Source organism: Dermacentor silvarum, chromosome 1, assembly GCF_013339745.2.
Source record: "Dermacentor silvarum isolate Dsil-2018 chromosome 1, BIME_Dsil_1.4, whole genome shotgun sequence".
Taxonomy (NCBI): Eukaryota; Metazoa; Arthropoda; class Arachnida; order Ixodida; family Ixodidae; genus Dermacentor; species Dermacentor silvarum.
The window spans coordinates 296,806,010-296,878,098 of NC_051154.1; the positions used below are offsets into that span (position 1 = coordinate 296,806,010).

Below are 72,089 nucleotides of genomic sequence, written 5' to 3' on the forward strand. Positions count from 1 at the left end.
AGTAACTCTACCCACTCGAGAATCGACGGGCAGGGGTTACAACACACGCGGGCGCGCTGTACGAGTGCTTCAGTCATCCAAAGTGCTCAAATTGAGGCATATTTTCATTTATTGTAATGTTTGTGATAGTGAAAATGTTTATTTGCCCTTCAGCCAACATATCAAAGCGTTTGTTTACAAAAGAAGCAACTGCACCAAAACTGGTGCACTATTCGGATCTTCAGCAAATAACTGTTGTTCACGTTTCTTTTTTTTTTTACGTGCAAGTGAGAAATGGACTTATTTGTCGTGCACGAGCGCTCTTCAGTAGAGCCCTCCTGTGTAAGTAGTATTTCCGGCAGTCGCTTGGAGGACAGTTGTATTTTTTTTTTTTTCTTTCTTTTTTCTATTTCTTAATCCGGCAATAGCGCATAAGCTTTAGCATCTACCTCATGCACGTATACATAGAACTTGCTCGGGCTACGACAGCCCACCTTTCCATGTCATAATGATCCCCACAGTCGCAGTTAAGATGGTAGAGCATGGGACCTATAGCTATATAGCTTTCCACGCACCACTGAAATATATATCTTCTGCGGCTCTTACTAGAAAGCTGGCGCAGAATGTTTTCATGTTGCTAGATTTGTTCGGAACTCGATCTTTAACAAATATTTTGGGTCCCGGAGAGTGTCTAAGGTGCATTGTACTGTTCAAGAAAGTCTACAATCTTCGATAAAATCCAAGGCCCATTGTGCAAGTCTGAGCACCATCAACTTCGCAATCTTCAAACTCTCATTGAAGATTTGTGGTGCATCTGTTTATTCATGACTTGTCGTTCTGCGACAGGCTTTGCGACGCGCGTAATGTATACGACCGAGGACCGTTTATTTATTGCATAAAATTCGACTGTATAGACCTTTTCATCGGGCGAGGAGGAAAGAGCGCGCGACGAGCCTTTCCTCCTCTCCGGCTTGGGCGAGCCGGCGCGGCGCGGCTTGAATGTGTTGCCGGTCGCGCGCTGCGGAGCGATTTGGAGGTATTTTAGCTAGTTCTGAATGCAATTTACGGGATGTCAGTGCTTATGAGGTCGTCGAACAACCACTGTGTAGCCTTTAGGTGCAGAAGTAGCTACAGTATCTGTAAATTTCTCTTGTATGTGCAAAAATGCGACGCGCATCATCAGCCGCGGTGTGTGTATGTGTTGTGAACTATGTTGGATGTATCGGTTTTCACTCGACGAAGAGTTGTTGTAAAACATTTCCATCAGCCACCGGCATCGCTCTCACGCATTTTAAGTCTAGTAGACTTCAAATCACTATGTCTACATTAGCCTCCTACAAGAGGGCGAAGGCTTTTGCTCAACACAGCGAGCACTCCGGTTGGCAAACCCACATGATACACGCAAGCATCGCGCATCGATCGGCATTGCCATTTTGCTCTGTAAGGCACAATTACAAATGGGATCACATAAATAGAATCCAACAGCTATTTGTAAAGACAACAATTTCCGTAAGATTGGCGAATGCGTCGTAAAGGAGGCTGAAAAAAAAAGAGTTCATATGTCTTCCTTTTGCGGCAAAATAAAACAGAACACGGGATAACGACGCAATAAGACTTCGCATGGTCGTGCCGCATGCTTGGACCACTTGGACCGTGCGCTATAGAGAATCTATAACACAGCATTTAGTACTGCCTCGGAAGCTCGCGCAGTCTGCAGCTGGTCGTTCGACCACTCGAAAAGTGTGATTCACACTGTACGGCATGTGGTTATCATTAACCAAACTATTCTATTTGTGGGCGGAAACCTTGCCCAGCAAACAAGGCAGTCGCCCAATGTATCCACAGATGACAACTTGAACGCCTGTCAAAGTAAACACTACAACTTATTCGCCAGCAGAACTGTACCCACGCTGTTAGGATCGTCAAATGTTTCGTAACTACTCGTTGCAGCTAAACCAGAGCTCATAACTACAGTGCTGAGAATGTTGCAGTATAGTAACATTCGTGAAACAAATTTTACGAAATACCTAACTGATATCCGAGGCTGATTGTAAGCTCAAATAAACGCGCACACCTCGCACTGGGTGCTCCGTCCGCCCTAACGCCAGCAGAAACTCCAGCCGCTTAATTACTTCAGACTTAAATTCCTTCACAACGCCTCACAGGACCATACCTCACGTAGAAGACGCCATTTCATGCTAAATAGACCGCGCGAATGCGAAAAAATCTACCAGAAACTGCATACAACAAGGGCGTTCGCCCAAGCCAGCATGTCAACTGCCCATAGATGGCGCCACTGCCTACGCAATGGCGGCGCCCATGAAAAAACGGTCTATAAAGTACGTGCTTGCACCTCGTTCCACTTCCTTTTTGCTGATTACACGCGGCTCGCTTTTGGTATGGCAGACGCCCCACATGCACCTAGGGTACAATGCATTGAAAGCAGTACATCTTGCCTTCAGTCCTTATGTCATATTCTGGCCGAACAACATCTCAAGTGAAGTAATTAAAGGCTATATCCTTGCATTCTGAACTTGATTGGGGGGGGGGGGGGGGAGGAGTGTCAGGCCGTTAAAAGAGACGAATAATGAAAGCGTACGCGATAAGTCACCAACGGTAATACAGTTTTCTTTTTCTGCAGCACAACTTATTTGCAGAAATGTTTGTTGCAAAAATATTGTGTGCAACCCTTGCTTCGCATGCTCGCAATGCAAATTTGATACCGGTGGCGAAGGTATTCGGGAAATACCACTAAGTGATAATAAATGTACGGGCACATCTCTTTAATCATGGAACACCTATGTATAACAATTTAAGGCATGTAGCTGCATTTCCGGCACGCCAAATAACACTAGGGCAGGCTCACCTTTTCTAGAAACTGCATGCCTTGATCCATTCTTTCACCCAGGTGCGTAAGCGGGAACTCAATGTATAAGGCGTATGCCAGGCGTCTTACCTTAATTGCCGTGATTTACACAGTCATGTAGCAGTGCGGCATTATTGTTGATTTTGCTCAATCAACATACTTTTGCTCCTTTTCTTAGTCGTACAAAGTGCATACCCACGCAAACATCGTGGCTTGGTGCGAGCAGACGACAGCAAAAGTGCGGCGCCGATGGGGTAAAGCCCCTATATATAAAAAGTAGCGCCATTCTTAGATCTTGCCGTCACCGCGCTCACCCAGGCGTTTCCTCCTCGCTGCCTCTAAAGCCCGCCTCCTGTCGCCCCAGCCTCCTCCACTCCCCCATTGGCCAATCCGTGTCACGTAGAAGCACGCGTTGCGCTTTTGTTTATTTTTTCTTTACAGCGCGCTCCGACCGCCATTCTCGGGCCTGTGCGACGAAAGTGCTGTACGCACAAACGGATCGAACGTGTTAGGGACAAGAACTTCGTTGTGATGGCATGCTGTTGCGCCTTAAGGTGCCGCAATCGACAAGGCGAGGGCAAAAGGCTTTTTTTTTTTGTTTACCATCCGGCGAGCGCAAACGCTTGCTGCACACTTGGCATTTGCGCCGTCTCGCATCGTCGCGTTGCTATTTCCAAAACGGCATTATTAAGGCCAGTTAATGACTGACGACGCAAAATCGCGCCTCAAAAACTGATCCGCAGGGCGCGATCGAAGTTTTCCGCGGATTTCCTCTGGTAGCGCGTAGCTGTCGTCTGCCACGGCAGGCCCGATATAGGCGGCGCCACTGTCGAGATCGCGCCTCGATCGCGCTGGCCGCGCTGGCTGCGACAGTAGAACGGAGGAGGGAAGTGGTTGGCGCTAAAACCCCTATATATAAAAAGTAGCGTCATGCTTTGAAGAATGCCGCCGCCTCCTCGCACAGCCCTGTCCGAGGCCGACGCCGCGTCGGTATTGGCCTAATGACATCACGTGGACCGTCGCGCCGCCGGGTGCTGGCTGCGTTTGTTTACTATCACGCTCCATCGCCATTTTCGCCCGAGAAGCGTCTACCGACTGGCGAGGAGAACAACGATAGAGGCGAACACAGTCGGCGATCGTCTGATCAGCGGCGAAAGATAAACAAGTGCACGTGTTTCAAGTGGTGTAGGCGGCGCAACGGTCGAAAAAAGAGCGCGAAAGAAAGGAGAAACGAGGAGGAGGGAAGGCGGAGGAGGAGAGTGTCGCTACTTTTTATATATAGGGGTTTTAGTTGGCGCTACTTTCCTTTTTAGGCGATAGCTGGTGAGACGCGCGTGGTAGAAGCGAAATGCCTGGGCTAGGAGTTTTATGATGGAGTAACTAGTAGCGCCATAAGGCTCGTATAGTGGCAGAAATATGAGCTAGAACAGGCGCGCTGACGTTCTGCTCGCTGGTCAGGTCAGTACTACAGTAGGTCGTGATCAGAGCCAACTGTAGACGAAGAAGACGAGGGACGCGCGAGCTGTGGCGCGAGGGACGCGCGAGAGTGCCTGGCGTGGCGCCGAGGGCTGACGTGTCCCACCAGGTATCTGCCCAGCATCGTGGGAACAACGGCGCTGGTCAAGGCACCGTCGCAGTTCCCCCTTGGACCGCGGCCACAGCACAGGGATTCTCCAAGGGAAGCTCGGCCTGGGGGCAAACAGCAGTGCAGGCCCGGTGCAGCTCGGCTCATCGACGGCGCATCCGGCCGAGACATGGAGCCTGTTGGCGTGGTCTGCGAGATCGCCAGCCAGAGTGCCTGGCGTGGCGCCGAGGGCTGACGTATCCCACCAGGTATCTGCCCGGCATCGTGGGAACAACGGTGCCGGTCAAGGCAGCGTCGCAGTTCCCCCTTGGACCGCGGCCACAGCACAGGGATTCTCCAACGGAAGCTCGACCTGGGGGCAAACAGCAGTGCAGGCCCGGTGCAGCTCGGCTCATCAACGGCGCGGCCGGCCGAGGAGACATTGAGCCTGCTGGCGTGCACTGCGAGATCGCCAGCCAGAGTGCCTGGCGTTGCGCCGAGGGCTGACGTGTTCCACCAGGGATCTGCCCGACATCGTGAGAACAGCGGCGATGGTCAAGGCACCGTCACAGTTCCCCCTTGGCCGCGGGGCAAACACAGGCCCGGTGCAGCTCGGCTCATTGACGCGGCTGAACTGGCGCGGCCGGCCGAGACATGGAGCCTGCTGGCGTGCACTGCGACATCGCCAGCCAGAGTGCCTGGCGTGGCGCCGAGGGCTGACCTGTCCCTATCAGGGAACTGCCCGACATCGTGGGAACAGCGGCGATGGTCAAGGCACCGTCACAGTTCCCCCTTGGACCGCGGCCACAGCACGGGGATTCTCCAACGGAAGTTCGACCACGGGGAAAACAGCACTGCAGGCTCGGTGCAGCTCGGCTCATCAACGCGACTCAACTGATATTTGCGGCGTGATTGATATTTGCGGCGTGATTGATATTGGCGGCGTGATCGGTATTGGCGGCGAGATTGATATTGGCTTCACGTATACGGCTTCACGTATACGGCTTCACGTATAGACTTTTTCCATGGGCACACATCATGTAAGGGTAACCATCCCTTACCTTCACCTTCATTTATGTTTTTTAATGATTTTGACGATGCGCTCTAGCGTACTTATATATGTCCTTCGTTTCAATAAAGTCATTTGTCAGTCGGCGTTACGTGTGGTTGTGTTGTCTCTTCGATCTGCGTCCTCGTCTTCCGGGCTGTCGCCTAATTCCCTAATGGCCTGTTGCCAGCACATTCGCGGGATAGGTCTAATCAGCGCAGCTCTATAGTGTAATCGGCGATCTAAGTCGCGCTTGATTTTAATGTCATCGGTAGGACAACGGGTTTAATCAGGTGGCAATTCGCGCAAGCGAATCAGCGGAACACTTAGCAAAACTTTTTTTTTCTTTCAAAATTTTCGCATTCCATGTTAGTGTGCGGGTCTTACACATGCGCGTACGAGGGCGTACATCAACCAGCATCGCAATGCATGTCGGATAGAAAATTTGATAACGGCATGGAGAGGTTAGCCCAGCGACAGGCTGTCATCGATGATGAGGAATAAACCAAGTGAGAAAAAAAAACAGACATGTATATCCGACAACATCGGCAACAGGGAGTAACATGGAATGAACACATGGAAAAGTGGAGCTGTCCAGGGCTGCGACCGCAAACAAACTGTGATCAATTATTTTCCTCCTGGCGTTGAAGGGGCACACCCTTTAGGACACATGTAAACAGAGCTAGCCTCCGTTCTGGATAGGGTCCTGCTGGCATAAGCAAGCACTCTTTCGGTGCCATCCTGCCGCTGAAGCACTGCGCCGAGGCCGACATTACTATAGCATCGGTATGAAGAATCGTCGGGGCGTCTTCATCAAACTGTGCGAGCACAGGAGGCGATGCCCACGGACTCTTAGATGGCCGAATAACCCCGTCCTCAAGCATTGTCTTCTGCTTCTTCTTTCTGGGGTTTTACATGCCAAAACCAGTTCTGATTATGAGGCACGCCGTAGTGGAAGGCTTCGGATTAATTTTGACCACCTGGGGTTCTTTAACGTGCACTACAACGCAAGCACACGGCGTTTTTGCATTTCGCCTCCATCGAAATGCGGCCGCCGCGGCCGGGATTCGATCCCGCGCTCAAGCATTGTCTTCACTTGTTTTGTATTGCCTCGCGCTCTTTCGGTGGTACACGATAAGGATTCTGCCGAATGAGTCTTGCGTCGTCTTCAGTGATAATACGATGCTTGGTGAGCGGCGTCTGGCTAACTCTTCACGCAGTTGAGAAGCAGCTGTTAAACTCGTTGATGAGCTCAAGAATTGTTTCGACAATGTAAGCGCACTTTCGCCGTCGCTGTCGCTATGCTGTCCCGAACGAAGACCAAGTGCAAGGAGAATGATGGCCTGCGTGCCAAATGGTAGCAGAGTTGCAGAGTAGAGCCCTCCATTCTATTTCCAATCCATTTCCACTCCGTGGCAGAGAATGGAAATCCCCATAATTCCTTTCCTTTTAACGCATTGAAATGGTGAGGGTTCATCCATTTCCACTCTTCCAATTCCAGTAAATGACACGCTTTCTCTATAATTGTTAACTGCTTGCGTGGCGAGTAACTAAAAACATTTTTTAAGTCTTGCCAACGTTACAAATAATGTTGCATACTCATCTTTCTTTTTTTCGTACAGACTTATACAGTACTTATTCAGTACGTAGCTTTGATGACTAGCATAAGAAACGCGTCGGTATGTTTGGCAGGACTGTCTTTATTGTTTCACATTTACCAGCATATAAACGGGCACCATTCTTTCCAGCACACCTCTCTGACTGCATGCTATCCGCTTTCTAGATACTCGACAATACCTGCCGTAGTTGCTTAGTGGCAGCGTTGCGCTGCTGAGCACCGAGGTCGCGGGACAAAATCCCGGCCACGGCGGCTCCGTTTCGATGGGGGCGAAATGCAGAAATGCCCATGACAGAGGCCGTCTCTAGTGGACATAAAAAATAGGCAGATAATGATGATGAATCTAATTTTCGAAGTTGTGGTGAATCGCGCGGCTGTACGAACCGTTCGCCTCTCACTCTGCATTTACATCGCTCTCACTCTACATCAGCCTGCGATGAAGATGCACCTATAGGTGTTGCTTGTGCAATGGATCTCATAGTGCTACAGATAGTAACTTCCCTGCGCGAGGCCATGAGATCGCGGAGAAACGTCATTGTTCCCGTGCGGAAGCAATAGCAGCAATAAAGGAGCGCGATCTTGGGTACGCAGCAGCTGCGTCTCGTCAGTCAACGTCTCTAGAAGCCACAGTTTCGGCCGCTGTAGCCGCAGCCATTGACAAGGCAATGCCAATAGTCATGGAGCGACTGTTTACAACTTTTGCCGAAGGTATAACTGAGGTGCTGACTGCCAAATTCAATAGCTTCCTCCAATTGCTTTCTACTGCTGCTGACCCCGCTTCATCTAGTATTCCCGCGCGCCATTCAAACGAATCGAACTTTGACAATCAGGCAGAGGCTCAGTCCGATACCTCAGTGTGTTCTCCGGTCTAAGCAACTGCGGGACCTAGCCACTCATTTGGACACATGAGGCTTGGTACCATCAGCAATAGACGTAAGGGTTCCCCACTTTCTCCCACGGATTCTCCTAAATCTAAGCCGAAAAAAAGGAAAGAACAGTGATCACCGCGAGCAGGATGCGTTGCGTTCTGCCGTGGAATCATCCATTCTAGGGTCGCCTTAGCATCAGTTAAAGTTCTCCAATGGAATTGCCGCTCTATATCTTCAGGTTACGTTGACCTTCTTTATTTGGTACAAAAACTAATACCAGATGTTATTTTACTTCAAGAATCATGGCTTTCATCACATCAAATATTTACTATTAATAATTTTCGAACATTTCGTTTAGATCGTCCAGGTAGGGGCGGTGGGCTGCTAATTCTAGCTTAATCAAAAATGTATCATAAGGTAACCGTAACTTTTGAACAAGTGTGTTCAGATTGCGGAAATTTTAGGATTAGATTTCTTGCTGCCAGGTTGCGCTACGTTTGCAGTGGTTAATACGTACTTCCCGAATGGAGTCAAGAACACTAATCACCTGGACTCGCTATTCCGAAACAGTTCAATTGCAACGCTCCTGGCAGGAGATTTTAATTCGCATCATACTTCTTGGGGAATTAAAACGGATGGCTGTGGAAAGAGGTTGTGGAATAGGGTGCATGACAACAATTTTCAATGTCACAATTCAGGACAAATTACTTTTGTACGTGGGCGATTCTCTTCTGCGTTAGATCTGACTTTCTCCTCTGCTAACATGTCTATTTCATCTTGGGACACCTTTGACAATGGAACAAGTAGCGATCACTTACCCATCACTTTTGAAATTATGCTTTCACGTCAGGCTCCTATTGTACGGCAAAGACGGCTCATTAATTACAAAACTTATAAATCAACTATAAATGCCGGATTATCAGCGTTGAGTACTTGCGATGAACAACGCAGGGCTGACTTAGTGGTATCGCTTTTGAACTCTTCTATTCAGCCCGCTGAGTTTACGGTTATGTCTGGCAGCTCGCCGTCAAAGTCGTCATGGTTGAACGATGCTTGCACACGGGATTATAGGCGAAGAAAAGCAGCGTGGAAAAGTCTCCAACGTAATCATTCACCGAAAAATTGGACGGCCTCTAAATTCTATGCAGCTCTATTTAAACGAACTATGGCGATAGATAAAGATGAACAAAAAAAAATGCACTACATACGTCTTTGTCAAAACCAGAAAGAAGATCGGCACTTTTTAGGTTCTCACGCAACAAAAAAGATATTCAACAGTCCATGTGGTAATTTTCTGCTGTTCTATCCCCAAAAGAAGCGGCGGATTCACTAAATGATATCGCCAAAGGGCTTGAAGCACGCTTTTCTTCGTTGTGTCCCAGGCCTAGGAGGTTCAAAATTTCGACATCTGAATTTGTAGAAGCTACCATGACAGAATTATCCGATCTCATCTTAACTGCACATCAATCGGCTCCTGGACCAGACCGTATCACCATTACTATGATTAAATTATTGTTTAACTCTTTCCCAGATGAGCTCTTGAATATAGTTAACAGTTAACTACAATATACATGGATTCCGACCTGTTGGAAAATTGCAAAAATTGTGCTTTTACTTAAAAAACAAAACCTCGGTTATATCTTGGACAACATTCTGCCAATTGCTCTTACATCGAATCTAGTCAAAATTGTAGAAGAAGTAATTCATATCTGGCTCAATGAATTTACTTCTTCTCATGGTATTCTGTGCTCGAGACAAATAGGATTTAGGCCTCAATGTTCCATTTGGTCAGCTCACGTTGATTTAGAAAGCCGCATTCGACTAGCAGGACAATCAGGAGATATATCAGCATTGGTAACTTTAGATATTGCAAAAGTGTATGATAGTGTCGAACATGAAATTCTAATTTCTCGATTAGCAAGCTGTTCTGTTCCAGACTATTTAGCAGCCTGGATACAACAGTTCCTTTCTGGTAGAGAATTTTTTTGTTTCAAGGATGGGGTGACATCGGATACATATAAACAGACGAGAGGCGTACCACAGGGATCAGTTCTTTCGCCACTTTTGTTTAATATTTTGTTATCTTCTGTGCCAGTCCATCAGGATGTGCAAGTCTATCTCTATGCTGATGACATTGCATTTATCTCATCATCACTGGGATATTAATACGTTATACCAAATTTTGCAATCTTATTTGTCTGAACTCGAGTCCTGGCTGGACGGCCTGTCTTTTTCGCTTAACGTAAAGAAATGCGCTCTACTGGTGTCTTCACTGTCAAATCCTGTTTCTATTTCTCTTCCTTATCGAAATCAGCCGATACCGCAAGTTCCAACTTTGAAGTATTTAGGGATAATTTGTGATGGTAAGCTAAACTGACAGCAGCAAATAGAAGCAAATGCTAATAAAGGAGAACGTGCGGAGAACGGGCATTGTTGCGCCGGTTCAGCAATAAAAACACAGGGATGCGTAGAACTACGTTTCTGATGATTTATAAGCTTTACGTCCGCCCCGTTCTAGAATTTGGTTGTGTTCTTTTTTCGGGATGTGCAGCATACAAGCTAATACTTTTAATTCTACTGGAAAGGCAAGCGCTGCGTCTCTGCCTCGGGCTGCCACGTTTTCTGGCTAATAATGTGCTTTATCTGGTGTCTGGAATTATTGCGCTTGATTCCAGATTTAAGCAACTTACTGTCCTGACTTTCCTGAAGCTTTATGATACATCCCTCTCCCATTTGCAACCCGTTTTCATCAATTCTCCCGAACCATTTTTCAGAATAGCTTGGCGGCGTTACCGACAGCAACAAGTTATTTTTGTTCAATCGCTGTTATCAAAACTTCAAGTTAGTCTACCGCGCCTGATCGCTCCAAAATCTAATTCGTTCAAAGTAAAACTGACTTTTGATGATATTTTTCCAAAACACGCGAAACTTCTTCCTGTGCGTATACTTGAAGGTCTCCTCCAAGACCATCTTAATCAATTTCCGTCTCATTTGGTTATTTCTACGGACGCATCACAAAATTTAGAGAAGGCTGGTGTTGGCATCTCTTCGAATAAACTAAACTGGTCCTTTTCTCTCCGTCTCGCTGATTACACTCCAATATTTCTTGCAGAATTTCTGGCAGTTATTCTTGCCATCCGAATATTGGGTCCACAGAATTCTAAGGTAATAGTGGTTACAGATGCGTTTTCTGTCTCTACACATTTAACTTCCAATAATCAGTCACGCCTGCTGCGTATATTTTCGACTCTTGCCGCGGAAAATTTATCCGAAGTACGCTTTGTCTGGGTCCCGGGACATAGTGGAATCTTTTTAAATGAATCAGCTGACTCGCTCGCTTCGACATCACTAAATGGTCCAGTCATAAATGTTCTTCCTGATTTCTCTTTTATAACAGGAGCTAGATTAAACGCCTTTTATTGCTGAATTGCAATGAATTGCCCATACTTTCCTCAGACGATTTTCGACATTTATAATTTAGGTGGAACACGAGTAAGTGCCTTTCACGCCAATGTTAGGTGACGCTGTCAGCTTTCCGCTGCAGAGTTCCCCGCCTAAATTTTTATCTTCATAGATCCGGTTTATCAATCACTGACCTCTGCTCGTTTTGTAATAAACCGGAAACTATTGACCGTTTCTTTCTTTCTTGCCACCGCTTCTCCTCCCTCCGTAGAATGTTTCTGTTATTTCCATTAGAAATCTGGGTTTGGCACTTACAACACCAAACATTTTGTCTTTTGGGGCCTGTCAATTAGGCACAAGCCAGGGTTCGATAATCACTGCTGGGCACAAATTAATTGAAGCATCCGGAAGGTTACGCTGCTAGGGTACCGACCTTGGGACATGTTATTTTATTTTTATTTTTGTAGTTAGTTCTCTCTTAATTTTTTATCTAGTTAGTTTAGGTATAGGCCCTCTCAAAATCTGTGTTAGGAGTTGCCAAAATCTTTAGTTTGATTGTTCGCCTTTACCTCTTTTGTACGTTGTTGGGTGTATGTTTTATTTTATCCAGTGTGGCCAATCCCCCTCGTGGGTACGAGCCATGTTTTGAGGCAACAACAACAACAACATCAACCGTTCGCCTCCGCTGTCGGCGTTCTTCATTATGCTTGCGTTGTGAAAGCGAGTGCTCGAGGTCACCCAGTGAGGTATTTACAGGTTTACATCGCCCCCCGTGTATTACACTGTGCTTGCTATTTTAATTTTAGGTGAATGTTTACTACAATTTATATGGCCACTATAGCTAACGTGTAGACTCGTGTAAGGGCCGCACTTTTCTGTAGCGATTTCGACGGGCTTTTCATTGTACCGGGCCATTTGACCTCATTTTTTCCAACTACGAGTATGACATATCCGCCGTAAACATCCGCGATCGCCTCCTCTCGACATCCAGTAGCGAAGCGCGAAAGTACGCTGCGCGCGACAATTCGCTGTTGAGCCCGATCACAATCAGCGCATGGAACGCGATTGCTTCTCGGTGGGGTCCTTTTTTTTAAATATTGGCTGTCGAGTTATGGGTGCGGCCCTTACACGGGTGCGATCCTTACACGCATATACATGGTAAGAATCTTCCGATCGTGTAATTGTCTTCTACTTCGCCTTCGCCTAACTGCTTCCCGGCCAAACTGCACTTTGAGTACTTTGAGTCCGAGTATAAGCGTTGCTGTGCATGACTTCTAGACTTCTATTTATTCTGATTTCGAGTGAATCCGGCTTGGCATCATTTAGGTTAATTCTATATACAAGGTGTTTCAGCGAACACTGTCAAAAATTTTTAAAGGTTGCCTGTGGCCGATAGCACAATTCTAGTTCATGAGCTCGTCTACTCGAAGAGGAGGACATTACTTGAACAAAAAATTGAAAGGCATGATCTACTAATTAACTAAATTAACCAATTAAGTTTTAGCTATTGACCTTATGGCCCATGTTGCAATTTACAAATTCTAGCCATGGAGTTCGGATCCACTTGGAACTAATTCTCAGGCTGACACCACTGTCGAGATATTAATTCTCTAACTTTGAGGCGAAATGCATTGGCGTGCCAGTCCCCTTTCTTAAAAAAAAAAAACGTCGTTTTATGCATCGAAGCACAAAAGCATGAATAGATACATAAGTTGTGGGGTTTTACGTGCCAAAACCATGATCTAGCTGATTACGAGGCACGCTGTAGTGGAGGACTTTGGAATAATTTAGACTGGGGTTCTACCTGGGTATATTTACTGCAAAGCAGTGCATTTTCAGCGGCAAAGCGGTCCATTTTTAGCGGCAGCAGCAAAGTCAATACGGCGGCAACTCGGCAGAAAGCCGAAGCCCGAAACAAAACACCGCTCCGCACCGGGACGTCGTCTGCACCGCGCCAGTCTCAAAGTGATGATGACGACCATGAGGTTTTCCTCGCTACAAAATATTTATTTTTATAATAATAGTACATTTAGTTCCCTTAAAAATACAAATATACAATTTTATTCCTATGGTATTGCATTATTTGTATAAATTGCGCGTTGTTATAATTAGTTGCGATGCTTCAGACATGGACATCACTGCCGAGATTATGCGAAATGCTCAAATATGAAGGCCATAGTTCAAAATGCCCGAGCCTGGAGAGCGCTTCCCCATTATTGTGGCATTCGGTGGCTACCGAAAAAAAAAATCGTTATCGGAGGCTTGGTGCCCAAATACGTGTCAGTAGAGTTACTGTATATGGCTCTCGTAGCCATATACATGTAACAATGGTGGCGCTCTCTGGATAAACGTGCGAATCTTGAAGGCTATGCTTTTCCTTGTTGCACGCGGTGAAAGCGATTGCGTGAGCCAAAATCACGCCATAGATGTCGGATTTTGGCATTGCTGGTTTTAGACACCACCTATTTTCGAGCTACTTAGTACCGCATGCACTGTTGACAGTGCAGCCCCGCTTGAATGACGTGCAGTTTTAGTCCTCTGTCACGCAGCTCTGACGTGGGTAGCGATGACGCCAGGCGAAAAAAAGCTCGCATGTAGTCAGTATGGGAAATACTATTTCTCCTTTCTTTACAAGATTCTCCTTTCTTTACTGCAGCGCCGCTAGTTCCAGCGGCTCCAGTGCCCGCCACTCGGGACAAACTCCTCCGTTGGACGGAATAGGAAGCTGTGAAACTGGGCTAGTTCTAACAATGTATCACCGAAAGCGCACTGTGAAGCGGCACATCTTATGTTACGTGCACCCCAATGATACGGGCCTCATTATGAGCACTGACGACTGAAGGACTCTATCGGCCGCTATGACATTTGTGAGTCGGGTAAATACGAGAAAGCAGCTCTCGTCTTACCCAGCCTAAATAAAAAGGAAAAGTAGCCCTTTGAAATCATCACAATACAGGAAAAATAATTGCTTTAGAAGCTGGGAATGAAATGTTACTGATATAAAGATATAGCTGGAATCAGAATTCATTTCGCTTGGGTTTTAAACTCGCGGGTCGATGCTTTTGTTGATGTTGTTCACCTGCTCCTTGCTCGGATTCGTAGCCCTAATTTTTCGCTAGCTTTTAGGACGACGCCGTCCCATCTCGCCACCAAAGTCAACGTCATCGCCCTTGCCGATGCGGCCTTCGTCGCTTTTCATTGCGTATGTGACCGACCGAACCATGAAAAACGCATTCGCTGCGATGCCTGGGATTTATTTGTGGTGCCATTCTAGCTCTTCATTTCTTTTTTTTTTTCGTGTCTTCTAAAAACGCAAGGAATGTGAGAAAATGCTACCGGCTCTTTCCGAAATGTAGCAGACGACGAATACGAAGGGGTGGCGCCTCTAAGTCGGCAATACTCTTATGGCGCGAAGCCAAAGTAGCCAAAGCCAATGCGGCCAAAGGGCCAAAAAGTTGATAGCTGTCGTATCCAAGGCAACAACAACAACAAGACCCTCCTTTGCCGCCTGTTGCAAACTTTTCTAGAGCGTCAGGGGGCTGCCAACGTTACGGGGCTGCTTGCTCTCCAGTAACTGCAATTGTGCAAAAGTAACTATTGCTGTTAACTGTTATTGAAGGCACGCAGCAATTTACATGTCCCCTTTTGTTTTGATTTCTTTTCAGCGATCTGTCGCCGCGATCGAAGCCTAAAGTTTCCAGACCGTTGACTGCGGCGACAATGAGACCGGTCAAGATCTTCGTGCTCGAGCATGTACTCAAATACCGGATGGGCACTGCCGTGAAAGGTGACGCGCCACGAGTTTTCAATCAGCTATATAAGTGGGATGTTGTATGAAACTGGGGTGTTTTTGTTTCTCTCTGCTTGACAGCACCGGTAGCTGCATGCTGTCGGGTCTCTTATTACAGTCGTAACATGCTTTCGTGTTCTCCCCTTTGATGCACCCCGTTTTACCAAGCGCGACTTGCCTTAACCTTTCACTTCGCCATGGCGGAAGCTTCGCGTTGGTGCTGTGCTTCAGTCGAGTGATCGTGAAGTGGGCTCGGTGTGTATTCTAGTCTTTGGCCTCGTCCGTTCGTATGGCGTCGCCAACGCTCGCGAACGCGACTGTGCCACTGCAGCCAGGTCGAGCATATTCCCTGTGTTCCCTTCCCGGCGCATTTCCCGAAGGTTATGTGCGGCGGCATTCGCCGTGTGATAATAGTATTGGCGAACGAGCCACGCCTCCTGTTTTACGGCTACAGAAAGAAAAGTAACGTTGACGAGTACTTCAAACGAAGCAGTTTGGTTCGCGGAGCTCCCTTGTACGCCACTAATCATGTATTGCTTGAGGAAAGAAATCAGGAGTGTCGTCGCTTTCTCGGAAATCTTCGGAAAATGCGTGATACACAAAAAAAAATTCCAACAGAACCGATCTCACAATGTATGTCGACGGTAATGTAGCAATACACCATATTGCAGACGACACACACTTAAAATCTGAAGAGGTCATTGTAAAACGTCTGTAGCAACAATGCAATTGCACTACGTTGCTATGGCACTCGCCAGTGTCGGCCATGAGCATAACAGCATGACAACCACACAGTGGCGATGATAGAATGATAAAGAGCAGAATGACGAGGAGTGTATGGCGACAACGGCCTTATGACAGTGGTGTGACAATGACTGTACGATGACATGACGACTGCATGACAAGAATCGGATGATGAAGCTGGAGTGGTGATGATGCAACCACCACGATGGCATTACGAGCATGTACAGTCGCGAGCTAAAGTTTGGAGACCACGGCATCAGCAAAAAACTAAAATATCTGCAAGCACAGCCCCGTGGCCTAGAATTGGGTTAATGCATTTGTTATTGGTCAAACACGCGCACGTAGGCATGCGCTCTTGATTTCAGTCCGGAATGCCCAGGCTGCGAAGGAAAAAAGCAATATATCATGGCACCTTTGGTTTCTAAACTTTTGCTCGCGACTGTACCTAGAGGCTTAAGCTATTAGACATCTTGCTTCACTGGGTCGGCGTAACAATGAAGGCAGGGCGAGAGTCGGATGAAGCTGGAATGACCTCGATAACATCACGACAACGGTGTGACAACAAATACATGACAAATGTTGACGAGAGTCTGATAACAAAACTCGAATCGTGACTATGCAACGACCACAACGGCATAACAACCACGAGCACACACCTAGTGGTCCAAGCTATTAGAGAACTTGGCGTAAAAAACGTGATCATGACAACATGACAAGAGTCAAGTGCCCGAACCTGTCATCTAGAATTTATGAATTCAGGCCAGGCCCGAATTCATAAATTTTTTCGTTCATAAAGGCTCTTTGCCGATGGCCGGGCACCATCACTAATAACATGTTAGGCGTCACACTTATCGGCTGTAATTTGATCATGCAAAAATTCTAGTGTTACAAGGGTTTGTGAATACTGGCCCAGCTTAAAAGTGAGCTCGTGGTGTCAGATAAGGCCGTAGATGAAGGCAGATGGCACAAACAAAACTCTCCATTTTTTGCTCAGTGCACCTGCATGGAATGACTTGTGCTTCGATTCATTACACATTCACTAACAATAGTGAACGCAAACAACGGACACGACTGTTTCCTAATAATATCTTAGAGAGTGAGCAGAAGAAAGTGTGTGAAGAGAAGATGCTTTTGTTTACCTTGTGCCTCGTACGATTTCCAGGGAAATCGATAAAATTCCCCCTTCTCCAGCTTCCAGGTGGTGTAATTATAGCCATTGTGATATTTATACGTGCAACAGCAAACAGCAGCTGTTTTTGTTGTTGTTTTTTTCACCGCATACACCGATTTGCGCCGCTAGTGGGCATCGTCTCCCCTGCCTGGCGGCACTCGGGGATCACAGATTTTTTGCTAGCATTGCCCGCAGTTGCACTGCATATCCGATTCGACACAGCAGCACATGAGGCCTATAGTTTGATGGCGGTGTTTACAAGCTACTACTGCTGTTATGGTTCATGCCGATGCTGTTACCGCTGGCTTCAGCATCAAAGCGTGAAGCTTTGTCAACATTTTTGCCGCACATTGCTTTGATTCGATAGATTATTGCACATGGTAAATACAGTGGGAGAATGAAGAGGGGATAGGTGGGGGATGGACGTTCAGGAGGGAGACTGCAGCCCACTGTAATGGGTTTGTGCTTGCTGGAAAAAAAATGCACATCTACCATCCAGGCATTGCAGTCAGAATGGGGTTGAATACAAAGGTGAGCTAGTTGGTGAGTGCTTATAAAAAAACAAAACAAAATGTGATAACGGGACAAGAAAGTAGACAGAAGGTGCACTGTGTCTGCATTTTCTTTCTTGTCCTGTTCTTGCTCTGCTAATATATATATAAATTGGAGTGACCCTGTAGTTCACTGAATGTTTGGATTTTACATGCATTGGTTAGTGCGGACATAGCAGCTCTTACGCATTGCATACACAAAACTACCACTATGTGGTTGTGTTCACTTAAATTTGTACAGCTTCCCGGATTTTTAGTGATATTGCACAAGCATCGGCCACGAGGCATGCTAGCACCTTATAACGCCGAGATCGGCGATGGTATACATGAGCACTCAAGGCACTCTGCGGTGCAAGTGTCGGCTGCTTTGCTGTTCCCTTTAGGATGATGCGTGTCCTGTCATGGTTATCTATGCAAAACCATTTACGAAAAACCAGTGTGAGGACACGTGTGTGGCTTAGGATATGTGTGATGTCACGTGTGAGGCCACTGCTGTTTCAGTAATGCTCCCGGCAACTACAGATGCCGCTTAGAGCTTTCTTTACTCGACTGTGACCGTGGCTTGGCATTTGTAGTTCTTCCGCATACCTATTCCTGGCTCTAGTAGCTGTCAAGCTTTTCCTAGTCAGCTGTTGGTGGTACCATAAGCAGCCAATGCTTGTGCTTTCTCTTTCTTAAAGGTAGTGTGCGTCGTATACATGCATTCACAGCACAAAAAATGTAGATGTTTCATTGGAGCAGAACTTTGTTTCAGAGATACTTTCGGGACCATCAAAGATATTTTTTTATGCTTTTGGTGTGTCCGAAACCATTCATTATTGATCTCTCCTAAATAAAGTTATTTCTCTCTCTCTCCTACACAGCTCTGCATGGCTGGAGTAACAATCAGACCATTGTGTACAATTTGAGCTCGCCAAACATCTGCCTTATGTACCTGGTGCACGTCTTCAGTGGCTACCTGACCTTGTCATACCAAACAATCTCCACTTGGGATCCTGCAGTCCTGAAGGTGCTCGTAGATGTTTTCATGGACATGTACTCCCGAGAAAAGTTCACCTCCGAGAAGGTCCTTGTCCCTCTCATCTTGCGTGCCCGGTTGTTGGTATGTGGCCTTCGCATTCTTCTTGCTTTTTTTTTCACATCATTTTATTACAAGCTGCCAGTAGCTGACTTAGACCAGAAGGCTGCATTTTGATGGGGGCAGAATGCAAAAGTGCTTGTGTACTATGCTTTGGGTGAACATTAAAGAACACCATGTGGTCAGATCAATTCAGAGCCGTCCACTACAGTGTCCCTCATAACCTACTGTGCTGTTTCAGCATGTCACGCCCCATAATTTAATTTTTCTCTACCAGAAAGTGTTTTGTGAGATACTGGCAACTATAACTGGCCGAATGGCAGAAACTTCATTTCTTTCACAGAAAGCTTGTACTATAGTCATTTCTTTGGTCTTTTGAGGCATATTCTTTATAATGTGCAGAAATATCTTCAGATGTGTGTGCACATAAACACAGACTTGCAGATCGTCCTTGTCAAGCTAGGCTTTAGGCTTTGGAATTCACTTTGATTTTGAGGAAATATCAGAAGGCATTTTTCAGTGTTTATTTACTTTTTCAAAGCGTGTGTATTTCAGTGCTTCCTTTGTAAAAATACGAAAATACGATGTGGTCTAGAATACGTTCTAGATACACGGTGTGAATCCTCACTTGTATGAGTGAGCGAGTGTGAATGCTTTATACTTGTTCACTTCAGTTTGTGGCGGCATATCAGAAGAACCGGAGCACCTTACTGAAAAGGGCACGGAATGAAATGTGAATGCTTCAGGGCAGACTAGCGATTCATCAAGACATGAGTAGTGTGGCAAATCTGAGTCATCATGCCTTTGTCACTGCTTGTAGCACTGCAATGTTTTTATTCGGGGCATGTTATGTCTATAGTAGCCGTGATTCTGGCTTGCAGAGAATCTGTTCACTTGAAGGCAGTGAGGGCACCCGTCATTCAGATTTGGACCACCTCGTCTAGCTTGTGTATGGCGAGGTAGCTGCTGCTGCACAGCAGACTCGTGCTCGTGTTACGTCTCTCTTTGTCCGTGTTTGATTTGTTCGCGCAGTAAGTAAAAATGCACAGCAGAAACACCACCTTAGCAGCTACAAAGTATCTTGCAAGACTGGCATAATGACAAGCGCTGCTAGGAGCATTGCAGGCATCGCACCCTAAAGGGCCCCTCACCAGGCCGCATAGCAAATTTTGGTTGTATGCTGGAAGTTGTTACGAGCCGTCTAAGGAGTGTTCTACCACTACAATTTTTCAAGTTACTTCATTAATAGCAGAGATAGGAATATTTGAAGTGCCACGAACCCATGAATTCAGGAAGCAAGTGCCCCTGCCAACATTGCGGAAATGGCACCACGCTAAACGCAAAAAATAGCGGGGTCAGACTGCGCATGCTCAGAATGCTATTTCAGTTTTGCGCGTAGTGTGCATCCGCTATTTTTCTAATATAGCGGAGACGCTAAATGCTTGCTAAGTTTTTAGTGTTGCAAAGATGGCGGCACCCTCGGCCCGAGCGCTTGACATGCAGGCATTTTTCAAGGCTTGACGTAGATCCACACGCCTAGTTTGGTTGTCGAGCTGCTCAGTTTTCTGCTTTGACTACTCGTAGCTAGATGGCGCGGCGAGAGAGAGAGAGAGAAAAAACATTTATTTAGACCATCGAGATCGTTGATCTTCAGGACGAGTGGGTGGTGTCCTCATTCCAGGACGGCACTGGCCATGGCTGCTCGACGTACTTGCTGGACGAGAGCTTCTTGTCCCGCCAGGGTATCGCCGGTCAGCTGTACATCCCACCGCTCAAATGACGTGTTAGGCGTCTTTAAATGGCCAAGTTTTGCGCTTAGCGGCGCATCATTGTCTTACGCTATACTAATGTGAGCTGTTGCATTTGTCTCATTTTCCGCGGTCTGCACAAGAACACCGGATTGGCGATATAAGTCAGTGCCACAGTCATGAGCACTGAGCCGGAAGCAAGCGGATCAAAGAGCACGATCGTGCATTGGAGCCTGGTGGAAATGGCAGGTAGTTTCGTTTTCTGCGTGCGCGACTGCACGAAGTGGGATCAAGCAGAATAAACGGAAGTGTGTCCTGCTTCCTACGGCACGGAGTAAAACAGACTAGCAGACTTTCGGTTTGTAGGTTTTATTATTTCTCTAAACTTTAAATTCTCTATTGAAGCAACAGATCAAACAAATAACTGATGTTGCCTTGAATAATTCTCGAGGTCTCGTGTCACTGTGAGTGATGTCACAGCACAAATGGTTTCCAGCAGAACGTATGGACACGGACAGAAAGGGACGACGACACACGTTGGACTAGCAGCTGAATGTTTATTCAGTTGCTAGTTCAGACAACAATGGCCAGAGAAATAAGCAGTGCACAATCAACCACCAGAAGAAGTACACTACCTGCAGGACAAGGGTGATATATGATGTACCTTTATCATGTGGCCGAAGATATATAGGACAAACAGGCAGATGTGTCAATGACAGGACAAGAGAGCATGCAGCATCTTTAGAAAGAATCTCCGCTGGGCGTCTTGCTTTTCATCATTGCCAGCACTATTGCACCGTACAATTTTACAACATACAGGTTTTAGAACAAAGTAAAGACAAGCTGACGCGCAAAATATTAGAAGCTATGGCCATTGACAGAAGCGGGCAATCATGCATCAGTACACCATCGATACTACTAACAGAAAAAGAAAAAAAGTACTTGCGCAAAGACGATATTTCGCTCTCAAAGGCGGATAACCGGCATGACAAAAGGAAGAAGGATTGGCTGTCTTGTACTATAAAAGGTGCGGGAAACCAAGAATAAACATTCAGTTGCTAGTCCAGTGTGTGTCATCGTCCCTTTCTGTCCATGTCCATACATTCTGCTGGAAACCATTTGTGCTATGTGCAACCAACGAGCTCAGGCAAACACTATTCTGATGTCACAGCTTTGCAATTTATGTAGGTGCACTTGTGCGATTGAAGTTGACTCTCCGGCTGGGAGCCTGGCGCCCGCACGAAGGGTGCACTGCATTTGGTTTGAAATTTCAGCTCTGGTAGCAGCGCGTAGTGGTGTAATACTTTGCAGATACGATCATTGACGCGCATTTTATTCACTGCGCCTGTCAGCTCAAATGGCCAGACTTGTTGAGAGACCCTTTAAAGGGGCACTGAAATGGTTTGGACAAATTCTGTAGACACGTAGGCTGCAGCTAGAGTAAAGCATTGACTCCACGATTCAAGTGAGGCATATCATATTGTTACGCGAAGGACGAGTCAGTAAGACGAGCAACTATTTACAGGTTATATTTACAACAGTGGTTGCAGCGCTGACCGGTTAGATTCACAGCGCGAGCCCAGCTCGTTCTTCCTCTTCTTTTGTCGAGTGATGGCGCCCGCGCACCTTGTTCAAACAATCAAATATACCACACGCGTGTAGCATAATCCCCCAACGGCAGAAGCGATGTCCCGGAGCGTCTAAATGTCATCACTGGGAGGGTGATACTGTTTCAGTCGTGTAACGTGCACGATCACTGGACTGGGAAGCAGATGGGGCGTCAGGGGCAATCTCGTAGGTGACGGGAGCCACGGCACGAAGCACTTGGTAGGGGCCTGTGTAACTAGACAGACATTCGTGCTCGGTAATCGAATAGTTGCGCTCTGCAGTTGTCAGGAGCCGGCTAGCGTAGGCTATAACGCGGTCGTGTCCGTGTTGGCGTTGCGCTAAGACGGCGCCGATCCCATAACCACTGGCATCGGTTCGCACCTCTGTAGGTGCAGACGTGTCAAAGTGGGCCAAGATCGGTGGATTGATCAGAATCGTGATAAGGCATGAAAATGCAGCAGCCTGAGGGGAACCCCACGTAAAAGGCACGTCTTTCTTCAGAAGTTCAGTGAGTGGTCGAGCGATTACTGCAAAATCTTTCACGAACCGTCTGAAATAAGAACAGAGCCCCACAAAACTCCGGACGTCTTTGACAGACTGAGGTACAGGAAAAGCCGTTACTGTTCGAACCTTCTCCGGGTCGGGTTGTGCTCCGGAAGCATCTACGAGATGGCCTAGCACTGTAATCTGTCGGCGGCCGAAGTGGCACTTCGATGAGTTTAATTGGAGCCCAGCCTTGCGGAAGACGTCAAGGATAGCTGCGACGTGCTCAAGGTGCGTCTCAAATGTAGGAGAAAACACAAGGACGTCATCAAGGTAACAAAGGCCATTTGAAACCCTAAAGCAGAGAGTCCATAATTCATTCGAACGTGGTGGAGGCATTGCATAAACCGAACGGCGAAACCTTAAATTGGTAGAGGCCATCTGGAGTGACGAAAGCGGTCTTTTCTTGGTCTTGCTCATCGATGGAAACCCCGCAGGGGCGTCTGCGTAAGCAGGCGTTTGGTGTGTTGCGACACCACGGACCCGAGCACATGAGGGTTGGACCCTCCCGCATGAAGCCGTGCGTGGCTTAGCCTTTTCTGGGGAAAGGGTGATCCTGGGGGTTGAGCTGATGCCGGGTGTTCGGACCTTTAAGGCCCCCCGGCGGAGGCAACACACCTCTTCGGACTCTGCTTCACATAGACGGCACCCCTGGGCTGACCCACCCAGGGGAAATCGGCAGTTGCCTTTTCCTGTCCTCCTCTTAAATCTTCGTCTTTCTCTCTCACTTTCAATCTATCCTGTCTTCTTTTCGCTTCCTTTTACTTCCGTTTTTCCAGGCAGCTAGGGTTAACCTTGTGTGGGTAGCCAACCTTGGATATTCCATATTTGGTTATAGTGGTGACGTACGGCTGGCGTCTGTAGGTCTTGTGTTTACAGGCCCTGCAGCGTCCCCTTGTTGGGCTCCATGGTGGGTGGCTGGCGTTGCCGCCGAAAAATTCATGTATACTTATGGCAAGCTCATTCCCCCCACTCCCTGATCGCCGTCTGAAACGAGGGCGCACCGATGAAGTCTTCCAGTTTTTTGGTCGTCAAAGAGAAACTTTTCCCCGATTCCACGTAATTCACTCAGAAAAAACAGACAAATCCGTACGAACCATCTCACCTTTCCTTGTATCAAAGACTTTGACTGATACTTTTGGACCAGGCTATAAAGCATCCAGGATGGCAAGCGGGGATCTCCTCTTGGAACTCCGTGATCTCAAACAATACGAGAAACTGCCCAATTTAGTGTCATTTGAGATGCCCGACTAACAGTAACCCCACACCGTACCATGAATACCACCCGTGGCGTTGTCTCAGATGATGACCTGTTGCAGCTGAGTGAGGCTGAACTCCTTGAGGGTTTCAGTGACCAGAATGTCATCAATGTTAAACGGATTAAAATGAGGCGGGATGGCAAAGAACTCCAGACCAAGCACTTAATACTTACTTTCAATTCAAATGTTCTGCCCGAGTCTATCGAGGCCGGGTACATCAAACTTTGTGTAAGGCCATACATGCCAAATCCTCTGAGATGTTTTAAGTGCCAGCGGTTCGGCCATAGTTCCCAGAACTGCCGAGGCCGCCAAACTTGTGCAAAATGCAGTGCTCCTGAACATTCCTCCGAGTCTTGTGAAAGCTCTCTACATTGTGTTAACTGTGATGGGGACCACGCCGCCTACTCACGGTCGTGCCCATCCTGGAAAAAAGAAAAAGAAATAGTAACTATTAAAGTAAAGGAAAACATAACTTTCAAGGAGGCACGCAGGCGGGTATCGCACCTGCCGAAAACCAGCTTTGCCGAAGTGGTGCGTCAGGGGGCAGCGCCACAACGGCTTCCGGCGGCTGTCTGGCACATGCATAGTGAGCCGGCGGTGACGCCATCCGCCCCCTCGGCGGCTGCAGCTAGCGCTGCTCCGCCATCTCAGAACAAGGGGACATCGACCTCCGGGCTGGTGGCCTCCAAGGTCCCGTCCCTCGAGACGAGGCCTTCACGTCAAACTAACCGCTCGCAAGAGTGTGTGTCCAGCGCGTCGCAAGATGCAATGGACACAACAACCGGCCAGACGGCGCCACCAGCGCCTAAGGAGCGGCGCGATTCTATCGACCGCTCCAAAAAAGAAAAATCTCATGTCACGGCGCCTGGAAAAGGCCCGTGAGCCAACATTGCATTCTTGAACATACAGCATAAAACACTATTCAAATGGACACACAAATCCTACAATGGAATGTGAGAGGACTTCTCCATAACTTCGACGATATCACAGAACTCCTCCATAAATATAAGCCAAAAGTGCTGTGTGTTCAGGAAACGCATTTAAAACCCCAACAAACAAACTTCCTCAGACAATATGGTATCTTCCGGAGGGACCGTGACGACGCTGTCACCCCGTCCGGTGGAGTAGCAATAATAGTGGATAAGTCTGTTGCTTGTCATAACCTTTCTCTTCAGACGGCCCTTGAGGCGGTATCTGTGCGAGCAATTCCCTTTAAAAAATTAGTAACCATCTGTTGCATTTACATACCGCCTCATCACCAACTTAGCAAAACAGAGTTCTACAAGCTGACTGACCAGCTCCCGGAGCCCTATATTATAACCGGTGATTTTAACGCTCACAGTACTTTGTGGGGAGACTCCCGGTGTGATGCCAGGGGTCGACTTATTGAAAAACTTTTTGGTAACATCTGGTGTGTGCCTCTTTAATAAAAAAGAGCCCACGTATTATAATATCCACAATAATTCATATTCTTCTATAGATTTAGCGATTGGCACTGCGAGCCTCCTTCCTTACATAGACTGGAATGTTGTCAAGAACCCATTTGGGAGCGACCACTTTCCTGTAATGCTTAACTTAATACAGGAACATGATAGTCCACTCCACGCCCCCCGTTGGAAAATACCGTCCGCTGATTGGAAAAGTTTTAAAGAGTCAACATACTTATCACAAGATTTTATGAACAATTTTAATATTGAAGACGCAGTAGCGTATTTTACTGGTTTTATAATCGACGCAGCGGAAAAATTCATTCCACAAACAAAAGGTCTCTCAGGTAAAAGACAGGGTCCCCTGGTGGAATGAGGAGTGCAGACTGGCACGAAAGAAACAGAACAGAGCGTGGGGTGTACTCCGTCGCTCCCCGACTGCGTAAAATCTCATAGAATTTAAACTGCCAAAATCACAGGAAAGACGGACGCGGCGACAAGCAAAGAGGGCTAGCTAGGAGAGGTTTCTGTCTGGCCTAACATCTTACACACAAGAGTGTAAAGTATGGAATGGCCTTAGAAGGCTAAAGGGGCAGGAAACCCACCCATTACCGCTTGTCAATGAACAAGGGAACGGCTTGGAGGACCAGGCGAATGCTCTAGGTGAACACGTTGAGCTTGTGTCGAGCTCGACCCAGTACTCCGATTCATTTCTTAAGCACAAACAGATAGCTGAACGCAAGGCACTCGACCGCAAGTGCACAAAGAACAACGCTTATAACCTTCCTTTTAGTATCGCTGAATTAAAAGCTTCTTTGAACATGTGTAAAAGCTCTGCCCCGGGGGCCGACAGAATCATGTATGACATGATTAAAAACCTCCACACAGACACATTAAGGACGCTCCTAGTACTTTTTAATAAAATTTTTACTGCCGGGTACCTTCCAGCTGCATGGAAAGAAGCTGTTGTTATTCCAGTTCTGAAGCAGGGTAAAGATCCCTCCTCTGTAACAAGCTACCGCCCAATAGCGCTTACGAGTTGCCTTTGTAAGCTTTTCGAAAAGATGGTTAATCGCCATCTTCTACATTTTCTGGAATCGAACAAACTGCTTGATGCGTGCCAGTGTGGCTTTAGGGAAGGCCGGTCGACGACTGACCATCTCGTACGCATTGAGGGCATTATTCGTGATGCCTTCATTCATAAACAATTCTTTCTATCGGTATTCCTCGATATGGAAAAAGCATACGATACTACCTGGCGTTACGGAATATTAAGAGACCTTCCGAAATGGGAATCCGTGGAAACATGTTTAGCTTAATTGAAAGCTACCTTTCTAACCGGACATTCCGTGTTAGAATTGGAAACATTTTGTCTAGGCAATTTGTCCAGGAAACTGGAGTGCCTCAGGGTGGCGTCCTTAGTTGCACCCTTTTTATTGTCAAAATGAATTCATTGCGCTCCTGTATTCCGCGAAGTTTATTTTATTGCGCATATGTTGATGACGTGCAGATAGGATTCAAGTCATGTAACCTGTCCATCTGTGAGCGACAAGTTCAGCTAGGCCTGAACAAACTGTCTAAGTGGGCTAATGAGAATGGATTTAAGCTCAATCCCCAAAAGAGCTCCTGTGTCCTGTTTACACGAAAAAGATGCTTGGTCCCAGAGCCCATTATTCAACTCCATGGAGAACGCGTTCCTGTGAATGCAGAACACAAATTCTTAGGCGTCATACTAGATTCAAAGCTTACCTTTATTTCTCACATAAAGCACATTAAAGGTAAATGCCTAAGAACGCTAAATATCCTTAAAATCCTGTCGCACACAACATGGGGTAGTGACAGGAAGTGCCTCATGACTCTGCACAAAAGCCTTATATGGTCGCGGTTAGACTACGGTGCTATAGTCTACCAATCCGCTTCACCCAGCGCTCTGAAGATGCTAGATCCTGTGCACCATCTAGGTATCTGCCTCGCGACCGGTGCCTTCAGAACAAGTCCCATACAGAGCCTGTATGTAGAATCAGATGTGTGGTCTCTTGAACTGCAGAGGACATACTCTAGTTTCTTATACTTTCTGAAAGTAAGTTCCAACTGTGAACATCCATGCAATTCAACGATAAACGATACAACGTCTAGTATACTTTTTCAAAACCGACCTTCAGTGAGACAGCCCTTTTCACTGCGTGTAAGGAAACTGAGTGAGGACATGGGTATTCCGCTCCCTACACATGAAATAATGGCTCCAGCAAAGCCGCTTTCACCATGGCTGTGGCAGGAGATAGTGTGTGACTTATCATTTGAGGAAATCACGAAACACGCTTCAGAAGTACACATTCGTATGCAGTTCCTTGAACTCCAGTGGAAGTGTTCTTGTCCACAATTCTACACAGACGCATCGAAGTCACACTCCGGCGTATCATATGCAGCTGCTGGTCCGTCATTTTCAGAATCCGACGTCCTGCACCCGGAAACCAGCATCTTCACTGCAGAAGCTTATGCAGTGATGGCGGCTGTGAAACATATTAGAAAAACAAATCTCACAAAAGCCATTATATTCACAGACTCCTTAAGTGTAGTGAAAACTTTAAAATCATTACACAAACATAAAAATCCTATAATCAACGACCTTTATGCACTGCTATGCAGAACCTACATGTCAAACCAACATGTTGTATTATGCTGGGTGCCTGGGCACAGAGGCATCGAAGGAAATGTACTAGTAGATGAAATGGCTAAAGCCATGGTAACGAAAGCTAGCAGTTTCTCCATAGCAGTCCCAGCCACAGACCTAAAGCCATTCCTTCGTAAAAAGCTCAGGAGCCATTGGCAACACTTGTGGGATACCGAAACCTTGAATAAGCTGCATGCAATCAAACCCCAGTTAGGGAATTGGTCGCCACTATCAAAATCACGACGATGTGATGTGCTCTTTTGCCGACTGAGAATAGGGCACACCTATGGTACCCATTCTTATCTTTTAACTGGTGCTGAACCTCCTAGCTGTGGTAGATGTGGCGAGAGGCTGACCGTCCTCCACGTCTTGGTGGAGTGTCGGGAAGCGGAACCTGAACGAAAAAAGCATTTTCCTCAAGTTTACCAGCAGTGTATCCCCCTTCATCCCGCACTATTTCTTGGCGCAGAACCACTCTTCGGGTCTAAAGCGGTGCTTAATTTCTTAAACGATGTTGTGTTGCACGTTATTAGCCCAAGAGATTCGTAGCACGCCCTCTCTATAGAGGGTGCAGCTGTGATACTGTAGTACTGTAAGGCACAAGCCTCTGGGCCCTTGCGCTCAAGGGCACTGGTGAAGCAGCTGTGCCTTAGGTTGTCAAATTTTATTGTATTATTCAGACATAGAGTATGTTTTATGATCATAGCCCATATCACTTGTCATTCTCATTATCTTAGTGTCTATATATTTTACGCCATTTACATCGTAGGTTTTAGGCCCCTATACAGCCCATGTGCAATCACCATCTGCCATTTACCACTTCATGGACTGCTTCATACTACCTTTCTTGGCGCTCTTTGGTCATCCCTGGCCCTTGCGCCAATAAAATCCATATATCATCATCATCGACGGAAATCTGCCAATAACCAGATCGAAGGTCAATGGACGAAAAGTATTTGGCACCGTGAAGACAATCAAGAGCGTCGTCGATTCGTGGTAAAGGGTAAACGTCCTTTCTAGTGATTCGGTTTAGGTGGCAGTAATCAACGCAGAAACGCCATGTGCCATCTTTCTTTTTGACGAGGACGACCGGCGACGCCCAAGGACTCGACGAGGGCTCAACAATGCCTTTGGCGAGCATCTTGTTTACTTCTTGCTGAATAACTCGCCGCTCTGCCGTGGACACTCGATACGGTTGGCGGTGAATGGGAACAGCATCACCAGTGTTCATCCCATGCTTAACAAGGGACGTCTGACCAAGTGGGCGATTGTCAGTGTCAGATATGTTGCGGTAGAAAAGCAAAAGGCGATATAGGGTGGCTGCTTGGTCAGGGGCGAGGTCCGGAGCGACCATGGGACGTAATGGGCCGTCGAGGTTCAAGGCATCCTGCGGGTAATCAGGAGGATCTGGAGACGCGTCAGCTGCAAAAGCAGTGACGTGGTTGTTTGTCACTGACCAGAGCGTGGCCACCGCTATGCCTTCAGGTAACACTTGCTTCGTCAAGCCAAAATTGATAATGGCGAGACACATCTGACTAGCGGCAAGGGTAACGATGGAGTGTATCACAGAGATGTCGTGCGCCAGGAGGACATCACGAATAGGTGCGACGACACAGTCGCCATCAGGCACGGTTGCCGTTGAGGCCAATTCGACGATGGTTAGGGCTTTTGGAGGTAACCGAACAAACACTGTAGTGCAGAGAGTGTTCGTTTGTTCGGGGCGAACGTCGGAAAGAAGAGGAAGCTCAAGGCACAGCGTACCGGTGGAACAGTCGATGAGGGCAGAATGCATCGTCAGAAAGTCGAGCCCGAAGATTACGTCATGAGGGCAACTGGTCAGCACGGTGAACAGGACTGGAACTTGGCGGCCAGCAATTCCTACGCGAGCAGTGCACATACCACTAACGGCAACAGTGGTGCCATTGGCGACGCGTACGGCTCGAGTGGGCATAAGAACTTTTTTGAGGCGACGACACAGGTTAGTGCTCATTATGGATGCTTGCGCTCCAGTATCAATCAATGCCGTGAACAGAATACCGTCTACGTCTACTTCAATTAGGTTCGCGTTCGTGAGGAGGGTCAACGGAGGATTTGGACAGGACTAACGTGATGCAGCACTACCTCCAAGAGCTGCATGGCCTAGTTTTCCGTCTGGCGGTTTGGTGAGGAAAAGCGGAGAGGTTGGGGTGACGGGGAGTGACGGCGACCGCCCGGAGGAGTGGCTGTCAGGGGCATCAGAAGTAGGGTACGGACGGCGAGGTGAGTAACGGCGTGCGTCAGCGTATGGGCGAGGAGCAGGGAATGAGCTCCAGTAGGGCAGTATCCAGGTGGTGCGGCAGTGGCGGGATACGTGACCAACTCGGTGGCAGTGGAAGCAGATCGGTTTGTCGTCTGGAGTTCGCCATTCAGCAGGATTGCGTGGTCTGAGAGCGAAATACTGGTCATGAAAGGTTGTGGACATAGGAATGGGTGCCGAATCGGGCCGGGAGACAGAGCAGGCAGTAGGGATGCCAAGGTTTGCAATTTCTTGCCGCACAACTGCTTGTATAACGAAAATAGTGGGGGCCGCTGGGTCAAAGGTACCGTTGAGGGGTCGTGGATGAAGGGGGCCGGACTCATCGCTTCAATCTCACGGCGAACAATACGCGTGATGTTCTCTTGAAATGGTCGTGTGGCAGGAAGAGCGGAGCAAGAAGACGTGGCAGGGGTGTTTGGGAGCCGGGAAAACTGTGGGACGACGCGGCAGCTTTTGGCTACCTCGAAGCGGCGGCATTCTTTGACGATGGCGTCGACAGTATAAACATCGTTATAGACGAGCAAAGTGAAGGCGTCGTCTGCGATGCCCTTTAGGATGTGGCCCACCTTGTCAACCTTGGTCATGTGCTCGTCGATTTCCGGCAAAGCACGAGCACTTCCTATATGTAGGAGACATACGATTCTGTCGACGACTGGGCACGGGTAGCAAGCTCTTTTCGCGCAGCCTGTGAGCGACATGACGGGCTGCCAAATAGGTCGCGAAGCCTCTCTTTGAAAATGTCCCAGCTAGATAGCTCAAGCTCATGGGCACGAAACCAGACACGCGGTGTCCCGTCCAGATAAAAGATCACATTGGCAAGCATGATGGTAGGGTCCCAGTGGTGGCTTCGGCTAACACACTCATACATGCTGAGCCAGTCGTCGACACCAACGCCATTTTGGGCGGAGAATGTCCCAGGATCACAGAGACTAGGAACGGTAACGTACGTTGTGGTTAGCCCCGCAGGTGTAGGTGGCAACGGGGTGTTAGATTCACACCCCGTTGCCATTTAGACCGGTTAGATTCACAGTGCGAGCCCAGCTCGTTCTTCCTCTTCTTTTGTCGAGTGATGGCGCCCATGCGCCTCGTTCAAACAATCAAATACCACACGCGTGTAGCAATATTAAGAGAGCTACGGACGATTACAAGTTACCCTCCTCCCTAGTCATGCTTTTTCTCCTCAACTCTTTGGCCGAGTGACCATCAATAAGCTCTGCCTTCACTACCTTTGCGTCATCATGTGATGTCGGGTCGTCTACTTCAGGTGTCTTGGAGCTAGCAGTCGAAGCCTCTCCAACCTCTCCGCTAGCTGCCTGGTCATCGATCCCCAGCGAGCGCTATCCAAGCAGCGTGCATTGCAAGCGTTCTGTCACAACGCCAAGTGTGTCCAGTATTCCGTTAAATGCAAGTGAGCTGGGCATTTTGACGGATAGATGGAGGCATAAATTAAAGCCCCTCCATACTATACTGCTGTGTGAAGCGGCTTTAGTGTAAACGTGAGTGGCCTGAGTGGCCTGCACAGTGCAGCCACATGGTGGTGCAGAGCTTAAGCAGCCAAACACTGAGCTAATATTGCTGTAACCAAGTGTAAAACGATTTAAACAGTTATAAAGACAATGTGTTCACGATTACGCTGCTGTCGAAAATTTACACCAGCAACAAATAGAATACATTGATAACTGTTATATTACCTATGTGTTTGTTTGAGCTCTGCGCCACCAGGTGGCTGCATCCTGCAGGCCGCTCAAGTTTGCGCCTCCACCCATCTGTCAAAACGACCTGTCCGCCTGCATTTAACGGAATGCCAGACACGAGACTTTTACTCTATTGTGGTATTAATCCTCCGGTGTGAAGTGACGGCCACAATCACGTAGATCGTGGTGCCATTCAGATACCGATAGCCCGATCTCGCAGCTTAACATGTCGCCTATTGCTAGGTTTGCACCCTGCAACACAACAGGGGCAATTCATGGACCTTGCAGAAATAACACAAAAAAAAACTCAAGACCAACACTGACTGCACAGCTTACATCAACACGGAGCACGTAACACGAGCAAACGACACTTGCTATTTGCCGCAAGTGCTTAAGTGTACTGATAAATTGTCATTGTGTATGTTTTTTTCTGTCAAATTTTTTATAGAAACAATTTCACTTACATTCCAATTATGAACAATGGGCTTCTTCGAGTTTCCACTTCTGGCTACCCGCGGGCTGCCAGAGCCAGCCAGAGTGCCTTCATTTTTCTCGGGTTGCTCCGCCCACCGCGTGATGAACTTCCGCCGCGCATTCGTTTTACTCGGGCTGGAAGCTTCTGGCTACCCGCGGGCTGCCAAAACCAGCCAGAACGATTTTGGTCTGGCAGCTCTCTGGAAGTTCTCTGGTTAGCAGACGACAAAAAGAGGCAATGAGCGCTTGCCGCCATCTTTGTGGGGACTTGACGGTGCAACGCGGGTGCTTGAGGACTTTTACCTCGCTCAGCCAACTGGCTTGTGTCGAACGTTAGCACGCGCCGCCTCGGCTGGCGTGCTTTTTTGGACTCGTACTTGTCGGAGCGATTCCCGATGTCGGCGCGGTGCGTGGATCGCTGATTGCATTACTTCTAGCGTTATCTTACTAGGATTCTAACGCACCGTTCCGCCTTGCGAGGTGGTGCTGCACGAGCGGCGGCGAACCATTTGAAGCTTTCTTTCGTTTGTGTCCCGTGAATGCTTCTTCTCGGCCGTGAACAGCGCGCTGTGCTCTCGATCACGCTTGCATGGTATCTTCATCGTGTTTCGCGCAAGTTTTCGAAGTTGTAGATGCTCATTCCCGCACATTGCGGTGCCTTTTTGGGTTCATGTAATTTTCTGGTGGTATCCCTTTTCACATTCCTCGCGTATATGCGGCGATATGTCTTTTTTTCTGCAGTTAGCGTAGGCATTGTAGCTAACCCGTGTTCGCTCCGTCTCTCCGTCATATCTTGGGTGGCAGCTAGAAACCGATGCGTTCTAACTATATATATATATATATATATATATATATATAGGCCGTTGATGTTAAAGGAATGCACTGGCTGAGATGAGTAATGACCACACGTACATTAGCTTTATTATTGCTCTCATGATTGACCAAAACTATTTTTCGTGTGAAGCTTTTCGCGGGTTACAGGCAGCGTGCATTTTCACGCGCCAGCCGCAGCCCCAGCTCCTTCAGCTCAGGAGCAGAATAGGAGCACCATCAGGCGAAACAAACATTCTGAAATCGAATTCAAGCATGTACGAAATTTTATGCATATAAGACGTACCCGATATGCTGCTTTTTCGTGTCTTGTCAAATGATGTCAAATGTCGCCGGTGGCCGACATGATCGCTATACGAGCAGGAATCCTTTTGTTGCGCTGTGCAAGTGAGCTGCACAGTGCGCGTCCTGTGCCGAGTCGCGCGAAATCTCGCAAAAGTTATCGTATTCCTGAATGCAACAATAAATTTCTAAGGTGGCAACGCAGAAGTGAGCCGACTACGCCGTGCACGTGCCACCCACGGCGGTCGCTGCCATGCTGGTAGCATGTTTACATTTCTGCCGCGGCCAGCGCTGTCCCGGCGTTCAATTTTGCAAACTTCAGGCAGCTCCGGATCATCTTGGGATCCCAGCCCATGTGACTTCCTATCAGAACCAGAACTAGCTGGCTGCCAGCGGGCTGTGAGAACTCAGAAAATCGAAGAAGCCCAATGTTTGTTCACCATAAAGTTGGAAATATTATCCATGACTCAACCTGGGTAGCCAATCGGGTAGCTCGCCCAACTAATGTTATGCACGCATGCCAGGTACGTAGATTGTAATGGGGCAGCTGAAAACTCAGGCGAGCGGTGCTGCTACGACCGTTAGCGATGCACATATTGTGACAGAGCAATGAAGAAGACGTTTTGAGAGCACTTGAAGAAGACGAAGCTCGGGACTTCGCGTGCTTACTATGATCTTGTCAGCCGCTGCCAGTCTTGTAAATACACTGTAAATACATTTCTTGCTTCTTTTCCCCGTAACATTTTTGGTGGAGTTTGCGGGCTCAAGCGCAAGACGGATTTACGCAGCGGGCGCTCCTTGGCTGCATCTACCATGCCAGCTAGAGGCGAGGATGCTTCGGGCACGTCGACCCCACGCCAACCGTCATTCTGGCACAACCGCGCGACCCCGGCACCTTTTCCGGCACTGACAACACGGATGTTGAAGACTGGCTTCAACTTTATGAGCGGGTGAGCAAGAGCAACCATTGGAACCAGACCGCCATGCTGGCTAATTTGATATTCTATCTCACGGGAACGGCACGCGTCTGGTTTCAGACCCACGAAGAGGAACTTACCACCTGGGACATTTGTAAACAGAAGCTCACGGATTTGTTTGGCAAGCCTGTTGGACGTCAGCGCGCCACTCAAAAAGACCTCGCTTCACGTGTCCAGACGTGCACTGAGTCCTACCTCACATACATCCAGGACGTGCTCGCTCTGTGCCGCAAAGTGGATCCGAGAATGTCCGAAGCTGATAAGGTCGCACATGTCATTAAGGGCATAGCAGATGACGCCTTTCACCTCCTCGTCTTTAAGAATTCTTCTACTGTACAAGCCATCATTACCGAATGCAGGCGGTTTGAAGAAGCCAAGAGCCGCCGCATTGCCCACCCGTTTCCCCGCCTCCCCAACACGGCTGCTACGTCCTTATAAAACCTTATAATAAATTACACGCTTTACGCAAAGTGCTTAGAGGTGTCAATGATCAGAAGGACCTGCCCTAACGACTCAGTATGTTTGTCCAAAATCGTTAAAATTTTTTCAGGGTCCCTTTAATAGTGCACGAGATGAGACCAATGAAACACCATCGGCGTTAGTCATCGCCAATGAAGGATTTGATAGCTTGAGCTTGACGTCTACTGCCTGTCCTGTTCTGACCAGTTTATGCTTGCTGCCCTGGCTTCGCTGCTCTGGCGATTGAGCAGAGCATGACAGTGCGTCCACTTGGCTTTGTTATTTTTGCAGCCAAATGAACTGTGCATCATTTTGCATATCAAGAGATGTAACCCTCTGCACGCAGGTTGCACATGCGCTATCGATACCATGACAGAAGGTCAACGGCTTGAACATGCATCAAGTGTCCTTATAATTGCATTTGCAATATAACTTCACATCTCTCATAGCATATGAATCTGCTCAAATCAGGGCCTGCAAAACAGAGTCATAGTCCTGAGAACGTTTCAATTTCTGATGTGGTGAACGAAAAGTTATGTTTTGTATTTTGAGTCTTCTGAGCTAAACTGTTCAGAAAGCTTGCACTGTGTAATCCCATACCATGAAGTTTCGACAATTGATTTTGAACACTCTACACTGCATCATTCGCACAGCGTGGCCTGCCCATTGTCTATACAACTCACGTATTCCGAGAATGCTAGTTTCAAGAATCCACGGGGAAACTGTATACCGTAGTAAGCGTAAAGTCTGCTTTCCTTGCGATTTTTTATTGGGGTTGGGCCTTACACGAGCCAGGTTTATAGTTACTCACTAAAGCCTTAAACTTTGCTTTAACTGCTATGCAAAATAATGCAACCACTGGCTGGAATATGAACTCATTTACAGTCGCCAACCAATTTTCGGGACATGTACAGTCCAAATAACCAGCAGTCCAAAAAAAACGAATTATAACAGTAAAATAAATGTTGTTTTTAGAACACCAGCACAGTGGAAACATTGTTTACAGACATTTGTGTAGTGTTGTGTCTCATTAAAATAAAATTTACTTGAAATTTTGTGATGGCCGAAACTTTCGATGCGTTTCGCATTCACCCATCGTGCAACCCTGACATGCGTCATGGATCATCGTGGGGTGCAGATACCGTGCACGCAGCCTTTACTCCTTGACCCTGTCAGTGTGGGACAAGCTGTGCAAAATCAGTTTTGCATTTTATTGGCTTTATGCCCACACGCAAGCTTAAGCTGTTGCATCCAGTAAGCGCACGCACGAATTTGGTAAGCATTCACAGTAGTTGCTGGCTGGTTATTCGCAGACCCAATTTCTGCTTCGGGCAATTCGCCGTCCAGCTCATTCATGTGATCTCCCACCCATTCGCCAATGTGGTCTACTGGTATGAACATTTTAAGGTCGAATTTCCTGCAATGGCTTGTTCCTGTTGCATCCACCGGCTAGGTCTAACCCCAGCACAGCTTCAACTAAGTCAGCGACCAAAGTTGTGCTTTGGTGCGGAGTGTGAGATACGGCAGTGAGGATAATCCCATCATCGGTAGGACAATGGGTATAATCTGGTAGCGGCTTGTGCAAATCAACCGGTCGGACTCTTATTGTAGCTTTCTTTTTTTTCCTCAATATTTTCGCATTGCATAGTTCGACTGCAGGTCTTGCATGAGGGCGAGCTTTACCCAAATAAATACGGTACACCAACTAGTATCACAATGCATGTGAGAGAGAATGTTTGATGATAACTGGACAGATTAGCCAAGCGACAAGCTTTGCCTGCTACTCCAGGTCTAATCGAGCATGAGGAATGAAAATAGTGAGAAAAAACACATGCAAGTCCAAGAATATGGGCAACAGGTAGTACCATGGAATGAACAAATCAGAAAGTGGAGCTGTGGCATTAAACAAAATAATTGTTATCTATTATTGTCCTCCTGGTGGTGAAGGGGCACATCCTGTAGGACAGTACTGGAAACAGAGCGATCAGTAGTAATTGCTTGGACACTCCAGGTGCATTTTTGCCGTTGCTGTCTCTATGCAGTCCTGAATGAAGTTTAAGTGTGGGGAGAATGATGGCCTGTGCACAGTATGTTGATAAAGTTGCAGAGTGGAGCTCTCCATTCCATTTCCGCTCCATTGAGAATGGAGATCCCGTAATTTATTTCCTTTTAACTCATTGGAATGGTGAGGGTTCATCCATTTCCGCTCTTCCAATTCCAGTAAATGACACACTTTCTCTATAATTGTTAACTGCTTGCGTGGCGAGTAACTAAAAACATTTGTTAAGTCTTGCCAACATTACAAATAATGTTGCATACTCTTCTTTCTTTTTTTCGTACAGACTTATACAGTACTTATTCAGTACCTTTGATGACTAGCATAAGGAACGCATCGGTATTTTTTGCAGGACTGTCTTTATTGTTTCACAATAACCAGTATATAAACGGGCACCATTCTTTCCAGCACACCTCTCCTGACTGCCTGCTATCACGCTTTCTAGATACTCGACAATACCTGCCGTAGTTGCTTAGTGGCTAGGGTGTTGTGCTGCTGAGCACGAGGTCGCGGGACAAAATCCCGGCCACGGCGGCTCCATTTCGGTGGGGGCGAAATCTAGAAATGCCCACATATCGTGCATTGAGTGCACGTTAAAGAACCCCAGGTGGTCAAAATTAATCCGGAGTCCCCCACTGCAGTGTTCCTCTTAATCAGGTGTTGGTTTTGGCACGTAAAACTGCAGAACTTAATTTTTTACGTACTCGACAGTATGTGAAAAAACTTGGTTTTCGTTCCAAATTACCATGGACTCGCGCAGGGTGCATTCATTTGCGATGTCATTTCTGGCCCCCATTCTTGTGTTGTAGATTAAGTGTGATCTTGCTGAATCTAATCATTTCTTACAACTCTGAAGTTGTGTCTTAGTGCACTTAAACCTTGTAACAGAAAAAAATTGACGGATATTTGAAAGGGTAGAATGTGTAAAACAGAGTTCGTCTTAAAGGGAGTCCACTGTGCTTGGAATGCGTCTTCCGTTTGTCATTCTGTAGCTAAACACTGAAACCATCTGTTTGTGTTTTTTTTTGTTACAGTGATAATAGGTGCATAAAAAGTGCGTTGGTGGGAATGTATTCAAAAAGTCCACTGTTGGTTATTTTCACATGCTATAAAGCAAGAGTGACACCTGCAAATTGAAGGTGTGCATGATTGAGAAGTTTTTGTTGGTCTGTTTGTTGTTTGTTTGTTTGTTTGTGCTCACATTTGTGCTGCATTTGCTGTGGCCTAGCTCTCATCTTGGTTCTTCCAACTTCTCTGCCTTTTCCAGGAGATCTTCGTGTATGCTGAAAAGTCAATGCCACCTGGCTATGTGCTGGAAAAGCTGGATGCATATTTTCCACAGCCCACGGAATCTACCGGGACGGAGTTTGCTCAGACCTACTCTCTCAGGGTAGGAGGAGATCGATTATGTCTGTACACATGAATGCTTCTAGTCTGGCTGTTGTAGATGGCCTGCAGCCATGGAGAAAGGAAAGCTTGGCAGGGAGTGCCGTGGGGGACCATCTTGAAGCCTAGTTGTAAACAATAATAAGGTGGAATCACGGGAAATGCACCCAAGCTTGTGATAGCATGCGGTGTCTTCTAGTTGCCCTGCATGGCTGCGCATGGTTCATTGCTTGCTTGTCTGTTGCACCACTCAGAAGTTGTAATGGAAGAGAGCTAGCAGCACAGACTTGAGAAAACGACAGCGATTCCAGCAGCCGGAGGTACTGAAACCTACCACTAACCAAACTTGCTGTTCTCAGGATTCAACAGGCCAGGTGCGCATTTGGCAAATGAAACTAGGGGGAGAACATCGTCAGAGGGGGTTGCATTGCGAATGCAGACTGCCCAATCTTATGGGCCTTCCTAAGTGTTTTTTTCTTTCCTCCATGCCCGTAGCCAAGAACAGTCACAGCTCATCTTTGATAGCCACCGCAATGCAGTCGCCAAGCAATAATTGGGGCATACTTGATTATTCGGACAACTACGCGGCACCGTCACTAGCCCCATAGATGTAACGTAGAGTAAAACCTCATTCATTCAAAGTCCAGTGGGCTACGAAAAGTTTTCCATTGAAGCAGATTTTCAAATTGCCCGAAAAGAAGAAAAACAGAAAAGGGCAAATTACAAGACTATGTCTTGTTTATGGAAACCAAAAAAGATCACGACGGTTACGAGTGTGTAGTGCGAATATTTAAGCGTGAGCTAGCTGTGGTGCGGGCTAATAGGATACAACTTTGAAAAAAAAAAGCAACCCGCCGCGGTGGCTCAGCTAAGGCGTTGCGCTGCTGAGCACGAGGTCGCGGGATCGAATCCCAGCCGCGGCGGCCGCATTTCTATGGAAGCGAAAATCCCAAAACGCCCATGTGCTTGCGTTGTAGTGCACGTAAAAGAACCCCAGGTGGTCAAAATTAATCCATAGCCCTCCACCACAGCGTGCCTCATAATCAGAACTGGTTTTGGCATGGAAAACCCCAGAAAGAAAATGTTTATTTTTCGTGCAGGTAGACTACTTGAAATAATCATTGAAGGAGGATTGCTTGGTACGATAGTCTGCTGCACTAATGGTCACGTTCTCAAGCCCGCAAATCATGCACAGTATTTGTCACCGCTGCTACACTCAACAATGGTGCGGATGTCGTTCAGAGAATCGATCAGATTGACTAAAGCACGCGCCTGTGTGGGCTTGTTGTCCCCACCATCGCCTACTGGCACACTGTTGGTAGCTTCGTCTATTTCATTCGTCATATTTAAGTAGTCTACGAAGTCTTGCCCCTCACTCCTCTTGGCTGCAGTTGGTGAAACGGGCGCACATCACTTCCCTTATCGTCTTGACTGGAAGAGTCGTCATCTATAATACACAGATCACACCGAAGTGGCAAGCACAATCATTGATCGTTGAAATCTGATCCACAGGTCAAGTGCGAAGCCTATTTATTAGGCTTGTGCGAATAGTGCTTTTTTGGTTCGAAGCGAATAGTAATTCTTCTCAAATAATTTCGAAGCGAATACTTCGAATAGTAGAAAGTAAAGAAAAAAAAAGTCTGGGATTTATTCAAGGAAAGTAAACAACTTGGTTATTTACGAAAATCTACAAATTTTGGTGCAAAAACACTACCTGTTTCACATGCTGGGGTTTGAGGTGCTTCCTTCTGCAGCTTACAACGAATCCTGCAGTGGAAAAAAGCCTTTCACTTCTTGTCTGGGTGTCTGTTATCGAAAGATACCTACGGGCAGCTGCAACCAGGGTTGGGTAAAGGTGACAGCCCTTGCCGGGAAAGAAGGGGGGGCCTTCAAGTACCCAGCAACCTCATCCGAGATTGTACGGCTTGACTGATGATGTGCACGCGAACTGAAGTGTGTAAAAGCACTCCACACAGAGTCCCCTGATGGGTCTGCAGAGCAGGTGCTTTTCTCACTTGTTGCTGTACCATGTTGATCAACTGGCACAGTCTCGTCTGCTGCCGTTGTGAGTAGAGTGAAGGCCCATTGCTAACATAACAGACATCTTTGTATCTAGGATCGACCTACATTGCCAATGCAGGAAGTCATGACATCTTGATATCAGCGAACCTCGTCTTGATGCTACGCAAAAGGCTTGAGGCAAGCAATGCTGCCTCACCACCTTTGGAAACATGTTCAGCTAGAACCACCTTGGTACACTGCGTTCAAGTTTGGAACTGCGTCAGATTCTGAAAGTTCTACAGTGATGAACGTACGGAGCTCCACGAGCCTGGCCATCATGGCATGCTCACTGTTCCATCGTGTCGGGACGTCTTTTATAACCTCGAGAGGGTCCATCTGCATGTCTTTCTGTATTTCCTGAAGTCGTCCTCGGGCCTTGGCACTCCGTTTGTATCTAGCCACAATCGCTATGGCTTTAGCACAGAGCTGCAAAAACCCTGACACTTCTCTTTTGGCATCACTGACACACAACTGAAGGGTATGTCCGAAACCCTGCACACCATTCCAGGACGACCGCGCTACTGCAGAAGTCAAGTTCCTTCCATTATCTGTAACGACGAAGATCGGCACAGTATCATGGGCTGGAAGTTCCCACTCCTCGATGCCACCTGCGATAAATAGCTCCAGGTTTGCTGCAGTGTGAGAGTGCAAGCAAATGCATGCACGTGTTGCACGAAGTCACTGTCCTTGACGTGGCAAGTAGATAGAAAACGGGATAACTTCTTAAACTGTAGAAGGGAAGCATCCCATTCGATCAATGAGAAGATTAGAAGAAAGGGGACCCAATGGTTGTCAGAAGTAAACAAAAAGGATAGAAAAGCAGCGAATAAATTTTGGAAACATCTCAACTCCTTGAGTAATAAGACTAGCCTAGAGCAGAGGTTTATAGTTACAGCTCAAGGTGTTCGGCTAGAAGGAGATAAGGCAGTGGAACATATAAGAACAATGATGACAAAAAAGTTTAAAGAACGAAACATAGCATGTGCTCAATCAGGTGAGGATAGACTGGTTATTGCAGTGGCTCCACTTGAACAAACCGAGTGGGAAAAGGCAGAGAAGAGGGTTCCTAGTAGTACGTCAACTGGTCCTGATGGCATCCCAATTATGTTAATAAAGACATTGGGCCCAAAATCTAAGAAAGCATTAAGAGAGGCAGTGAGCAAAATGATAATGGATGGTAAAGCCCCCGACGGGTCGAGACTGAGCAGGATGAGCATGATGTATAAGAGAAAGGGGGACAAAGCCGACATAAACAACTACCGTCCCATAACAGTGACGTCAGTGGTTTACAGGGTGGTGATGCAGATTATAAAGGACAGACTGCAGGCATGGGTGGAGGGCGAGGAGGTGCTGGGGGGAACTACAAAATGGGTTCCGGAAACAAAGAAGGTTAGAAGATAATCTGTTCTCATTGACGCAGTGTAAATTGAAATAGCAGAAAAGAAACACAGGCCCCTATGGCTCGAATTTCTGGATATAAAGGGAGCCTATGACAGTGTAATCCAAAAGGATTTGTGGGTCATACTGGGCACTCTAGATGTGGAAGATGGAGTAAGTAATCCTTTAAAAGATATCTATAAAAGTAACAAGGTGCTTATAAAATGGCAAAACAAGGTACCTGAGCCTATAGAGATACAGCAGGGGCTTAGGCAGGGATGCCCTCTGTCACCTTTGTTGTTCATGCCGTATTTACAAAGATTAGAGAAAAAAATTAGAGAGGAGCAGACTTGGCTTCAACCTTTCCTTTTCCAAGCAAGGAGAATGGATTAAACAGTCATTACCAGGACTGATGTACGTGGATGACATTGCACTTATATCTGACAGCAAGAAAGACTTGCAGGGCTTAATGGACATCTGTCTTAAAGCGGGAGATAGCTTAGGTTTGAAGTTTAGTAAAGAAAAATCGGCAGTCATGATTTTTAATGATAATCTGGGGAGCGAGCATAGGATACAGGAGTTTACGCTGGAGGTAGTGGATAAGTACAAATATCTTGGAGTGTGGATAAACAATGGGGATGATTACCTAACGGAACATGAAAAATATGTAATGACTAAAGGTACAGGAATGCAGCTGTGATGGAAAATAGGGCCCTGTGGAATTACAATAAGTACAAAGTGGTGAGAGGGATTTGGAAAGGGGTGATGGTCTCTAGTTTGACTTTCGGCAATGCGATCCTCTGCATGAGATCAGAGGTTCGAGCAAGGTTGGAAGTTAAGCAGCGAGAGGTAGGTAGGCTTGCTTTAGGAGCACACGGAAATACACCAAATCAGGGGGTACAGGGCGACATGGGATGGACGTCATGCGGGGTCAGGGAAGCCAGCAGCAAGATAGAATTTTAGGAGCAATTGAGAGAAATGGCAGAAAAGCGGTAGGCAAGGTGAGTTTTCAGTTATTTGTACATGAGGAATGTTGACACTGAATGGAAGAAGCGGACCAGAAAATTGTCAATCAAATATTTGGACTGCAGGAGGGGTGCAAACCAGGAAACAGTGGTTAAAAAAAATGTTAAACAGAGAGGGGTCTGTGAAAAACAGGAATGCAGATGAAATCAGCACTGGGAACATACAGAACTTTCAAGCAAGAAATTGCCAAAGAAAATATCTATTTATAATTCTAGGGAAGGCTCTTTGTTGTTTGAAGCCAGGACGGGAGTATTGCGGATTAAGATGTACCGAGTCAAGTACCAAGGTATAGACACGTTGTGCGGTGCGTGTGGAGAGGAAGCGGAAATGGCTGAACACCTCATACTTTTCTATAAAGGGCTTAACCGTACAGTGCAAATTAATGGGTCTGATTTTTTCAAAGCATTGGGGTTTAGGGACAGTGAAGGCAAAATAGACTTTAAGCGGGTAGAAATAACCAAACGGAGGTTATCTGATTGGTGGCTAAAATCAAGGCAGGGGTGAAATTTCACCCACCACAAAGTACAAAATATGTTAATAGTCACGGCTAGGTGGCATATGCCACCGCCCGATTTAAAGGGTTCAGCCTCATCCATCCATCCATCCAGTTTGAGTTGTTTTGCTTGTTTTTTTATTGTTTTTTTTTGGGGGGGGGGCTGTCGTCACTCTTCAAGCGCGTGAATTTCGTTGCTCTTGCGCCACGAATAAGTTGTCCGGTAAGCGCAAAAAATAACTTCTTGCACTCCAGTAATGCAGTTAAATCAATTGTAGACAGGCTTGGCATGAGAGTGAGCCATCGTTTTCAGCTACCTGCAATTATGCGGAACGTAGTGATTGAAGACGTCCAGCACTACTACAGAAATGGCATGACATACCTGTTCTTTCGGGTAATACTGTGCAGACAGCTGATCAATGGGAGAAGCTTTCGCAAGGGTCGGTGCAGTCTAGTATATCACAAGTGAGGAAGCAAGAACTGCTGGTTGAATTATGACCGTGGTGCTAACAGACGTTTGGTTCAATGGGCAAGGGCACTACCCGTGCGGCACCACTATGCGCAAAAGGTGCCAGTGGTTCTAAACTACTTCGCAGGAAACATGCACAATACTTGTGTGTAAGGCCTGCCAAGTGCCTCTTTGCATTGCTTGCTTTCAACCCTTCCATAAGAAACTGTAATCACCTCACAGCCTGAAACGATGAAGCCCAAAGTGTACAGAGGAACAACGTGTCTCACTTTCGCTCATGGACTCAAGTTATCTGTGGGACAAGTACGTGTTGTCCCGCAGATTTTTCTGATAGTATTCTTGTACAGGAAGAAGAAGAACGTAAACTTTATTATCACATGAATCAGATTTGAATCCGGCGTCTTTTTAGTGGGTCTGGGCACCCGCCGTGGATGCGGTTCCGAGACCTTCTCTCGAAGCGGCTTCCTCGGCTTGCTGGACGGCCCAGAGTTGTACTGTCAGGTTCGAGCTGAGCAGTGCAGTCTTCCAACGCGAGCGGAAGCTGGCAGTGGAAGAGACGGAGGTGTCGGCACTGCCTGAATTGTTTGTTATGTCCTGACATTCCCATAACATGTGAATAAGTGTGGCAACCTCACCACAGGAAAGGTATAGCTGAATCTATGAGTAGATTTCTCGCACCGGACAGAGGGTTAAGGCGAGCAGTTGTGCTTGTGAATACGATCGTATGGCATCGACTCTTATTTCCATCCTCTCGATCAACGCGAGTTTACGACATGCCAATTGCTGAATACGGGACAGGCGTAAGTGAGAGAGACACAAATTACGATGTTGTCTGCGACTAAATCTTATGCAATCGTACACATACCCGTTCTGTATGTTTAAAGACGATGGCAGTTGTACTTCAGCGAAAGCATGTTAAAGGGCCCCTCACCAGGTCGGGCCATTTTGAGCTGACAAGCGCAGTGCATACAGTGCGCGCTAACTATCGTGTCTGCTAAGTATTACACCACTACACGACGCGGAAAGAGGGTAAATTTCAAACTAAACACCATTGCCTTTCTTCGCACAAGCGCGCCTACGTGGATCGCAGTGCTGCGACGTCGCTCGTAGTGATTTGCGACTTAATTCGAGAATTATTCAAGAAAACATCAGGTATTTGTTTTATCTGTTACTTCAATAGAAAGAATAAAGTTTAGAGAAATAATAAAACATACAAATCGAATGTCTGCGTGTTTTTGTTTTGCTTCATACCGTAGCAAGAGAGATGTACAGTACTGCCATTTTGCCTGCCTGCTTGTTCCCACGTGGTGCAGTCATGCGCGTAGACAGTGTAACTGTTTTCTACCCTGTTTGAGTGCTCGATCATGGTCTTTCATACGCTTGGGTCTACCTCAGGGTTCATGTTTCATGTACTTATACCACTAGTCTGGTGCTCGTAAACATGGCGTATTCAGCATCTGCCTGGACATGAAGCACTGCACCTTGCCTGGTTGCAGTGCCTTGGCCTTCCGGCCACGAAGTTTGCACTCGTTTGTAGTGGTCACTTCGCGCCAGTGGATTATACCAACACCTATTATACCCACGATCCGCGGATGCAACAGGAAATGGGCATTGCGTTCAAACCTGCGCTGCGCCCAGGAATGCTACCAACAGTCTTCGTTCCAAACATGGCGGTAACTGGCGCATTTTCGTGCTCAATTGGCATTCTATGCCCGCTTTAGTAGTGAATGTACGTGTTAACAGAGTACCATTTACTTTGCAGTATCGGTTGCCTCGCGCGTGCAGTGGGTTTTTAATGTCTCATTTGTTAAATGAAGCAGCAGCCGCAGGCATGTACGTTTAAACAAACTTAAACTCTACTGCCGAGTACCGTTCTTGAAATACGACCTATGTCTTTTGTTTAGTAAATGAGCTAACCGAGTAAATTTTGCCACTGCCTTATATCGGCCATGACCTGCATGCATTTTTTTTGCAAGTTTCATTTATTAAATTGGGCAGCAGAAAATATATGTTGATTAAACAAAAATGCAGGTGTATCACCGTGCACTGCACTTAAAAAACCGTCATAAAAAATATAGGCTACCAATGGCATCCTCATATGCCGAAAATACTGATTAGAGAAATAAATTTTTCTGTGAGCATTTGCCTCAAGGCATAAAGGGATTTAAAAAAGATTTAAAAAGAAGTAAACACTTGTACCTCGGCGCATTGTGCAGGAACTGCAACAATGTCTCTATAATGCAGTAATGAGTGGAAGTACAGTGCACTACATGCACCATTATTTTTCATTTCCAGCTTTGCAACCTGTGCCAACACCATGCAGCAGTGCTCCTGAAGAATCACAAACAGTAAATGTCACATCATATCTGAATGCAATGAGTGATTGTAGTAATGTCGACATCTTTGCAGGGCGAGACGTGCAGATATCGCCGAGCACTGCTGCGGTGCACAGCCAGCATCCAGACGACTCAGGATGAGTGTAGCCGTCCTACGACATCCGAGGCTGGCACGCTAACCTTTTACAATCCTGCACACTGCTGCTACCCAGACACCACAGCAGCATAGTTCTGGAAGAAATGCTGGTGAGCATGGGCTGACGCACTGCTGCGAACTAATTCCAGTTTTTTTTTTTGCGAGTTCGATATATGCGGGTTTGACTGTATATTTATCTCAACATGAAATGCCACCCATATATATCGAGCAGTTCGATATAGAACGTTTAAAAAATTTGACTATGTAAAAAACGCACTTCATTAAAAAAGTGTTCTTTATTTCCTAAATACATGTGCGGCGGGAATATTACTGCAAGAAATAGTTGCCGATCTTCTGCTTTGTCATTTTTAAAGCATTGTTTAGCATACACTTTTCAACATTATCGAGTGACTCGGAAAAGCCGAAGCCACAGCCTTTCATGGACGCGCAGTGGCAGTGAACAACGCTCAGTGCATGAAGTGCATCGGAACACGTGGGCGGGTCGGAACTGGTTGGGTTCTTGCAGTTACTGTCGCCGGCAAGATCCCTAGCCAGATCGGCAATGATGTCTTCGTCAGCGAGCTCTCCAGTGGTCGCAACTTGGTTGTCGACGGTGACTAAGTCTCGCTGCAGTCCCATCACAAACGGCACCAGGGAACTCAGACAGCTGGCTAAACAAATCATCAAGTTCCTCAATTGGTTCATCACAATTTTCAGATGAGCTTGCGCCAGCTTCGCCAGAAACACTGAGTCCACAATGACGGAAGCGATTCTGAATTGTTTTTTTGTTGACGTCATTCCATGATGCATTCAGCATAGTTACTGCGCATCATTCCATGATGCATTCAACATAGTTACTGCGCCCAGGAGGTCAATTTTCAACTCCCAGCCAGTGCGAAGATTTAGCAAAAGCCGTTGCACAAGGCGCTTTCTATAGCCTGCCTTCAGTGCACGAATGATGCCTTGGTCTAAGGGCTGCAGCACTGAGGTTGTGTTCTGAGGCAGGAAACAAAGCTGACGCTTACCTTACAATGATGGGCAGAGCATTTATGAACGAGTAAGCAGAGTTTTCTGCCTTCGCTTACCAGGTCATCGTCTGTACTCGGTAGGTGCCGGTAGCACCTGGTCTCTTGTCCGCCTTACGTTGGCCTTATTTTTCAGTATCGTACTCAGCGTACTTCTTGGGATGCTGTATGCTGCGGCGACATCCGACTTCTTTTCTCCGCATTCAACTCTTCTGATGATTTCCTCCTTTGCGGATATTAGCAGGTTCTGCCGTTTCACGGCAGCCATCTCTTACGGAGCGGACGAGCGCTGCGTTCCAAGGATGCGACTACGCACACAATCTTGCAACTTCACGAACGACAGAGCACTGAGCAATCGAGCCTATCGCATGCAGGCACAAGGGGCCGTGAGAGAGAGAGAGAGTAGTCGAACCACTTTTTGTAGGCGGTGGCTGTCCGAGGGAGCTAAAGCAGCGCCTCAGGCGCGCAGTTAGGCTAAACCACTTTGTCTGGGGGGGTGAGGAGGGGTAATGACGGCTCGCCGGTCGCGTGTACGGTGCTCGCCATGCGGGACAGCCAATTTCTGGGGTAGTTTTTCGCTGCTTGAAGTTCGATTATCGATAGCGGCTGCTATTTTTGTTCGATGTAACCGTACATTTGCTGTATATTCTTATTGTAACATTACGGTGTTAAAAAATGTTCGATATACGAGGTAATTCGATGTAAACGGGTTCGATATAGTCGGGTTCGACTGTATCTATACATAGCCTTGTGAACACTCAAGTGTAGATAAATTCCGGTAGAACTAACATTATCTTTGTAAGCATCCTTCTGCATACAATGTTTTGTAGTACTGCACACATATATATGCACGCATTACATACTTACATGTGTGCATGTGTGTTTTTAACAATAGTTGCTGTTGCCTCAAAACATGACTCATACTCACAATAGTTTTCATTAAATCTCCATACCTTCTTTTTCAGTCCGATTTTCTGCCGGGTATCCAGCCTTGTAAATATTGAATGCAGATCCAACACACATGTTCTAATCAATATCAAGCTAAGGTTTGTTTATTGGTAATGCCTATTTGATGCTATGCAAAAATAGTTTGATTTGGTTCGAAGAGTTTTATCTAGTAATCATAGTGGGACATGCCCATTCTAGAAGATTGACCAATAATGGTCACACATGTACAGGCTCCAGCCGAGTGGCTAAATTAAAGAAATTAAGCAAGCCAAAGAATCCGTAAATATATTTCACCATTCCATTAACAGGTCTGTGTTTTACAGATACCTCGGAGATGACATATGTATAGATCGTATGTACCAAGACATTTTTTTTTTGTTACACAGAATAGAGGTGGGCATACTTGGTCAACATACAAGGGAATTATATATAAGCCATTTTGCTGGTACTTCCACGAATGATTTTGAGACAATACAACAATGTATACAAAGTGACAATTTGTTATGTGTAACTGTGTGTTACTATTTGTTTAAATAGTTATATGTTTGCAAGATGTGTGGACTCGTATATTTCTGTGAAGACATGCCATGTATACAGTGCTCATTTCTGTGTAAATGTTCTCGCCTTGGTGGTATTGTGTTGCCATTGTGATTTGCAATGTTAGTGTCGTCTATTGTTGGACTAAAGTTTTTTCTTAAACAAATGACGAGAAACTGAGAAACCGTAAAGTGGGTAAAAGAGCCAAAGAAACCTATCGCTTTAAAAATGAAATAGGGGCATGACATATGTCCTGCAAATGACTATTTATGTGGGAAGAAAAAGGAGGAGGCAGAGCAGTTACCCAGTTTTAGACCGACTGACTATCCTATGCTAGGGTATAATGAATGGAACAAAATAAGAGGAGACAGGTGAAATTAAACAAGAACTGCTCAGACATTAGAAAAGTAAACGGGGTTTTTGCAAACAGCTCCCGAGTTCCAATATAGGACAGGTGCTTTCTGTGTGATAACGCAATACATCACTGCAGCCACGCAGGTGGACTTTGTTCGAGTCCAGACCTCAGCAGGTGTGCAGACCGACAGCTGCGAGGTATCCCTGCCACCAGCAACACCCGAACGATCGGATGATGTTTATGCTTGGCTGCGGGTACTTCGGGCTCAAGCTTCTTCAACACCAGTGCAGAGGGCCTTATTTGTGGATGTTGATGAGTCAGAAGAAATGGAGCTTGACTGCAGCTATAGGCCTTTAGCAGCATTGCTCGACACCACTAGCACAAGGTATATTTTACTCAATCAGTCTTGTTCACAGTTATTGCTTCAGCACAGCACTGTGCTCCAATCTTGCACATAAATAACACAACTAATGTATTTGTTACATATGCAATACACCAGAAAATATACAAAACTGCATGACAGCATAGAAAACTAGACAAAAGAAGCATACAAATGTTCTCCTAAACTTATCCGAAAATAAGTGATCTATAATGAGCCTCTTTTCTGATTTCTTGTACAGTAAAACCTCGATAATTCGAAGGTCACCGGACCGCGAAAATTTTTCGAATTAAGCGGATTTTCGAATTAACCGAAATGAATAATAAAAAAAAGAAAACAAGCAAGAACTTGCCACAAAAAGAAATCACCTTTATTTTCCATGTCCGAGAAAAATTACTCAATGTAATCACCAATGCGGGATTACTTGGCGCACTGGTTCGCCGCCCCTAGTGCCATGCTCTCCAGCTGGCTCAAAAAACGTAGCATACAAATATCACCCGCACTACACTCAACTAAGTTGCGGACGATGTTCACGGAATCGATAACTGCCGCGAAAGCGGGCGTGGTGGTGCTTGACTCCATAAATTTGGATTTGCTGGATATTCCGGACTTCAAAAATGCACCATCAGGGTTGCCATTGAGTTCATGCATTTTCGCACCCAATTTTTCGGACGAATTGAGACCCCAAAGTTCGTATTTGCGGACAAAATTGCTCTTTCCAAGCCGCGCTACCCAATCTTGGAGGCCGCCATGTTGGATTTTGCACTGGCTTGGATTCCAGTGGCTCGCTGTATAGCCTCCAAGATTTGAATGCGCGCTATCAACAGAGACCTCGCGCAATCCTCCAGTCTCGGAGGCCATGCCCGCTCTTCCTTGGCTGACAAAACGCTCCAGAGTACTGCACTTTTTCTTTTTTCTTAGTATATGCGCTCAGCACTATCGTTGTAACCATTTATTGTGGGATGTTTTTTTATTGCGACAGCAATTATATGGACACTTCAAGCGGATTTTCGCCGTCGGCGTCGCCGCCCTGAGGATCCATACAAAGTCCAAGGGCGATACAAATCAGCGCCGCGCGCCTGCCGTATGTGCGAGTGACAGCGCGCGGGGGACGCGCGCTTTCATGGAGAGCAACGCACGGCGGAGCGTAAACGCGACTTCCTCCCTCGTGCGAAAGGCCGTGGGGGGTATGGGAGGGGGGGAGGGGGCGACTTCTACGCTTCTAACAACTGCGTACTTAGCGCCGGAGCAGTTTCTCGCGCGCACCGTATCTTGAAAGCGATCTCTAGACGGCTCTGACCTTTTGTATGCGCTGTGCTCTCGCCGCTCAGTTTCCGTTGAAGCGATAGACCGCACGAACCTTCGCTCGCTGCGGCGGTCGCGCTCGCTCGTGCGCGCTGACACCACACGTGTTAATTCAGTGAGTTTTTTGTTTCTCAAGTTTCGGTTGCAATTTTGAACGTCGCGTGTACACTGAGCGGGTGTCTCGGAGACCCATGTCTCAGTGATCGGCGCTACCTCCTGTACCTTCGCGAGAGCTAAGCGGTGCGAAGCTCGTTTCTTGGATCTCCATGGCGAACTCCGTTGGCGGAGATCGCCAACGCGGTGACGTTCGTGTCGACTGTACACGGAGACGACGTCATTGCTGCACAAATCCAAGCAAGTCGATTCCCTCCAAGCGTAGTATGAGGCAGGGCATTATTAGAGATTTTTTTTTAAGCCACACTAATAACTTTTTTTTTCGGCCGAACGAGTTTTCCAGACTATTTTTCAGTCCCCACGAGCTCGGAAAATCGGTTGGCGACCGTACGGAGCGCCCTAACCGAACCGCCGCACGTTGCTACTAGCCGGAAACTTCGAATTATTCGAATTGAGCCGCGCGGGCCATTCAAATTATCCGGTAGAATTTGCATTGAGAATGACGGGACCGTTCAAATTCTTCGAATTAACTGAAATTTTGAATTAACCGAGTTCGAATTATCGAGGTTTTACTGTATTTGTGTTTTGGAGGCATGATATCCTGTCAGGACGGTGTAATCTACTGGCACTATTTTAGCTTGACCTTGTGGTTTTGCTTATAGTGTAGGGCATGTCATGTGCAACAGCAAAAGGTAAGAAGTTCCAAAAGTGTCGGAACTTTGTACCGAACATGTACATCCCATTCACGTATCTATCTATGCCTGTGTACACGGTAGCACCAGCAGTCCAAGACAAAAAGAAACATAACACTACTGATAGCTTGAGCAGCATTTATATCTTCATGCAACAGTACCATGCAATAAGACTTGAAATACACCCTATGGGTGCATAAAGGTGTCGAATGCTTTACAAATGAGATGCAGAAAGCACTTGTGAAACTTCAAGCAGCAGGCTGTAAATTGTCATGGCTTATGCAAAATAAATATGCTGATGAATAAACAGTACCACCGTCAAGCGCAAGAAACACTAAGCCAATGTGGCAGCAATAAAATTTGAAGAAAACACAGATGGTGGGTCTAATTCTGAAGATGACAAGCAGATGTCCTAGCACAATAAAATGCAGCATCCAAAGAATGCGCCAGAAAAACACAGGAATGAAGTACTAGAATGAAAGCATACATAATCACAGCAAGTACATTTCAGAAAATCAAAGTACTAGGCCATAACGCACATGGGACACCCTACTGCCAACTGAGTCAGTGGTGTCACAAAAATTTTTGCATCATATTCAATATTCACTATGTGTTGCTATTAGGTTGCTTGTCACAGGCTAGGCCTCTGACATAACAGGGCATGTGTTTAATTATGTGGCTTTTGCGCAAGTTAGTTAGATACATCAGAGGGGGTCATAGCGCTAAAAGACACGGACAAGAATGAGAGAACAAGACGAGCGCTCTTCTTGTTCTCTCATTCTTGTCCGTGTCTTCTAGAGCTATGACCCCCTCTGATGAGGGCATGTATTACACAGCCCTTAATAAAAAAGTAAAGCACATATTTCAATAACCTTCTCTTTCAAAACATCATGCGTTTCTGTATGCCAAGTGTGATACTTTTAATATGCAGCAACTGCCCCGATGTGGTCGACATGTTACTGCCTACCACAACCAGTGATGCCTCGGAGCCAGCCACAGCACTGACATCCACAAGCAACGGCCAGGCAGAGCCTGCTGCAGAGCCTTGCAGTGAACGCAAGTTCATTGTTTTTGAAAGCTGCTTACAGCAGCTTTTATCACCCACCTGCACTGTGTGCCATATGCCTTGGTGTAAGCAGCTCTCTGTAGTTGGCTCAATGGTTTCAAGTAGCAGCAGCTGCAGTAACTCCTAGAACACAGCAATGTGGAGGAGCCAGCCTCTCATCGGCGGCAAACCAGCAGGCAATATCCTAATGGCAGCTGGCCTGCTATTGTCTGGATGTCCAGTGGCCACAGTACTGTGATGGCTGCGGTCCATTAATGTGCAGGCTATCAGTTACCAGTGCTTGTTCATCTATTAGAAGCTGTACAGTCGAGTGCAAAATTTTAGAGACCACGGGAGCAGCAACTAAACTGCATCGCTGCGCCTTCTGACAGTTGCGCGCCTAAGTTCGAGAGCGTCACGCTGTGGGTGTCATTGCCATAGCAATGATATGGACACTACAGGCACATTTCTGCCGTTTTGGTCACCGTGATGTTCCGTCTATCGCGACACATTCTGATTAAAGTCAAAGGGCGATATCATCGTCCCCGTGCGCTGTATGCTGTATGTGCGAGTGAAAGCGTGCGACGGTGAGCCGAATCACGCACAAGGGAGGAAAGCGGGAAGGCAGTGCGGGAGAGAAGGGGGGTGCCTTGTACTGTGGTAGCAATTGCATAGTTTGTGCAGCAGCGCATGCCGTATTTTGCGAGCGATCTGCAGATGCGACGACTTCAGGGTCGGTCGACTCGCGGTCGGCCTGCCACCGCTTGCGTTGCTGCTCCGTCCTTCTCGCACGGCGCTCGCGAACTCGATCACGAGAACCGTGTACCTCGGTCACACGCACAGAACCCGTAGCAATTAAGTGGCAGAGGAGGTCAACCCAGTGCGCTTCGCGTGGCCTTAGCATCCAATCCGATTTTGATGGCAGTTTTAAAAATACGTATGTAAGTTGCAGTGTGCTATAAGACGCACCGACGAAAAATTCTGAAAAAAAAGCGACGTATACATCTGAAAATACGGTAAAAAAAAGCAACAGACATCACTGGACGTCTCCACGAGCGAATGGCAGTAATGGGAGCATGGTTGGAGGTTTAATGCAAATGGGGTCACTTTTTTTTGAAGCCAGAAATGTGACAGCGTCTGGTGACAGTGGGCTTGCTATGCCATGAAATTTTTTCGAAATTGTTCATGAAATGAATGGTAGAGGAGCTTATATTTGCTCCTCCGCCATTCCTCCGGTTGCTTGATGTCTGCACGTGCAGACATCAAGCAACCAAGATCAGTTGCTAAAGGGACAGGGTATACAGGGGGTACATTCCTTTAACTTTGCCTAAGTAATTGCGCGTAAAGTAATTAATCTTAATTACAATGCAAACACAGCAGTGAAAAGTTCGAAAAGTCACAGAAATTTTGCTATGTTCAACCAATATTATTTCAAATAAATGTGTCTTAATAAAAATGACGGTCCAGAACACAAATGCCAACACCTCCTGAGAGCGATGCAAATGCTATGAGCATGCATTACAAACAAAAGATTTTCACGGCCACAAACGACAGGGAAATGCGGCGATACGCGTGCCTCTGCATAGAGTTAGTATACGAACTCTAGAGGAAAAGCTGGACGGAAAAGCTCCAACCGCAAGGGCACCGCCATGTTGCTATGGCTCATTGTTGTACAGTGCAATCCAGTTATAACGATACCACATATAACGATATATCGGTTGTAACGATGAGTCGACTTAAATCAACTTATGCATTAGGGCTATGAGAAAAAACCCCATATATAACGATATGTTATTCACCGCATATCGGATATAATGATCAAAATTTTGCTTCTGGACAGCGTTTTTCATGCAGAATCATCATTAAATTTGTGTTTTAACCGAGATGGGGCGAAAAGTTTGCCTACGCGAGTTCGTATCTGCCGCCATTTCCGTGCAGCGCATCCTGCCCGCGCGCCGATTGCGAAAGCCACGGATCGCATTGCAAGTTGGCACAGCGTGCACAAGGTCACGTCAGCTGCTTCGCGTCCGCGTCACTGGCGGTCGTGTGAGCGTTCATAGAAGAGGGGGGAAAAAAAAGAAAGTGATAAGCACGCGGTGCCTGCGCTCCTTTTCTCTCTCTCTCTCTCAGCGAGGGCGGAAATGTGCTGCGGAAGCAGCAGGGGGTGCGGGGTGCGCCGATCAAGCGCAAAGCTGTATCGCTTCAGACGAAGCTGCAAATTTTAAATTGTGCAGACTCGAAGAAGTACGAGCTTGCGCAGTCGATGATATCGACAATTATGACAACCGGGAGCGCCACGATCGTGTAGGCTTGAAGCAGTGGCCATGCCGATCAACGGAAAAGGGGGGCTTTGTGCACTAGGACAAAACCCCCATGGGTGAAACTAACACGGTGGAAGCTGCTGACATAACCGAACTATGGGAGCCCGTCGTTACTGACGATGAAATAGGTGGTGCTTCGATGGAGGAGTTTCCGAGTGCAGGTAGTGCTGCCTCGTTCAGCGAAGACATCTCCGACACGGCGATCACTGTCGGGACAGACGGCGCATTGTGCGACGGAAGTGACGACAGCAGCGGCAGTGACGACGAGATTGGCAATGGCCCATCTTTGACACCCACCCTGAGAGAGAGAGAGAATAAACTTTAATCAAAAGAGCATGCGAGCGTTGGCAGCTCCTCCGCTCTGCAGTGGGTGGCCCCCTCAGTCCAGGAGTCCAGTGGCCTTAGCTGCCCTTCTCGCTCGGCTGACCAAGTTGAGCTGGTCCTTCGAGTCGGAGCTGGACAGCGCTGAGTCCCATTCCCGTGTGGTGGGGTGTGTTATGGGTGTGAGCTGTGGTGTGTTTGCGCAAGCCCATACCATGTGGTAAAGCATTGCACATTGATCGCAGTGTGGACATTTATAGGAATAGAGCGCAGGGTGTATGGCCCTGATGTCCAAACAGAGTGCACTGTCGTCGATCGAGTCGCTCATTGATTTGATGCATGCTAAATTATAGCCACCAGTGTTATCACAGCAGCTGGACGTGATGCGACAGCAGATGTGAACCAGAAATTTCTGCAAAAGCAAGTGCAGATTTCTATTTCAGCGTGCTTAATGATTGAAATGCTATTTAGAGATATAAATAAACATTTTATTTTTCACAGCTGACTTTCTACAACGTCGATTTTTTATTGCAAGTGGCACACTTGGTTTCGGGACTACAAAAGTATATTCGGCTTTTTTTTTTTTACGGCAGTCCAGATATAGCGATGATTGGTTATACTGATCGAATTTTTTGTTCTTAATATCGTTATAAGTGGACTGCACTGTAGCACTAAAATATTCAAAGTATTATGCAAAAGCAAGCACTTACACATGGCACGTAATCACGGACAACGTTTGAAATTCATTCTGAATATTTTTCAGAAAGATCGAATGGCTATTTAGAAAATTTTTATGCAAGATTTACGGTGTCTGAAAGGCTGCGTTTTCAGGCACCCTAGCTACATGGTGCTACGATACTGACAGAGGCTCGGGATCGCGTTAATAGCGCGCCTCGTTTGAATCGCATCTCGTCGTCCGCGCCTGCATAGGGTAGCAACAGGGCAGCGCCCTTGCGGTTCCCGATTTCAATACATGGGCGCTGTGGGGAGCTTTTCCTCTAGAGTTGGTTATGTTACCTCTATGCCTCTCTGCCGCCATTGCATATGGCCTCTCGTAAGCATAATTCGCGCAGCATGTCGCACCACAAATTATGGCGGAAAATCTTTGCAGTTGGGGCCCAGTGCAACGTCAAATTGACGTTTACGAAACAGCTCTTCCTGTGACGCTCCTCACGGCATATTCCTTCGTCCAATGAGCAAGCTGACAAGGCAACTATCTTGGACTGGCACCACATATTCGCGAAATTGCAGAAGCATAGCACGGGCTTCGGCACGCTACTGTCCACTTTCTTTTTAAAGCACTAAAGTCGCAATATAGGCGCCAAGGACCGGGAAAAAACAATTAGTCGATAAAATTTGTAGCCCCACGTCACGTTTCGTCAATTTGATGAAAACGCAAAATTGCATTTTGCAAAACTGACATTTCCCGGCACAAATTTCAAAGCACGTGACCTCACGACAGCCAATCAGATAGCCAACATGGCAGATAATGGCGGCCGTGCAGCCGCCATGCGTGTAGAGAATAGCGGCTCAGCTGCCAGCCGAGCGCGACCCGAATAAAAACTACCGGTAACCAAACTAACCAAACGTCTCGGCAAATCTCGATTCTCCTTGATCTCGACGCAAGAGGTCACGTGTTGGTCCACCACTGTTGGCTACACGAAGCGTTCACTTGCCAAAGCTGGCTTCATGATGTAATGCTCCCTTCTATATTTTTCCTTCCTCCGTGGCCACATGGCCTTATGGAAGGGTCCGCTCTTAAAGCTTGCTGTATTACTGAATGACCACAATGCGTACAATCTAATTAATAAGGTTCTTCAAGCTTTCTATTTTAAGTAACAATATGCGTGGCGGCGTTTTTCTTTCAGGAAATAACAGTGACGAACAGAGCACACTGCAGTGCGCTCTTTAGCTGCTATAAAGGTATCATTGACCATCAACGTAGTTCAGCCTAGCTCAAGTTTATTTATCATAGTAGTTAAATAAATTGTGGCAAAATACATACAAATTTATAGCTCAGTTTCATGCAGTCGCACAGAACACAGGCCTTTTAACATAAATCTGCCTAAAATTGAAAACATTTATTATAAAAAACTATTTTCCTTTAGCAACGCCTTGTTCTAGCATAAGTATTTCCATGCTTTTTAATCCTTGTGCTGCAGGCACTGGCGTTATGCCAGGTCTGTGTGTGTTCATGCATCTGTGTGTTGGTGCATGTGAGGGTGCTTGCATATGTATTCCTTAAAGGGGGTCCTGAAACACCCGTCGGGCTTCGTGAAAAAACACACTTCACGCATGGCATACGCTGCTGTGAACACCTCGGACAAGTTTTGCCGTTCGTGCGCGACGCATGGACCTCTCAAGCGGAGCGCACAGTCGCCTTTTTTCTCAAACGCTTTTGTTACGATGGCGGCGGTCACACCGCCTCTGACAAGAAGTGGTCCGTGTCACCATGCAGAACAGCCACGTTTATTTTTCGTAGCGAATATATACCAAAGAAAAGAGGGAAAGGGCAGGGGGAAAACAAAGGGAGAGAATGGCGCATGTGTGGTCCACACTTGCGCTTATCACGGGAAGCGCGTGCACTGTAACACTTCTTCCATCTTATTAACCATAATGGTCAACTGGTTTTTGTGTTCTTGTAGACCGTCGTAGTACTGGTGTCTCTATAGAAGAGTCCTCTGCGTCTTCCGTTGTCACCGTGTTGTCTGGTCCCCTGGTATCATCGCCATTCGAGAAAACATCCTTGCTGCACTTCCGTATTTGATCCATATGGCGACGGACCAGTCCAGTGTCGTTCTCCACTTCCAACATGCGAGCGCCGGTCATGGCCTTCATCCTTCCCGGCGTCTACTTGTCTCCCGTGCCATAATTCCGCACGTAGACGTATTCCCCCGGAGCGAAGCTCCAGCTGGCGTCTTCAGTAGATTCGCCCGAGACGATGTGGTGGTTCCTGGATGGAAAAGACAAATCCAGTCTCGTGCGTAAGCGGTAGCCCAAGAGCCTTTCGGAAGGGGAAAGTCCGGATTCTTGCGGAGTATTTCTGTAGTTCCACAAAACGCAGGCTAGAGAAGTCGCTAGTTCGGCGCTTCCGCTCTTCTTTAACCTGTCCGCACTGCGCGCTCAGCCAGCGCATTGCTCTGTGGGTGATGTGGGGCTGTTCGAATATGTACGATGGCGTTCAGTTGTTTGAACTGACGGAATTCCCAGCCCGTGAAAGGCGTTCCATTATCCGACACCACTGTGCGTGGTATACCGAACTTTGAAAACATTGTTCTCAGAACTTCGACGGTGCTACGGGAATTAGCATGCGCTACAGGAACAGCCTCAATTCATTTACTGTGGGAATCTACAACAATTAAAATCATCTTGCCGTGCAGTGGCCCTGCATAGTCTATGTGTAGTCACGACCACCTTTTGCCTGTCTCCGGCCAGTTTACGGGAATTGGTGCCATTAGCATGGGCAGTGCTTGAACACAGTTGTTACAGGTGGCGGCGACACGCTGAATGTCCTGGTCCAAACCGGGCCACCAAAATATCGACCTTGCCCTCGTTATAATAGATGACACTCCCTGATGGGAGTCATGCAGTAACATAAGCAACTTCTAGCGGGCTGCGGTAGGTATGACCACCCAATGGCCCCAGTACATTAAATCATTTTCCACTGACAGCTCAGACCGTTTCTTGTAATATTCTGTGCGCTCACTGTCCCCTTTAATGCTATGTGGCCAACAATTGCGCGTGTACTTGCATGTTTGAGCGATGACGTCATCTGTCCCTGTGATGGCTTTCAACTCTTTCATAGGCAGCGCGGAAATGTCCTGTTGGTCCAAGGCCAGAACGATGGACATAATGTCCTCCGGCTCCGCTCCATGCTACACGGATATAGGTAAACGGCTTAATGCATCCGCGTTGCACAACATTTTACCCGGTCTATGCTGCAGCCGATATTCGTATGCACCCAGCGTTATAGCCCATCTCTGTATAGGAGCTGCGGCCATGGTAGGTGTTTGCCGGTCCGCCCTTGGAAGACCCAGCAATGGCTGATGGTCTGTAATTAGAGTGAACTCTCTGCCAAGTAGATAGTCACGGAACCACGTGATGCCGTAAACAAGAGCCAACGCCTCTCACTCAATCTGTGAGTAATTTTTCTCAGCACTGGTCAGCTGTTCGTGACCGAAATCATACTGGTCGATACTGCCCATCAATTCGATGACCAAGCGTGGCTCCTACACCGTAGGGGGATGCATCGCATTCCAAGAATAGCTATTTCATTGGATTGAAGTGGGTCAGTACTGGCGCGGCACACAAAGCTTCTTTAGCCTTCCCGAACGCGTCTACCTCTATTGCACCCCACGACCATCTGGTTGCTTTTTCTAGAAGTCGGTACAAAGGAGCCAGTAGTGTCGAAAGATGTGGTAAAAATTTGTTGTAAAATGTCAACATACCCAGAAACGATCGTAACTTGGAAGCATTCTGAGGGGCTGGGGCAAGCCTGATAGCTTCGGCGTTCTTCTCCATTGGTGCAATCCCGTTGCATCGATTCGGTGGCCGAGATACGTCACTGCGGCCTCGTTTATCCGGCACTTGTCAGCACGCAATTTAATGCCTTGTTCTTTAAATCTCTGCAACACCGTTCGCAGGTTTTCGTTTGGCTTATCAGCCGGCTCTGCTATCAAGACGTCGTCTAGGTATGCTTGTACCCCCGGTATTCCTTGCAATATTGACTCGATCATTCTCGGGAATATCGCCTGTGCTGATGCGATTCCAAACAGCAACCGATTGTAACAAAACAACCCTTTATGTGTGTTTATGACGGCCAGCTTCCACGAGCTTTCTTCCAGCGCAATCTGGTTGTAGGTGTCTCGCAAATCCACAATACTGAATTGCTGTCCCCCACGCAAATTTGCGAAGATGTAGTCTATGACCGGGAGAGGGTACCTTTCCAATTCAGACACAGGGTTTAATGTCACTTTAAAGTCTCCACAAATGCGCACCACGCCGTCACTTTTCAGTACCAGTACTATCGGTGTAGCCCATTCCGCATAATGGACTGGCGATGTTATGCCAGTGTCCACCAGTCTGTCAAGCTCAGCAGAAACTTTATCTATTAGCGCAAAGGGAATCTTTCTTGCCTTGCAAAATCTTGGTGTTGCTGTGTCCTTGACGTACAGCCTAGCCGGCGGCCCCTTGAAGAGTTCCAGGCCTTCCGTGAACACGTCGGCATACTCGTCCATTATGGCACCGGCTCCAGCCGGTTCCCGCTGGCTTATACCGCTTGGTAGTGTCATCACATTCAGAACCGGGGTCCCTTCTGCTGCAAGCTTCTGCAATAAGTCCCGGCCGCACAGGCTAGAGCCTTCACACTCCAATACCGTCAGCGTGCAATCAACTTCCACCGACATGTAAGAAGCCTTCATAGTCAAACGCCCAGTATTGGTAGTTTTCCTAGATAGCACAAAAGCTTTAACTTTGCGCTTTGCAGCCGGGGCCAACGGTCGTTATGTGCTTCATAGGCTGCTCTCGGAACAATACAAACAGGCGAGCCAGCATCAACGTCCATCCTTATGGTGACGCCATCCCATGCGATAAATTTACGAATGGATGGTACCAAAGGCTAAGCTTCGGTGACAGACCAGATTTGTAATTTACTGCCGTCATCAGTCTGTTTTGAGTTTTCTGCAGTTAGCGCTAGCATTCTGTTTGCACCGCCTGTGCTCGCACACATACAAGCCAAATGCCCCTGCCGCCCACATTTGAAGTATAGGCGGTTTTTTAGAAAGCATGTCGAAGCTTTGTGACCATGCTGGCCGCAGCACTTGCATTGTTGAGGCTCGCTCCTTTGCTCGTTCCTTGTGGTCGTTGGCGCGTACCGTGGACTAACCTTCAGGACATTCAAAGCGTCACTCTGCTTATCTATCTGCTGCGAACCGTGTTCTGCGGTTTCCGCAGCCAGGGCAAGGGCTTCTGCTTCTTTGAGTGTTAAGTCCTTTTTCGCCAATAGTTGCTTCTGCAAATTTTTCGAATGGACACTGCATACAATACGATCGCTCAGCAGCCTGTCTAACGTCGACGAAAAATTGCAGTTCTGGGCAATCTTCCTTATCTCACAATGAATGTCTGCACCAACTCCTCTTCTTGTTGATTGTGATTAAAAACTTGAAGCTCTCCGACATCTCATTAGGCGTTGGGTCATAAAACTCACTCAACGTACATACAACTTCGTTGTAACTGAGCGAGTTCGGCTGACGCGGTGCTACTCTTCCGCACAAGACTTCTATCGTCTTAGACTCCAACACCGCGACCAACAAAGCTATCTTTTTGGTGTCATCGGTGACTTCGCTTGCTTCAAAATACGCCTCAACCTTTACCAGATAAGCGTTCCACTTATCTGTTTCTTGGTTGAAATACGGTAGCCTATGTGCCATGGCTGTAGATGGGTTCGTCGCACAGCTGCTGCTTCTCGGCACTAGCGTCTTGTCGCTGTCTTCCGTGGGCAGCTGCGGCTTTCCTACGTTGCTCGTCGCCACTGTTACAATGGCGGCGGTCACGCCGCCTCTGACAAGAAGTGGTTCGTGTCACCATGCAGAACAGCCACATTTATTTTCCGTAGCGAATATATACCAAAGAAAAGAGGGAAAGGGCAGGGGAAAAACAAAGGGAGAGAATGGCGCATGCGCGGTCCACACTTGCGCTTATCACAGGAAGCGCGTACACTGTAACAGCTTTCATTTTAACTGAAGCTTTTCGGGCTGCTTTATTTCATATTATAGCAGATTCCCATATGCAGCTGCTATTGGCCAATAGCTGACGTCAATAAAAAATAAATTATGGGGTTTTACATGCCAAAACCACCATTGTGATTATGAGGCAGGCCGTAGTGAGGGACTCCAGATTAATTTGAACCACCTGGGCTTCTTTAACGTGCACCTAAATCTAAGTACATGGGTGTAGCTGACGTTAGTCAAGAAGGCTGTTTGGATGACTGCGCTTCGTCCTACTGTTACTGTGTAACGGTTATGCTGACAACATTCATAGACACCTATATATGATTGACCTAGACAGTAAATTCTGTTAGCCCCCGAATCTTACGCGGAGCAAAGCGTCATTGCTATGCAGGATTCAGCTAGGCGTCGCTTTCACCCGCCGCTACGCACACCTCATCGGCCAGTCGAACTGGAACACCTATGTGATTGTGCAGCCTATATGCAGGAGTGAAAGACGTTTGATAATTTCCTAGCCAATGTTGGCAGGCGACCACTGTCGGAGGACGCTATTCTCTGCCCACGGCCTCACTGCGGCCGTTGGATAAAAAAAAGAATGTGCGGTCTGCCGCGTTAAAGGCTGTTTCAAATGCTGTGACTGGAGTGGAAAAAAATCGGTCTAATTACAAGCGTCGCAATGCGCTTTTTAGGGGGACCACTTAGAATAAAGAACCAACTTTGGGGACCATTTCACATGACTGCGATTTCAACAATGTGACTATGGTCCCTAGAATATAATGCGACTAGTGCGACTATAGTCTCTAGGGACCATAATGCATAGAGTTAATAAAACCAACTTAGAGAAAAAGCTCCCCATATGGCCCATGTATTGAAATCGGGAACCGCAAGGGCGCTACCATGTTGCTACCCTATGCAGGCGTGCAGGTGCAGACGACGAGATGCGATTCAGATGAGGCGTGCAATCCATAGAGCCAGCATACTAACTCTATGGCGCAGTCAACACTATCCCGAGCCTCCGTCAGTATGGTAGCGCCATCTAGTTAAGGCACCTGCAAACGCAGCCTCTTAGACAGCGTAAATTTTACGTATAAATTTTCTAAATAACTATCCGATCTTTCTGAAAAATATATGCAATGAACTTCAAACGTCCGTGCCTACGTGTTATGTGTAAGTGCTTGCTTTTGCATGATATCTTGAATACCTTTAGTGCTACTAAAATGGTGATTAATAACACGAGAACAAGGTGAGGGCAGGAGCCAACGTTTCGACAAGTGGACTTGTCTTCAAGGCAACATATGCTCTCCTCGGCACAGTATATATAGGTAGGGTTCTTCTAGGTAGGTAACGAGCGAGAGTGTGTTAGCAGCGAGGGTGTAGAATTGAAAAGAAATATAATGTACTACTGGTAGTCGGTGGTTGAGTTTAAGGCAGCGCCATTGCAAAAATGGTGATTAGTCCTACTGACAATGATCTTTAGTCCTACTGACACGGTGATTAGAGCTATCCTTACCTATTTTTAAACCAAACTTGATAAATGTCTTCATGTATGTTTAGTTTCATATCCTGATTCTAAAAATGCAGTTATTTTTTTCTGTATGTTCATTATTTCATTATATAATGAGGAAAACAATGTCTTTTGTTCTTACTGCAATAGACAAATAACCGCCACACGAAAATATGCAAATGACATATGGATCAATAGCAGAAAGCACAAGATTCACAACATAGGAAGCACTTTTATGATTGGGTCATGATTGGGTCAATATTTCTTATTTTATAGTACACTGAACTCCATTGTTTTGAACATAGCCATGCTTTTGGTCACATAAAAAAACAATTTTAAGAACTTAAAACACAAAAACTTGAAAAGTGCTTCCTATGTTGTGTGCTCCAATCATCTAGCTTCATGCTGCAAAAATAATTATTATTCTATCTGTGATAGCTACTGATGCATCACAGTAAATCTATTGCTGGGTGTGCAAAATTAGTATTTTGCAAAAATGAAGAAAACAGACAGGTCTCCCCCATTATAGTTTTAAAAGTAATATATTATGGTTCAAATATCGACATACGAGATAAGAAACTTGGTAGGTCAAGAAATTAATATAAGCCGAATACGAAAGTGCAATATTACAAAGCTTGATTTTCTGGTAATTTATAGGCCTAAAGAGTAAAGACCCATGTCACCCCTTAATTGAGCCTATGGCCTTCTTATATGGAAAAACTCAGATTTATTTTGTCGCAGTCTTTATTATTCTGAAGTGTACTGACGCAACTTGTCACGGATTTTGGTTGCCAGCAACTCGATAGTTTAATATGCGGACCAGTATTTCCCATCGTGTCGTGGGGCTGTCTGTCAGTGTTGCTGCGCATAGGGCAAAACGGATTGAGTACTTGCTGTCATAGATTGTCGGCAAGCTAGGTGGTTTTGATGTCATTGTGCATGTTGGCACTAATGACGCGGTTGACAAGTGCGTGTCAGCGTCTGTAGGGACACATATCGGCGACTCGCTCAGGGGATTATTGAAAGGAATCCCAATGTGCAAGTAGTTTTTTCTGCCATTCTTCCTCGGAGCACCGCCCATGGGACTCTCAGTCCACTGGGTTGTGAAAATAACTCCAGGACGGTTAATGCTGCCCCGATGTAGCATTGCCGTGAGTGGGGCATCACTTTTCTGCATGGTCTCGTAGACAACTGGCCCCGCAGCCTGAGCAGGGATGGTGGCCACCCGAGTCATTTTGGTAACAAGGTGCTGGCAGACTTCCTGTATCAAGAGCCCTGCACCCTGTCCCTCCTTCTGGAGAGAAGCCGCATCCAGCAATGCCACAAGAAGATCCTGGGCACCTTCATGGAGCAGCTGGACTCGGCAGGACTGCGTAGAGCTCTGCACGGGCCCAGGCCGGCCCGCGGGCCGGGCCAGGCTGTCTGAAGCGTTTTTTGGCGGGCCCAAGCCGGGCCCGAGCTTAAAGCCACGGGCCCGGGCCGGGCTCGAGCTTGAGACCGCGGGCCCGGGCCGGACTCGGGCTTGAAGCCATGGGTCCAGGCCAGACTCGGGCCCGCTCATTAAAGGACCTAAGTAGGCCTTCGAGCACACGCAACCGTTATGCATTGCATGGTTCAATGCATTCTTTGCCAAGCTGAAGTGACACGTGCAAAATGACTGTCATCATCATCATCAGCCTATATTTATGTCCACTGCAGGACGAAGGCCTCTCCCTGCGATCTCCCATTAACCCTGTCTTGAAATAGGTGATTCCAATTTGCGCGTGCGAATTTTCTAACTTCATCCCCCACCTAGTTTTCTGCCGTCCTCGACTGCGCTTCCCTTCTCTTCGTATACATTCTGTAGCTCTAATGGTCCATCGGTTATCCATCCAACACATTACTTGGCCTGCCCAGCTTCATTTTTTCCGCTTAATGTCAACTAAAATATCGGTTATCCCCGTTCTCTGATTCACACCGCTCTCTTGACTGTATACCTTATCGGATGACTGTATATCTTATCGAAGGAAATATTAAAACAGATGATGTTCTCATTTTAACAGCCGAGCTGTTTCATCCGGGCGCAATGTGTCTGATGAATCCAAAAAAGGGTGCCGATCCTGGTAGCAGTGTAGAAAGGATCCAAGCGCAATGGCACATACACCTGTGAACTAGCGAAGCTGAGCCTGAATAAGTCTAGCTAAGAATGGTGGGGACTACTTAAACTTAGTCAGTCATTGATAGGCAATTGATAGCCAATCAATAGCTAGTCGATAATCGATCAATAACCAATAAATTCCGGAATTCTGTGGGTGACTTGGTAGTGCTTAGCCTAGCCCAAATACGTGGCCAATATCTTGCAATAGACAATTGAAAGCCAATCAATAGCTAATCGATAATCAATCAATTATAAATAAATTACGGGAAATGCTGAGGATGACTTGGTAGTGCTTAGCCTGGCCCAAAAGCCAGGACTAGCTAGGTGCCCATCAGCTCCGCTGTCTCTTTAGCATTGCGCCGGCAGTGCAAGCTACGCTATTTTTTTTTGCACAAAAACAAACATTGTTTCCGCGTAAGGAAAAATAAATTATACAAAGAACCACTCCTCAAACCATTTCCATGTTACCGATTTTGCGATAGCACTATTACCAGTGTCGATACTATTGCATTATTTTAGCGCTCAGGCCAGTTGCTTTTGTTGTTCAATGCATAAAACAGCGTTTTCCTCAAAAAGTTAACTGGAACACCCACGCATTTCGTCGGATGTTTTGAAAATTAATATCTCGGGGGAAACTGATTCAGTCTTGAGAATTCGTTCCAAGTGGATACGCCTTGCAAACTCAGAGGCTATAATTCGAAGACTGAAAGATGTGCCGTAAAATAATTAATTAAAAAGTTAATTAGCGTAATTATGTTAAATATTCAATTAGGTGTTTTGACCATCCATTAGGCCATCTATGTCAGAATTAGCTTGGAACTACATAGAACAATTAGCCTCCTTAAAGCGTCATCGCATTAGTGTGAACACAAGAAATCCTGATATGGTCAATTCCATACTTCAGAACACTCTATAAGCATCAGTCGCTAATACATAACCTACCATTCACTTTGAACAAATACAAAAATGTCGATAATTTCAGTAAGAAAGAACTCAGCCCATACGTTGGTAGCTTGTAATGTATCTGATGTGATTATATTATTCGGCCTTCGTGTATGGCTCTGAGTATATAATGTACATCCTGTTTCGTTATCTTAGCAAATCTTAATCTTGTAAAATTCAGTCTCATGCTATGTTGTATAGCTGGTGTTGCGTTGTTTTGTATAGCTAGTATTGCTATTGTATATTTTATATAGGCTGATGATGATGATGATGATTGCTATTGTAGTGTTGTTTAAAATGCATTCTGTTAAAACTTTTCCCAATTCTCTTAACTCACCATGACGGAAATATTCTGTTTTTCCATTCAAAGCTATTTCGTCCGTGAGGAATTCCAGTGACAGCTGGAAATATATGTGAATTATTGTACATGTGCGCACACTGTTTACTGACGTACTATTGCCTTGCCTGGTGTTTCGGGTCACGTCAAGCTACGTATGTAGCTTTTAGTCCAAAATGACCGTCCAGCATGTAAATTGGAGAATAAATTGATTTGATTGATTTCGTCGGACACTTTGAAAATGATTATCTCGAAACTGGTTCAGTCCTGAGAATTTTTTCCTGCAAACTCAGCGGCTATAATTCGTAGATTGAAAGATGTGCCGTAAAATATTTAATGAAAAAGTTAATTAGCGTAATTATGTTAATTCTTCAGTTAGTCATTTTGTTTTCTCGTGGAAGTAATGACCGCCTCATCGAGTAGTTTAGATCAAGGATTAATATATAATTGTGCAATCTGCAACAGGCAATTTTTAAAAATTTGGTTGAGCTAAAATGAAACACCCTGCATACTAAATGACATCATAGAACCATATCGTACAAATCAAGGTAAGTGCATGCGCACCAGCGGAAAAATAGCAGCACAGGCAATGGGCCGGATTACTGATGTTCCCGGGGGAGAAACAAAGATTTCGGCCTTTTATTGCTTATATACTGCAGCTGATTAAACCTCGAGAACGTGAGGCTGAAAGATACGGTACAATCTGTAAGTAAAAAAAAAAGATTTTTTTTGCTCTTACAGGCCGGGCCTGGTCATGCACACGCGGACCCTAGCTAAGCCTACTAATGAACGCCCGGGCCGGGCCCGGGCTCAATAGCACGGGCCCGGGCCGGGCCCGGGCTGGTCTCGATCATGTACGCCCGGGCCCGGGCCGGGCTCGTTCTTTGTATTACGGGCCCGGGCTGGGCTCGGGCCTTGTAACGCGGGCCCGGGCCGGGCTTGGGCCGATAAATCCGGCCTGTGCAGTGCTCTAGGACTGCGTCCCTGCCATCTACAAGGCTGATATTTTTTCGCTTGGTTTGCATATTTTTCTTACTTGTCAAGCAGCATGTGGATCCTTCCATAGCATGAGTTCCTGTCTGGAAAACCAGCTCTACTCCTTGCAGAGGCACAACACCGACCAGAACCTTTCAAGGGGCTGGCTTTGCATTTGTTGACGGTGTACGCGTCTGCTGCAAGGGAAGCACGGCTTGGTGTGCCTGGGACAGCCTGCCTTCCTCCATTTTCCATGAAACAAGTGTACCAAACAGGGGGACAGCCACGGGAAGGTCTGTTGATCCAGTTCTCCTGACACAAGTGGTGCAAGCACTACTTGTGTCAAGGAGACCCTCACAACAAGGAGAGCCTCACAGAAGCACGATAATGCTCCTGTTGCGAGTTCCTGTGGTGGAAGGAGAGTCAAGCACTGTAGAAGCAGCTGTGTCATAGGCTGTCTGTCAGCGTCATGACAGTGAGTGGAAACTGGTGGTATCGAAGACAAAGCCGGTGCAAGCAAGAATAGAGCTGTGACCTGGCTGCAGACAAGGAAGGCAAAGTTCTTGCTGCGACAGCTGCAAAGTCCTTGAAGATTGCTTCATCATTGACAGCAGCTGTAAGCCAGTAACACACATTGATAGTGGGAAGTCTGAGTCTTCTTCTTCTACCGTCTCTGGTAGCAAACTTCAAGGAGAAGCCAGTGCCTATCATGGCACCATATGTGGCTAGCAAGCAGCAGAGAGACTGCTACAGCTGACTGTGGAGCTGTCATAAATGGCATTGCAAAGGAGGTCACTTTCTGCGAAAGATGTAAGCTAGGAACAGCGCAATACGGGGGCAATCAGGGGCAATCCTGGCACAGAGGCTGGTGACCCTAAGACAAAGCTGGGCACATTGCTTCCACATGACACAGGTGTAGTGAAGCTGCTTTGACATCCAGCTACGAGCCTGCCAGATCTGATGACCTGGCTGTTTGTACAGAATCTGGTGCCAACATAATCAGAGTTACTGTCATTGTAAATGTACGGCATGGCGGAGGCAGCAAAGGCTATTTAAATGCAACATTTGATCATTTCACTTCTTTTAAAGAAAGCTTTGACTATTGGTGCAGCGAGGGCAAGCACGTACCGTATATTGCGGAATATAGTTCGAAGCGGAATATAGGTCGACCCCCTTACCTTGAAGCAAAAAAGTTGACATTCAAATTATTAGGCACAAAACTTCCGTTTTATTCATGGTACCGTCAGCGTGCACCGTCACTGCTCATTCATTGGAGCTGTCTTCACTCTCGTCTGAAGACGACTGCTTGTCACTAGCTGCGTCTCACAACATGTCGTCCTTTGTGCCGTCCAAAGAGTTGCTGATGCAGCATTTCTTTAATGCCCTCACCACCATATCGTCGGACAGCGAGCGCCAAGCCTGTGACACCCATGTGGCCACAGTGGCGAGGGGCGGCCTGCGCAGCCGGCTGGTTAGGGTCTTTGGGTTGTTGCCGGCCATCCACTGGTTATAGAGTTCACGAACCCGGTCTTTAAAGGGCTTATTGAGCACGACGTCAAGCGGCTGAAGCCTTTAGGTCATGCCTTCCGGAATGACGGCGAGCTCCGTCCTCCCGTCGTGGAGCACCTGCTTCACACCTGCGGTCAAGTGTCCACGAAACGCATCCAAAACGAGCATGCTCCGACACTGCAGGAGTGCTCCGGGCCGCCGATTCCACACCGTTTGTATCCACTTGACCATGAGGGCCTCGTCTATATCCCTTTTCATTCACACGAATGACAACATCGCGCGGGAATTCCTCTTTCGGCAACGCCTTCCTCTTGAAGATTAAAAAGGGGGGCAGCTTTCTGCCATCAGCAGTGCAGGCAAGCATCACTGTGAAGCGCGAATGTTCGTTCCCCGTCGAAAGAAGTTTCACTTCCTTCGCGCCACGTTCTCACACTGGTGGACGACGGCATGTCGAACCACACCGGCGTTTCATTGGCGTTGCCTGTCTGTCCAAGCATGTAGCCATGCTGCTGCCGGAGACGGATGACATAGCGCTGACATTCGACCAGCTTGTCCTCGTATGCCTCCGGCAGCTTCTGACAGATAGATGTGCGCCGGCGAAGTGCGAATCATTTGCGTCGCATGAAGCGGCGAACCCAGTAGATGGAGCCCTTGAACTGCTCCCGCGTTAGGCCTGATTCACAGGCAAGCTTGATCGCTTTGATGCGTATCAGTTCAGAAGTCACTGGCAAGGATGTGGCGCGATGCGCGCGGATGAAATCCGCCACCTGATCTTCATGTTCAGGGTGCACCGCGCGGCGCCCGCGAAAGGAAGTCTTCCGAGCGTTGCACATGGATAACTTGCCTTTTTGCATCCGCCAGTAGCGTACGCTTTTTTCGGAAACGCCGAAGTGCCGCTGCGTAGACATGTTTCCGTTAGCTTCTGTGAATTCAATCACTTTCATTTTGAATGCCGCGGTGAACTGACATCGAGTACCAGTACTCATTCTGTAGCTGGTCGCGAAATGATAGCTGCACCGTAGAATACAAAAAGAGAAGATAGCGTCGGTGGCGTCGGTCAAGATGGAGGCGATAACGATGCGGATGCAAAAAGGTCCGCGGCTCCCACATGTTGCCAGACGACAATTGAGATTGTGCCTAGGACCGGTATATAAGTCGAGGGCTGACTTTTTAGTAATATTTTTTGGAAAAAACCTCAACCTATATTCTGCACTATACGGGATGACCTGGCTGTTTGTACAGAATCTGGTGCCAACACAATCAGAGTTACTGTAATTGTAAATGTACGGCATGGCGGAGGCAGCAAAGATTATTTAAATGCAACATTTGATAATTTCACTTCTTTTAAAGAAAGCTTTGACTATTGGTGCAGCGAGGGCAAGCACGTAGTCACAATAAATAAGTCTAGCAGAAGTCCATTTGCATCATAATCTAAAGAGTTTAATTATATTAGGATTACATATAGTTGTGGTTATGGTCGTGCCGTAAAGCCAAGAGACACAGGAAAGCGACCCAAGCAAGGCGTACATTGTTACTGGCTGTGGAATGCTGGTATTTTAAGCCAGTGCAATTCGCCCACTCGGAACTACAAGTTAACCAAGCATAATCACCTACTGGAGTATTATGACTTGTTTCCTCAATGCAGGCTCCTGAATGATGCAGAGAAGGCATAATTCTTTGATTTTTCCAAATGTAGTGTTGGCTCAAAAGATGTTAAAAATTTGGTTGAACAGAGAACAGGCATGAAGTTAAATACAAAAGATAACAATTGCAAGCAAAGGTTTTCTACTCCTATTTGCAATAAGCAGGCTTATGGGAAAATATTTTTAGAAGATGGATACCTTGTTAGGAAATAATCTGAACTAGGTCAATCACTACGAAAAAAAGTAATACCTTGCAATTTCTGGTACTTCAGTCAACCCACATGCGTGAGATTCGGTTACCTGTGGCATCAAGAATGTTAAAGGCCAACCACGGAACAAGGTTCTGACGTATTTTCGACCGGCTTTCATGCTTTGCTAGCTGCTTCAAGCCTAGTCGCTGTGATCTGGCATAGGTAGACTTTGCCGTCGAGCATGTTGCGTTGCTGTTAACGCCGGTTGGCGCCAAAATTATGCCGGGAACTTGTTTCTTGTGGTTGAAGCTTTACTGGGGCAGGTTCACTTTGTATTATTCAGTTTGAAAACCTTGATGTTGTGCTTCCAAGTAGTCACAAATATTTCAAATATTCAAATGTATTACAAAATTTGCTTGCCAATGGTCTGGTACAGCTGTAGCAATCAAAATCTGTACATTGGCCACGTCACCTTCCCATGCCAGAAAGTTTGGCCTCTACAGAGAACATTTCAGGGTGGTGGAAAGAGAAAGGTCTTGTCACGAGTCATGCTAAGCAGCTTCACTACAAATGACGGGCACTTGTGCACGTGGACAAACTGGCTAAGAAAATGCTAAACAGCTGTACTCAGCTCGTCACAGTGACGTGTTCATATCTAAGTGCAAGTTGCAGGTGTAATTTGTTTTTAATCCTTTATACTTAATCTGTTTGTTTCTTGTTTGTTTTTTTCTCTTGTGCAGCTCCAGTAGATGTACTAGCTGTGTGCATTCACACTACCATCAAGCCACCAGGACT

General features: G+C 46.8%; 1 protein-coding gene across 1 annotated transcript; it reads left to right on the forward strand.

Moving 5' to 3' along the window:
• Nucleotides 1–18,480: 18,480 nt before the first annotated feature.
• Nucleotides 18,481–40,324, forward strand: LOC125942939 (uncharacterized). Its single transcript, XM_049661206.1, has 3 exons — nucleotides 18,481–18,704; nucleotides 38,273–38,395; nucleotides 40,211–40,324. The coding sequence occupies exons 1-3, from the start codon at nucleotides 18,531–18,533 to the stop codon at nucleotides 40,322–40,324; spliced, it is 411 nt and encodes a 136-aa protein (XP_049517163.1). The 5' UTR covers nucleotides 18,481–18,530.
• The last annotated feature ends 31,765 nt before the right edge of the window (nucleotides 40,325–72,089 follow it).

Bases quoted from the DNA above. Each gene is read 5' to 3' on its own strand.
- LOC125942939 (XM_049661206.1), top strand. From the start codon at position 18,531: ATGTACCTGGTGCACGTCTTCAGTGGCTACCTGACCTTGTCATACCAA. The intron at 18,705-38,272 runs GTATGTGGCCTT...TGCCTTTTCCAG, and splicing joins TCTTGCGTGCCCGGTTGTTG to GAGATCTTCGTGTATGCTGA. The intron at 38,396-40,210 runs GTAGGAGGAGAT...TGTTATCGAAAG, and splicing joins CTCAGACCTACTCTCTCAGG to ATACCTACGGGCAGCTGCAA.